The sequence below is a fragment of the Phyllobates terribilis genome, unplaced genomic scaffold (assembly GCF_046119375.1).
Source record: "Phyllobates terribilis strain yellow unplaced genomic scaffold, ASM4611937v1 Scaffold_998__1_contigs__length_483029, whole genome shotgun sequence".
Lineage (NCBI taxonomy): Eukaryota > Metazoa > Chordata > Amphibia > Anura > Dendrobatidae > Phyllobates > Phyllobates terribilis.
The window spans coordinates 1-72,089 of NW_027363758.1; the positions used below are offsets into that span (position 1 = coordinate 1).

At 47.8% G+C, this 72,089-nt stretch overlaps 2 protein-coding genes across 2 annotated transcripts; one reads left to right on the forward strand and one right to left on the reverse strand.

Moving 5' to 3' along the window:
- Nucleotides 1–12,544: 12,544 nt before the first annotated feature.
- Nucleotides 12,545–13,783, reverse strand: LOC141241387 (E3 ubiquitin-protein ligase TRIM47-like). The gene has a single exon (XM_073668758.1). The coding sequence runs from the start codon at nt 13,604–13,606 to the stop codon at nt 12,545–12,547; it is 1,062 nt and encodes a 353-aa protein (XP_073524859.1). The 5' UTR covers nt 13,607–13,783.
- An 8,082-nt stretch (nt 13,784–21,865) lies between these two features.
- LOC141241383 (manganese-dependent ADP-ribose/CDP-alcohol diphosphatase-like) lies at nt 21,866–37,535 on the forward strand. Its single transcript, XM_073668753.1, has 5 exons — nt 21,866–22,070; nt 22,297–22,406; nt 35,159–35,760; nt 36,165–36,272; nt 36,380–37,535. The coding sequence occupies exons 3-5, from the start codon at nt 35,160–35,162 to the stop codon at nt 36,727–36,729; spliced, it is 1,059 nt and encodes a 352-aa protein (XP_073524854.1). The 5' UTR covers nt 21,866–22,070; nt 22,297–22,406; nt 35,159; the 3' UTR covers nt 36,730–37,535.
- Nucleotides 37,536–72,089: the final 34,554 nt, after the last annotated feature.

The window sequence follows — 72,089 nt, forward strand, 5'->3', positions numbered from 1 at the left end:
GCTCAGCAGTCAGTATCACACAGGATAGGATTAGATACATAGCTGAGCAGACGGTATCACACAGGAGAGGATTAGATACACGGCTCAGCAGACAGTATCACACATGATAGGATTAGATACACGGCTCAGCAGACAGTATCACACAGGAGAGGATTAGATACACGGCTCAGCAGACAGTATCACACAGGACAGGATTAGATACACGGCTCAGCAGTCAGTATCACACAGGAGAGGATTAGATACACGGCTCAGCAGACAGTATCACACAGGAGAGGATTAGATACACGGCTCAGCAGACAGTATCACACAGGAGAGGATTAGATACACGGCTCAGCAGTCAGTATCACACAGGATAGGATTAGATACACGGCTCAGCAGACAGTATCACACAGGATAGGATTAGATACACGGCTCAGCAGACAGTATCACACAGGAGAGGATTAGATACACAGCTCAGCCGTCAGTATCACACAGGATAGGATTAGATACACGGCTCAGCAGACAGTATCACACAGGAGAGGATTAGATACACGGCTCAGCAGACAGTATCACACAGGAGAGGATTAGATACACGGCTCAGCAGACAGTATCACACAGGAGAGGATTAGATACACAGCTGAGCAGACAGTATCACACAGGAGAGGATTAGATACACAGCTCAGCAGACAGTATCACACAGGATAGGATTAGATACACGGCTCAGCAGACAGTATCACATAGGAGAGGATTAGATACACGGCTCAGCAGACAGTATCACACAGGAGAGGATTAGGTACACGGCTCAGCAGACAGTATCACACAGGATAGGATTAGATACACCGCTCAACAGTCAGTATCACACAGGAGAGGATTAGATACAGGGCTCAGCAGACAGTATCACACAGGATAGGATTAGATACACGGCTCAGCAGACAGTATCACACAGGAGAGGATTAGATACACGGCTCAGCAGACAGTATCACACAGGAGAGGATTAGATACACGGCTCAGCAGTCAGTATCACACAGGATAGGATTAGATACACGGCTCAGCAGACAGTATCACACAGGAGAGGATTAGATACACGGCTCAGCAGACAGTATCACACAGGATAGAATTAGATACACGGCTCAGCAGACAGTATCACACAGGATAGGATTAGATACACGGCTCAGCAGACAGTATCACACAGGAGAGGATTAGATACACGGCTCAGCAGACAGTATCACACAGGAGAGGATTAGATACACAGCTCAGCAGACAGTATCACACAGGAGAGGATTAGATACACGGCTCAGCAGACAGTATCACATAGGAGAGGATTAGATACACAGCTCAGCAGACAGTATCACACAGGAGAGGATTAGATACACGGCTCAGCAGACAGTATCACATAGGAGAGGATTAGATACACAGCTCAGCTGACAGTATCACACAGGAGAGGATTAGATACACGGCTCAGCAGTCAGTATCACACAGGAAAGGATTAGATACACGGCTCAGCAGACAGTATCACACAGGAGAGGATTAGATACACGGCTCAGCAGACAGTATCACATAGGAGAGGATTAGATACACAGCTCAGCTGACAGTATCACACAGGAGAGGATTAGATACACGGCTCAGCAGTCAGTATCACACAGGAAAGGATTAGATACACGGCTCAGCAGACAGTATCACACAGGAGAGGATTAGATACACGGCTCAGCAGACAGTATCACACAGGAGAGGATTAGATACACGGCTCAGCAGACAGTATCACACAGGAGAGGATTAGATACTGTCAGGCAAAATGTATTTCTGCCCAAGTTTTTAAAATGAGAGATGTCTCAAAGAAACCCCCCCATCCCCTATCTGTTTGTCAAAGAGTACATAGAACTGCAGTGCTTGCCCCCACCCTAAGAATTTTTATTATCGTCGTAAACCCTCAGTGTAGAGCAGCTTCTAGCTCAAGTTAGATTTTCCCTCCAATTCTATTGTTTAGCTGGACCAACGTTTAATGTAAATTTTAATAACGCACAGGACTGTCACAAACACCGGGACCACATTTTTGGAATGCTCACCTTTTTCCCATTACAATAGTATATCTTGCATAACTGAGAAACGACCGGGAACTGGGGTAATGGATTCTGAGCTTCTGAGCGTCATAGAGATTTCATATTTGATATCAATCCTCATGAATATTGGTGACGGCCAACATGATGTCTCCATCTTGGATGTGGGACCCCCCCACACCAAGATATGAAATCTGAAGGTTTCTATGTTCTATGCAGCTGGGTGGTTTCACAAAACCGAGCCCCCGTGTGAGGTAAGCAATATGGGTGTTTCCTAATCATTTGGCCCCTTTACTAAAAAGCAGAACGGCCATTTTTCAAGTCATTCTTCTCAGGGACGTCAGACGCATGCACACCACGCTGCGTAGAAGAATCACCTCTAATTTCCGGGGAGCCGTCCCACCACAGAATCTGAGACCATCACCTCGTGTCGCAGGTTTTGCTATTACTTATCCCTTTTATTTTGATAACTGTTTATGCATATAGGTAAATTGTCTCTTTTATAATATCTTGTATATCTTTTGTAAACACTGCCCTCCTTTTGGGAGTAAATCATTATTAATTATCAGCTTCGTTCTTCTTGTCCTATTTCGAGCAAACACGTTCCTCACCCGCTAATTCACGTTACCTAACGGGTACCCGATCCACCTGTTAAGCGATCGGTGGTGGCAGTATACCAGTATTTATGTGATATTGTGGTTTGAGGGTGGCTGGTCGGAGGTATATATACGTTCCTGGAAGGAACTGGTGGTATATACAGTACAGACCAAAAGTTTGGACACACCTTCTCATTTAAAGATTTTTCTGTATTTTCATGACTTTGAAATTTGTACATTCACACTGAAGGCATCAAAACTATGAATTACCACATGTGGAATTATAGACTTAACAAAAAAGTGTGAAACAACTGAAAATATGTCTTATATTCTAGGTTCTTCACAGTAGCCACCTTTTGCTTTGATGACGGCTTTGCACACTCTTGGCATTCTCTTGATGAGCTTCAAGAGGTAGTCACCGGAAATGGTCTTCCAACAATCTTGAAGGAGTTCCCAGAGATGCTTAGCACTTGTTGGCCTTTTTGCCTTCACTCTGCGGTCCAGCTCACCCCAAACCATCTCGATTGGGTTCAGGTCTGGTGATTGTGGAGGCGAGGTCATCTGGCGTAGCACCCCATCACTCTCCTCCTTGATCAAATAGCCCTTACACAGCCTGGAGGTGTTTGGGGTCATTGTCCTGTTCAAAAATAAATGATGGTCCAACTAAACACAAACCGGATGGAATAGCATGCCGCTGCAAGATGCTGTGGTAGCCATGCTGGTTCAGTATGCCTTCAATTTTGAATAAATCCTGAACAGTGTCACCAGCAAAGCCCCCCCCACACCATCACACCTCCTCCTCCATGCTTCACGGTGGGAACCAGGCATGTAGAGTCCATCCGTTCACCTTTTCTGCGTCGCACAAAGACATGGTGGTTGGAACTAAAGATCTCAAATTTGGACTCATCAGACCAAAGCACAGATTTCCACTGGTCTAATGTCCATTCCTTGTGTTTTTTAGCCCAAACAAGTCTCTTCTGCTTGTTGCCTGTCCTTAGCAGTGGTTTCCTAGCAGCTATTTTACCATGAAGGCCTGCTGCACAAAGTCTCCTCCTAACAGTTGTTGAAGAGATGTGTCCGCTGCTAGAACTCTGTGTGGCATTGACCTGGTCTCTAATCTGAGCTGCTGTTAACCTGCGATTTCTGAGGCTGGTGACTCGGATAAACTTATCCTCAGAAGCAGAGGTGACTCTTGGTCTTCCTTTCCTGGGGAGTCCTCATGTGAGACAGTTTCTTTGTCTCGCTTGATGGTTTTTGCAACTGCACTTGGGGACACTTTCAAAGTTTTCCCAATTTTTCGCACTGACTGAACTTCATTTCTTAAAGTAATGATGGCCACTCGTTTTTCTTTACTTAGCTGCTTTTTTCTTGCCATAATACAAATTCTAACAGTCTATTCAGTAGGACTATCAGCTGTGTATCCACCAGACTTCTGCACAACACAACTGATGGTCCCAACCCCATTTATAAGGCAAGAAATCCCACTTATTAAACCTGACAGGGCACACCTGTGAAGTGAAAACCATTTCCGGTGACTACCTCTTGAAGCTCATCAAGAGAATGCCAAGAGTGTGCAAAGCAGTCATCAAAGCAAAAGGTGGCTACTGTGAAGAACCTAGAATATAAGACATATTTTCAGTTGTTTCACACTTTTTTGTTAAGTATATAATTCCACATGTGGTAATTCATAGTTTTGATGCCTTCAGTGTGAATGTACAATTTTCATAGTCATGAAAATACAGAAAAATCTTTAAATGAGAAGGTGTGTCCAAACTTTTGGTCTGTACTGTATACGTCCTGTCACATCACGTGCTACAATAGTCGACATAAACTAGAGCAGCTGCACCCGTGCTTATCCTCGGTCAATACCGTGTTTGACCAGCAGGATAAGGGGGCGCCAGAGGGCTGCAAAGTCTGACCCAAAAGTGGGTGTTGTTTCATGACAAATTGGTGGCAAGCGGTGGGGTCATAGGACATTAGTGATCTGGTTTGAGCAATCATTCCTCTCACTAAGAACTTGCACAAAAGTTTGGGAAGATCGAACTTAGTGTTTATTAGATCTGAGACAATACTGTATGTGTAGCAGTTACCCCTACCTTTCTCTTGTTTTTCTATCCTATCTTTTATTTGGCAATAATGGCTACACGTGGAGAGTCCTGGTATCACCTGCAGACGAAGGACACTATCACTACTCTCTGTGAGCTGGGACGGATTGACCCCACGGGCAAAAACAAGGCCCAAATGATTGCTGAACTGTTACAAGGTGCTGCAGAGCCCTGATGATGGGGCGGCCAGCCAAGGCCCGGATGGCGCTGCTGCAGGGGTCCCACCTGTGATTGCCAGCCATACCCGCAACCAGGGTAGTGTGGACCCCCACCTGCAGATGGCCTTGGAGCAGCTCACCGCAGACGATCGTGATGGACGACTGCAGCTGATCCTGAGATTCCAGGAGTGAGCAGAGCAACAGGCCCAAGCGGAGCGACAAGGCCAAGCTGACCGAGAGGCTGCGGAGCGACAAGCTGACCGACAACACCAGCTGGAGCTAGCCCGGATTCAGAAGGAGTCGCCCTCTACGCAGACCCGTGAGTCCAAGAGTGCCAGCTGCTTTAAACCTCGTCCTGAGCACTTCCCTGTGATGGAAAAGGATGGGGACTTGGACACATTTCTGCGAGGCTTTGAAAAGGCCTGCAGGCAGTATCAGCTGCCCATCGACCAATGGGCAAGATATTTGACTCCAGGGCTCCGAGGAAAAGCTTTGGAGGTGTTTGCTTCCCTCCCTCGAGAACAAGATGGAGACTATAAGGCCGTCAAGCAGGCCCTGATAAAAAAGTACCAGCTGACTCCGGAGGTTTACCGCACAAAGTTCAGAGCCCTCCAACGTGGACCACAGGACACCTACAGCGATGTGGTGGACGGGCTCCGAACCAACTTTGAGCAGTGGATCCAAGGACTGTCAGCGACCACCTTTGAGCAGCTAAAGGACCTGATGGTGAAAGACCAGTTCCTGCATCTGTGTCCGACTGAGGTACGGCAGTTCGTGATGGATCGGGAGCCCCCAGATGCCAATAAAGCAGCGCAGATCGCAGACACCTACGAGGCCAACTGGAGACCGGAGGTGCGGAAGCCAGTTGTCGCCAGCTGGAAAGGGGGTAAGCCATCAACCACCATCCCTGCCCCTGCCAGCCGACCTTCCGGAGGCCTTTTCCCCGTTACCAATGCCCGGCCTGCATCTGATGCCCGCAGGTGTTATTCCTGCAACCAGACTGGTCATCTCAGCGCCACTTGCCCAGAGAAGCAGAGGAAGAACCCCCCATCCAAGGCCCCAGGGCCTAGTGCATCAGTTCTTTTGGTGGGTGGGCCGGTTGGGAGGGCCTGTGAAAACTTGCAGTCTGTCAGGATGGGGAACACTGTCACTGTAGGCCTCAAGGACACTGGGGCCGAACGAACCCTCATCCGACCCGAACTGGTGTCCCCTGAAGCGCTTATTCCAGGAAAGACCCTGACTGTCACCGGGATTGGGGGCGTCCGATGCCCCTTGCCCATGGCCCGGGTTTTTATTGATTGGGGTGCGGGGAGTGGGGTGAAGGAAGTCGGAGTATCTGACAACCTACCTGAAAATGTTGTGTTGGGAACTGATTTGGGGAGGATGTTTGCTTATTATGTCCCTGACACCCCTCCCCGATCTGATACGGTTGGTAAGGTTAATGCTAATAATGGGAATGTCCATGCTTTACATGATGATGATGATGATGATGATGTTGTATCGGAAGGTGCAGGAGAACTCAGCCATGTCACTCTGCGGGGTGATGTTGCTGAGGATCCCCTAGCAGGAGCAAAGGTCAGTGCCAAGGGTAATGGGGAGAGGCACGAGGACCATGAAGCAGGTGGTGCTGTGCCAGTGACCTGTGCCACAACAGATGGTGACCTGGCTGATGGTAGCTGCCGCATACGTAGCACTGTGCCTGAGGTAATGGAGGATGATGGAGAAGTAGTTCTCATGGCCTCGCAGGCTAATGAGACTGTGTTATTCCCCGGGGACACGGCCTATATAGCCGCTGTTACCCGCAGTCAGAGTGCCCAGAACGCAAGTAACGCCCTGCCTTCTGGACCCTCCTCGGACAGAGGAATAACAGGATCAGGTATGGACCCAGAGCCGGTCCCAGAGGGTCCTAGTGAGGACGTGGCCTTAACCTCACTTCTGGCTTCCTCCAGCCAGGAGTTTCAGGCAGCTCTGCACTCAGATGCTAGCCTGGAGACGTTAAGGAGCCTCGCTGAGAAACCCACCTCCGAGTCGGATAAGGAGAGGGTATTCTGGGACCAAGGGAGGTTGTACCGGGAGACAGTTCCCTTTACACCCCAACAGGAGTGGCTGAGGGAAAGACAGCTGGTCGTCCCCTACCAATTCAGGGACGAGTTGTTGCGGATCGCCCATGAAATTCCACTCGCTGGACACTTGGGGGTCAGCAAAACCAAGGCCCGGCTGTCTCATCACTTTTATTGGCCCAAAATGAGGACAGATGTGGTGAACTACTGTCGCTCCTGTACCACGTGTCAAAGAGTGGGAAAGTCAGGGCCGGCCCCCAAAGCCCCCCTGATCTCTTTGCCAGTGATAGAGGAGCCTTTCCAGAGGATTGCTGTGGACATTGTGGGACCACTGGCCATACCCAGCAGCTCTGGAAAACGCTTCATCCTTACCGTGGTAGACTATGCTACCCGGTATCCGGAGGCAGTAGCCCTGTCCTCAATTAGGGCGGATAAGGTGGCGGACGCCCTCTTGGCCATATTTTGGCGAGTAGGATTTCCCAGGGAGATGCTTACCGACCAGGAGACCCAGTTCATGTCACGCTTAATGGAGGCCCTATGTAAGAAAATGCAGGTGCAGCATTTGGTATCGAGCGCGTATCACCCACAGACCAATGGTTTGTGTGAGCGATTCAACGGTACCCTCAAACAGATGTTAAAAATGCTGGTTGAGACCCAGGGTCGCGACTGGGAGCGTTACCTCCCACACCTGCTTTTTGCTTACAGAGAGGTTCCACAGGCCTCGACGGGGTTCTCCCCCTTTGAGCTCCTGTATGGCAGGCGTGTCCGAGGACCCCTTGGGTTGATAAGGGAATTCTGGGAAGAAGAGCCGAGCTCCCCAGGAGTGTCCATCGTGGAGTATGTCATGCGCTTCCGTGACAAGATGCAGACCTTGACGCAGTTGGTGCATGACAATGACGCGCCCCTGGGCCTGTGTCGCGCTGCGTTGCGCACGCGGGAGCTTACCCGGAGCCGGATCTCTTGAGGGTTGTAGTCTCGTGGCGGCGACCCGGTCCGTGCCCAGGGAGTCAAACTGAGCGGCGATGTACTAGCAGTAGATGGTTGGTGACTACGCCACCCGTTGAATGCAGCTATGGAGCTGCCGCTGCAGGGCAGACCGCTGAGGCCGGTGGAAGGATGGTGCAGCGTGGATGGTATAACCCCCAACGGGAGGGGTATGGCCTCAGGGCAGCCGACGTGGATGATGGGGGTAGCAGGAACCACTCAGAGACGGTGCGGTATAGTTCAGGGTCTTTACTGGTGACAAAGATAGACCCTCCCGGAGTACTTGCTAGTGATAGGGGCCTGGTCAGTCCTTGAGCAGATGGGATCTCCCCTGGCCAGGCGGAGTTGTAGGCCTTCCCAACTAACTGTACTCTTCTGGCTACCTTGCTAGAGGCGGGAATAAGTAGCCCACGTCCCTGAGTGTACCGTGTGGTGCTCACCCGTATGGCCGGTGACTCGGGGCCTTCTAATGGCTTCCGCTCCACGATGGCGGTGCTGGTCCCACGCGTGTGACCGTGCCTTCGGGCCTCTGGGCCAGAGGACCTGAAATCCTCTGCCGGACGGTTTCTGCTGCTGGGTAGGAGTTAGTCCCCACAGCCTCGGACTCCGGGTCCGGTAAGAAATCTTCTCAGTCAGGGCGAGCTCTGCAGCTGCCAGCCCCTGACTCGTTGTAACACTGCTCCCCACAGAGCTCCTGATGTTTCTTGCTATGCTGCTTCTCTTCTCTACTCTTGTTCTGTCTTCTTTCTCACTAACCCTGCCTCAGCCCCGGGTTTATATAGGGGAAGTCCTTCCCCTCCCAAGACTGGGCAGGAGGTGTGGCATGCACAGGATCCCTGACCAAAGGACCTCCCACCTGCTCTCAGACGTAATATCTCTATCACTGTGGCAACCAGACCCCTGGGGTGTCACAACAACATGGCGCAAGCCCAGGCTGACCAGAAGCATTGGTACGACCAGAACGCCCGAGAACGGACCTACCAGGTGGGTCAGAAGGTGTGGGTGCTGGTCCCCGTACCAAAGGACAAGCTTCAGGCGGCCTGGGAAGGCCCGTACGTCATTCACCAACAGCTCAACCCAGTCACCTACGTGATCACTCTTGACCACGCGCGGGGAAGGCGGAAGGCTTTTCACGTTAATATGATGAAGGCTCATCAAGAACGTGGAACCTGCGTCCTACCGGTCTGCAACCTGCCCGAGGATGGGGAGGATGGCCCCCTCTTTGACATGCTCGCCCAAGCGAAGGCCAGCGGGTCCCTAGAGGATGTAGAGATAAGCGACTTGCTATCCGCAGACCAGAGGTCTCAGATGCGAGCAGTGCTGAAACCCTTCCAAGCAGTGTTCACCAACCTGCCTGGCAGGACTGAAGTGGCGGTCCATGAAGTGGACACCGGGAATCATGCCCCACTCCGGCGGACAGCCTATCGAATCTCCGACGAGGTGCAGCATGCCATGCGCCAGGAGGTCGAGGAGATGCTGAAGCTGGGGGTGATAAAGCGGTCCAAGAGCGCGTGGACCTCACCTGTAGTCCTGGTGCCAAAGAAGGACTGGACCACCCGGTTCTGTGTGGACTACAGGGGGCTCAACGCTATCACAGCCTCTGATGCACAACCAATGCCACGCATTGAGGAGCTGCTGGTGCGGTTAGCCAGCGCGAGCTATCTCTCCATTATGGATTTGAGTCGGGGATATTGGCAGATTCCCTTGAGCCCCGGGGCCCAGGAGAAGTCCGCCTTTATCACCCCCTTCGGATTGTATGAATCCACGGTCATGCCTTTCGGCATGAAAAATGCCCCTGCCACTTTCCAGCGAATGGTCAACCACCTGCTCCAGGGCCTGGAGAGATACGCAGTGGCGTACCTGGATGACATTGCCATCTTCAGTCCCACCTGGGAGGATCACCTCGAGCATCTGCAGCAGGTGCTCGGGCGCATTCACCAGGCAGGCTTGACCATCAAGCCGGGAAAGTGCCAGATGGGCTTGAACGAGGTCCACTACCTGGGGCACCGGGTAGGTGGGGGTACTCTGAAGCCAGAGCCTGGAAAGGTGGACGCTATCGTGTCCTGGCCCACCCCCAGGACCAAGAAGCAGTTGCAGTCCTTCTTGGGCACCCCAGGGTACTATTGACGCTTTGTACAAAACTATAGTAGCCTTGCGAAGCCCTTGACAGATCTCACCAGGAGGAGCCTACCCCATTCAGTCAAGTGGACAGATGAATGCGAGGTGGCCTTTCGGGCTCTGAAGACTGCTCTGAGCAGCTCTCCTGTGCTAAAGGCGGTCGACGGCACACGACCACTCTTAGTACAGACCGACGCCAGTGAATTTGGCCTCGGTGCTGTACTCAGCCAGGTCGACTCGGGAAACCAAGAACACCCCGTGTTGTACCTAAGCCGGAAACTGCTGCCACCATAGAGAAGGAGTGCCTGGCCATTGTATGGGCCCTCAACTGCTTACAGCCTTACTTGTACGGGCGCCCCTTCACTGTCGTGACTGACCACCACCCCCTGAGTTGGCTGCACACCATGTCCAGTGCCAACGGAAGGTTGTTACGCTGGAGCCTCACGCTCCAGCAGTACGACTTTACCGTTCAACACCGCAAGGGCAGCGAGCATGGCAATGCCGATGGGTTGTCCTGGCGGGGGGAACCTACAGATATATGCCTGGAGGAGTACCAGAAGGTCCTACCTCCATAGCGCAGTCTAAAAGGGGGAGGTGTCAGGCGAAATGTATTTCTGCCCGAGTTTTTAAAATGAGAGATGTCTCAAAGAATTCTATTGTTGAGCTGGACCAACGTTTAATGTCAATTTTAATAACGCACAGGACTGTCACAAACACCGGGACCACATTTTTGGAATGCTCACCTTTTTCCCTTTACAATAGTATATCTTGCATAACTGAGAAACGATCGGGAACTGGGGTAATGGATTCTGAGCTTCTGAGCGTCATAGAGATTTCATATTTGATATCAATCCTCATGAATATTGGTGACGGCCAACATGATGTCTCCATCTTGGATGTGGGACCCCCCCCACACCAAGATATGAAATCTGAAGGTTTCTATGTTCTATGCAGCTGGGTGGTTTCACAAAACCGAGCCCCCGTGTGAGGTAAACAATATGGGTGTTTCCTAATCATTTGGCCCCTTTACTAAAAAGCAGAGCGGCCATTTTTCAAGTCATTCTTCTCAGGGACATCAGACGCACGCACACCACGCTGCGTAGAAGAATCACCTCTAATTTCCGGGGAGCCGTCCCCCCACAGAATCTGAGACCATCACCTCGTGGCGCAGGTTTTGCTATCACTTATCCCTTTTATTTTAATAACTGTTTATGCATATAGGTAAATTGTCTCTTTTATAATATCTTGTATATATTTTGTAAACACTGCCCCCTTTTGGGAGTAAATCATTATTATTTACCAGCTTCGTTCTTCTTGTCCTATGTCGAGCAAACACGTTCCTCACCCGCTAATTCACGTTACCTAACGGGTACCCGATCCACCTGTTCAGCGATCGGTGGTGGCAGTATACCAGTATTTATGTGATATTGTGGTTTGAGGGTGGCTGGTCGGAGGTATATATACGTTCCTGGAAGGAACTGGTGGTATATATACGTCCTGTCACATCACGTGCCGCAATAGTCGACATAAATTAGAGCAGCTGCACCCGTGCTTATCCTCGGTCAATACCGTGTTTGACCAGCAGGATAAAGGGGCGCCAGAGGGCTGCAAAGTCTGACCCAAAAGTGGGTGTTGTTTCATGACAGATACAGCAGACAGTATCACACAGGAGAGGATTAGATACACGGCTCAGCAGACAGTATCACACAGGATAGGATTAGATACACGGCTCAGCAGTCAGTATCACACAGGAGAGGATTAGATACACGGCTCAGCAGACAGTATCACACAGGAGAGGATTAGATACACGGCTCGGCAGACAGTATCACACAGGAGAGGATAAGATACATGGCTCAGCAGACAGTATCACACAGGATAGGATTAGATACACGGCTCAGCAGTCAGTATCACACAGGATAGGATTAGATACACGGCTCAGCAGACAGTATCACACAGGATAGGATTAGATACACGGCTCAGCAGTTAGTATCACACAGGATAGGATTAGATACACGGCTCAGCAGACAGTATCACACAGGATAGGATTAGATACACGGCTCAGCAGTCAGTATCACACAGGATAGGATTAGATACATGGCTTAGCAGACAGTATCACACAGGATAGGATTAGATACACGGCTCAGCAGTCAGTATCACACAGGATAGGATTAGATACACGGCTCAGCAGACAGTATCACACAGGATAGGATTAGATACACGGCTCAGCAGACAGTATCACACAGGATAGGATTAGATACACGGCTCAGCAGTCAGTATCACACAGGAGAGGATTAGATACACGGCTCAGCAGACAGTATCACACAGGATAGGATTAGATACACGGCTCAGAAGACAGTATCACACAGGATAGGATTAGATACACGGCTCAGAAGACAGTATCACATAATATAGGATTAGATACACGGCTCAGCGGACAGTATCACACAGGAGAGGATTAGCAGGGTGATGTGACTATTAGGGGGGTCTTCTTCACCCCACAGCTCCGTCGTCGTGTAACCGTCTCTTCACGGCCCTCATGATGTCGGCTAAGTCTCTGTGTATTTGCAGTGAGATCAGGGTCTGGTCCAGCTCCTCCACAGGGTGGGGACTCTCCTCGGCCTTCTCTTCGTTACCCCCTACATCAGTAAAGCTGTCCTCTCCAGACTCCTTTTCTTGTAGGACATTTATAGGGTCTTTCATATGACAAAGCTCCTGGATGTGGCCCATTCTCCTGGAGAACTCATCCCTGTTAGTTTCCAATCGCTGGATCAGACCGGAGACCGGGAGTAATGCCTTCTCCTCCCAGGTGGAGACCACGCTCAGGACCTTCTTCTCTAGGTCATCCAGGTGGTCCCTGATGTCTCGGAACAGGACAGTGACCCTCTCTGTTTCTGCAGCCGCTCTCTTGGTCACTTTTTCCTTTTCTCTTAATAGACCTTGGAGTCTTTTCTCCGTCTCGTCGTGTTTCTTGGCCAGCTTCTTCTGAATTTGTTTGCATTTTTTCTTCTTCTTCTTCGCGGCTTCCATCACAGCCATGACTTGATGTTCTCTGTGTTTTCGATTGATCCTACAGATGTTGCAAATGCAGCAATCATCCTCCTTGCAGTAATATTCCAGAATCTTCTTATGGACGGGACATTTTTTGTTCACGAGGTACGGGCTGGGCTCGATGATGATGTGTTCTGGTGACCTGCTGTGGGTGATCAGATGATTGTCACAGAGAGAAGCTTCACAGTGTAGACAGGACTTGATGGCGGGGACGTAGATGTGGAGGCAGAAGCTGCATCGGGTCCCAGTGTCTTCAGATTCCTTGTGAGTCAGGAGGAAAGCGTCAGCGATATTTTGTAGCTTACGATTCTTCTTGAGGGAAACTCTTCTCTTGTACCTCTTCACACATTCTGGACACGTGTACTCTTCCTCATCCTGGTGCTCCCAGGTCTTGGTGATGCACTTTTTGCAGAAATTGTGTCCACAAGGCAAGTAAACTGGATCAGAATAAATCCCCATGCAGATGGAGCAGGTCAGTTCAGCCTTCACACCAGCGGATGCCATCACGAACACTGGAAAAACAAGTGATGTAGATGTCGTGTCAACCGAGTCCACCGCTACCGACACACAAGTCCAAGAAGGTCCAACAAAAGAATGAGACTTAAGTGTGTCAACAGAAAACTGTAATGCTGTGTGCTCTGACAATAGAAGGCGAAGACGGAAACTACACCGAAACGCCAAGGTCAAAAAGGGAGGAACAGAGTCTACCCCCCACCAAGAGTAAGAAGGATGACGAATACCCAAGCCTGTCACCAAGACAAGAATCAAGAATGTGAAGTCACAGAGCAATGGCTACAAAATCAATCATAAACCCCATGTAAGGTGGCCACTGGACAGGTCCTGGACGGGAGGTATCAATGGCTACAAAATCAATCATAAACCCTATGTAAGGTGGCCACTGGACAGGTCCTGGACGGGAGGTATCAATGGCTACAAAATCAATCATAAACCCTATGTAAGGTGGCCACTGGACAGGTCCTGGACGGGAGGTATCAATGGCTACAAAATCAATCATAAACCCTATGTAAGGTGGCCACTGGACAGGAGGTATCAATGGCTACAAAATCAATCATAAACCCCATGTAAGGTGGCCACTGGACAGGTCCTGGACAGGAGGTATCAATGGCTACAAAATCAATCATAAACCCTATGTAAGGTGGCCACTGGACAGGTCCTGGACAGGAGGTATCAATGGCTACAAAATCAATCATAAACCCCATGTAAGGTGGCCACTGGACAGGTCCTGGACGGGAGGTATCAATGGCTACAAAATCAATCATAAACCCCATGCAAGGTGGCCGCTGGACAGGTCCTGGACGGGAGGTATCAATGGCTACAAAATCAATCATAAACCCTATGTAAGGTGGCCACTGGACAGGTCCTGGACGGGAGGTATCAATGGCTACAAAATCAATCATAAACCCTATGTAAGGTGGCCACTGGACAGGTCCTGGACGGGAGGTATCAATGGCTACAAAATCAATCATAAACCCTATGTAAGGTGGCCACTGGACAGGAGGTATCAATGGCTACAAAATCAATCATAAACCCCATGTAAGGTGGCCACTGGACAGGTCCTGGACAGGAGGTATCAATGGCTACAAAATCAATCATAAACCCCATGTAAGGTGGCCACTGGACAGGTCCTGGACAGGAGGTATCAATGGCTACAAAATCAATCATAAACCCTATGTAAGGTGGCCACTGGACAGGTCCTGGACGGGAGGTATCAATGGCTACAAAATCAATCATAAACCCCATGTAAGGTGGCCACTGGACAGGTCCTGGACGGGAGGTATCAATGGCTACAAAATCAATCATAAACCCCATGTAAGGTGGCCGCTGGACAGGTCCTGGACGGGAGGTATCAATGGCTACAAAATCAATCATAAACCCTATGTAAGGTGGCCACTGGACAGGTCCTAGATGGGAGGTATATGTCCCCAAGATGCTAAACCTCATTGATGTAGGACCTGGAGAAGCAGGCTTCAGGCCAGCACGTGTAGTGCTGAGAGGTGTTTTTAATGGGCCCAGATTTTGGAACTGTATTTTAGGAGCGGCCATTAGAGCTGGGTGGGACTGGCCGTTCCCTTACCTCCAGTTCCAGGACTTGGAACGGACTATAGAAGGCAGTCCAGCTGCCTCCATCAGTGTCTGGGAGTAGAGATGGAAACCCCTCTGTTGGTGTTAGATCCTGACCAGCTGTGTGTGTGTGTCTGAACGAGTGAGCCCGTACCTCTAAAATGAACTATTTACTTTTGTGTTATCCCTTTGTGCTGGAAAAGGCTGTTTTATTTTGTTAACCTAGACATTTATTTTGAACTAACGAACTGGTTTCTTGTGTGTGCACCAGGGTCTACCAGAGAGCTGATCCCCTACATTCCCAAAATACCAGCCAGTGACCCAAAATTCTGATATATAGAGGCAGTATTATAGTAGTGTTACACGCACGCCGCTACGTTCCGATATTGGCAAGACAGGTTACATGAATTCTTTGGAATCTTAGGGGAACCATTACTCAGGGCGACCATAGACCATATGCTGCAGCTTCTCTCAGGCACACAGGGGTATTGACCCTCAGGCACAGACACGTAGGTTGTTTCACTTGCTGACCAGACACACATGACAAGAGTCCTCATAAACGGTAGAACAGTAGTATTTAATAAGAAGCCGCACAGCCAGTGCAAGTTAAGTCTTATGAGCAACAGGCTCCAGTGACAAACAGTACAGTTTCCTTAGCAGTGCAGCAGTTCACAGTCTTCCCAGTAGTACAGGACAGCACAGTTCTAATGCAAAGGCACATTAATGAACCCAGCATTCTTTACAGCACAGTGAGATGGAGGAGGGGGAGAGGGTTTGCTGAGAGAGATGATCCCTGTGACACCATTTCTTACAGTCCTTATCTTTATGCCTGACAATACTCTGCCCAGCTAGTTCGGGAACTCTACGTGACCTGTGCTTAGCTTCACTCCTGACTTGAATCCTTTTCACTTGCAGGGGCACTTCTGTGAGATGCAGAACACACACACCACCTTTCTCTTCAGCTCCAGCCAGACAATTTTCCCACAATCCCCCTGGGGCTCTGCTAAAACATTCCCCTTCTCCTGTGACTGTGTTAACCCCTCTAGTTGCTGGATGCTTTTAAAGCACTAGCACTACTTCTGCATGTCACACTCTGCAAAAGCACTACTTCTGCATGTCACAGTAGTTATATTCTTGTACATAGGGGGCAGTATTATAGTAGTTATATTCTTGTACATAGGAGCAGTATTATAGTAGTTATATTCTTGTACATAGGGGGCAGTATTATAGTAGTTATATTCTTGTACATAGGGGGCAGTATTATAGTAGTTATATTATTGTACATAGGGGGCAGTATTATAGTAGTTATATTCTTGTACATAGGAGCAGTATTATAGTAGTTATATTCTTGTATATACGGGCAGTATTATAGTAGTTATATTCTTGTACATAGGGGCAGTATTATAGTATTTATATTCTTGCACATAGGAGCAGTATTATAGTAGTTATATTCTTGTACATAGGGGCAGTATTATAGTAGTTATATTCTTGTACATAGGGGGCAGTATTATAGTAGTTATATTCTTGTATATAGGGGGCAGTATTATAGTAGTTAGATTCTTGTACAAAGGGGCAGTATTATAGTAGTTATATTCTTGTACATAGGAGCAGTATTATAGTAGCTATATTCTTGTACATAAGGGGCAGTATTATAGTACTTATATTCTTGTACATAGGGGCAGTATTATAGTAGTTATATTCTTGTACATAGGAGCAGTATTATAGTAGCTATATTCTTGTACATAAGGGGCAGTATTATAGTACTTATATTCTTGTACAAAGGGGCAGTATTATAGTAGTTATATTCTTGTACATAGGAGCAGTATTATAGTAGCTATATTCTTGTACATAAGGGGCAGTATTATAGTAGTTATATTCTTGTATATAGGGGGCAGTATTATAGTAGTTATATTCTTGTACAAAGGGGCAGTATTATAGTAGTTAAATTCTTGTATATAGGGGGCAGTATTATAGTAGTTATATTCTTGTACAAAGGGGCAGTATTATAGTAGTTATATTCTTGTACATAGGAGCAGTATTATAGTAGCTATATTCTTGTACATAAGGGGCAGTATTATAGTACTTATATTCTTGTACAAAGGGGCAGTATTATAGTAGTTATATTCTTGTACATAGGAGCAGTATTATAGTAGCTATATTCTTGTACATAAGGGGCAGTATTATAGTAGTTATATTCTTGTATATAGGGGGCAGTATTATAGTAGTTATATTATTGTACATAGGGGGCAGTATTATAGTAGTTATATTCTTGTATATAGGGGGCAGTATTATAGTAGTTATATTCTTGTACAAAGGGGCAGTATTATAGTATTATAGTAGTTATATTCTTGTACATAGGAGCAGTATTATAGTACTTACATTCTTGTACAAAGGGGCAGTATTATAGTAGTTATATTCTTGTACATAGGAGCAGTATTATAGTAGTTATATTCTTGTACATAGGGGCAGTATTATAGTAGTTATATTCTTGTACATAGGGGGCAGTATTATAGTAGTTATATTCTTGTACATAGGGAGCAGTATTATAGTAGTTATATTCTTGTACATAGGAGCAGTATTATATTAGTTATATTCTCGTACATAGGGGCAGTATTATAGTAGTTATATTCTTGTACATAGGGGGCAGTATTATAGTAGTTATATTCTTGTACATAAGGGGCAGTATTATAGTAGTTATATTCTTGTATATAGGGGGCAGTATTATAGTAGTTATATTCTTGTACAAAGGGGCAGTATTATAGTAGTTATATTCTTGTACATAGGAGCAGTATTATAGTAGTTATATTCTTGTACATAGGGGGCAGTATTATAGTAGTTATATTCTTGTACATAAGGGGCAGTATTATAGTACTTATATTCTTGTACATAGGGGCAGTATTATAGTAGTTATATTCTTGTACATAGGGGCAGTATTATAGTAGTTATATTCTTGTACATAGGGGGCAGTATTATAGTAGTTATATTCTTGTACATAGGGGCAGTATTATAGTAGTTATATTCTTGCACATAGGAGCAGTATTATAGTAGTTATATTCTTGTTCAAAGGGGCAGTATTATAGTAGTTATATTCTTGTACATAGGGAGCAGTATTATAGTAGTTATATTCTTGTACATAGGGGGCAGTATTATAGTAGTTATATTCTTGTACATAGGAGCAGTATTATAGTAGTTATATTCTTGTACATAGGGGCAGTATTATAGTAGTTATATTCTTGTACATAGGAGCAGTATTATAGTAGTTATATTCTTGTACATAGGGGTAGTATTATAGTAGTTATATTCTTGTATATAGGGAGCAGTATTATAGTAGTTATATTCTTGTACATAGGGGGCAGTATTATAGTAGTTATATTCTTGTACATAGGGGTAGTATTATAGTAGTTATATTCTTGTACATAGGAGCAGTATTATAGTAGTTATATTCTTGTACATAGGGGCAGTATTATAGTAGTTATATTCTTGTACATAGGGGCAGTATTATAGTAGTTATATTCTTGTACATAGGGGGCAGTATTATAGTAGTTATATTCTTGTACATAGGAGCAGTATTATAGTAGTTATATTCTTGTACATAGGAGCAGTATTATAGTAGTTATATTCTTGTACATAGGGGGCAGTATTATAGTAGTTATATTCTTGTACATAGGAGCAGTATTATAGTAGTTATATTCTTGTACATAGGGGCAGTATTATAGTAGTTATATTCTTGTACATAGGGGGCAGTATTATAGTAGTTATATTCTTGTACATAGGAGTAGTATTATAGTAGTTATATTCTTGTACATAGGGGCAGTGTTATAGTAGTTATATTCTTGTATATAGGACCAGTATTATAGTAGTTATATTCTTGTACATAGGGGGCAGTATTATAGTAGTTATATTCCTGTACATAGGGAGCAGTATTATAGTAGTTATATTCTTGTACAAAGGGGCAGTATTATAGTAGTTATATTCTTGTACATAGGAGCAGTATTATAGTAGCTATATTCTTGTACATAAGGGGCAGTATTATAGTACTTATATTCTTGTACAAAGGGGCAGTATTATAGTAGTTATATTCTTGTACATAGGAGCAGTATTATAGTAGCTATATTCTTGTACATAAGGGGCAGTATTATAGTAGTTATATTCTTGTATATAGGGGGCAGTATTATAGTAGTTATATTATTGTACATAGGGGGCAGTATTATAGTAGTTATATTCTTGTATATAGGGGGCAGTATTATAGTAGTTATATTCTTGTACAAAGGGGCAGTATTATAGTATTATAGTAGTTATATTCTTGTACATAGGAGCAGTATTATAGTACTTACATTCTTGTACAAAGGGGCAGTATTATAGTAGTTATATTCTTGTACATAGGAGCAGTATTATAGTAGTTATATTCTTGTACATAGGGGCAGTATTATAGTAGTTATATTCTTGTACATAGGGGGCAGTATTATAGTAGTTATATTCTTGTACATAGGGAGCAGTATTATAGTAGTTATATTCTTGTACATAGGAGCAGTATTATATTAGTTATATTCTCGTACATAGGGGCAGTATTATAGTAGTTATATTCTTGTACATAGGGGGCAGTATTATAGTAGTTATATTCTTGTACATAAGGGGCAGTATTATAGTAGTTATATTCTTGTATATAGGGGGCAGTATTATAGTAGTTATATTCTTGTACAAAGGGGCAGTATTATAGTAGTTATATTCTTGTACATAGGAGCAGTATTATAGTAGTTATATTCTTGTACATAGGGGGCAGTATTATAGTAGTTATATTCTTGTACATAAGGGGCAGTATTATAGTACTTATATTCTTGTACATAGGGGCAGTATTATAGTAGTTATATTCTTGTACATAGGGGCAGTATTATAGTAGTTATATTCTTGTACATAGGGGGCAGTATTATAGTAGTTATATTCTTGTACATAGGGGCAGTATTATAGTAGTTATATTCTTGCACATAGGAGCAGTATTATAGTAGTTATATTCTTGTTCAAAGGGGCAGTATTATAGTAGTTATATTCTTGTACATAGGGAGCAGTATTATAGTAGTTATATTCTTGTACATAGGGGGCAGTATTATAGTAGTTATATTCTTGTACATAGGAGCAGTATTATAGTAGTTATATTCTTGTACATAGGGGCAGTATTATAGTAGTTATATTCTTGTACATAGGAGCAGTATTATAGTAGTTATATTCTTGTACATAGGGGTAGTATTATAGTAGTTATATTCTTGTATATAGGGAGCAGTATTATAGTAGTTATATTCTTGTACATAGGGGGCAGTATTATAGTAGTTATATTCTTGTACATAGGGGTAGTATTATAGTAGTTATATTCTTGTACATAGGAGCAGTATTATAGTAGTTATATTCTTGTACATAGGGGCAGTATTATAGTAGTTATATTCTTGTACATAGGGGCAGTATTATAGTAGTTATATTCTTGTACATAGGGGGCAGTATTATAGTAGTTATATTCTTGTACATAGGAGCAGTATTATAGTAGTTATATTCTTGTACATAGGAGCAGTATTATAGTAGTTATATTCTTGTACATAGGGGGCAGTATTATAGTAGTTATATTCTTGTACATAGGAGCAGTATTATAGTAGTTATATTCTTGTACATAGGAGTAGTATTATAGTAGTTATATTCTTGTACATAGGGGCAGTGTTATAGTAGTTATATTCTTGTATATAGGACCAGTATTATAGTAGTTATATTCTTGTACATAGGGGGCAGTATTATAGTAGTTATATTCCTGTACATAGGGAGCAGTATTATAGTAGTTATATTCTTGTACATAGGGGCAGTGTTATAGTAGTTATATTCTTGTATATAGGACCAGTATTATAGTAGTTATATTCCTGTACATAGGGGCAGTATTATAGTAGTTATATTCTTGTACATAGGGGCAGTATTATAGTAGTTATATTCCTGTACATAGGGGCAGTATTATAGTAGTTATATTCCTGTACATAAGGAGCAGTATTATAGTAGTTATATTCTTGTACATAGGAGCAGTATTATAGTAGTTATATTCTTGTACATAGGGGGCAGTATTATAGTAGTTATATTCTTGTACATAGGAGCAGTATTATAGTAGTTATATTCCTGTACATAGGGAGCAGTATTATAGTAGTTATATTCTTGTACATAGGGGCAGTGTTATAGTAGTTATATTCCTGTACATAGGGGCAGTATTATAGTAGTTATATTCTTGTACATAGGGGCAGTGTTATAGTAGTTATATTCCTGTACATAGGGAGCAGTATTATAGTAGTTATATTCCTGTACATAGGGGCAGTATTATAGTAGTTATATTCTTGTACATAGGGGCAGTATTATAGTAGTTATATTCCTGTACATAGGGAGCAGTATTATAGTAGTTATATTCTTGTACATAGGGGCAGTGTTATAGTAGTTATATTCTTGTACATAGGAGCAGTATTATAGTAGTTATATTCTTGTACATAGGGGGCAGTATTATAGTAGTTATATTCTTATTTATATATAGTCTTTATTATTATTATTACTTCTGTAAGTTCGGTTCTTTGTGTTCCTGCTGTCACCACACTCGGGTTTATGTATACTTATTGTATCCCTGCAGAGCTGTGTTGTCATATACAGATCATATCTGGTGGTTACGAGTAGTTGTCATGTGAGCGGCCGGAGCTCAGACGTTAATGCTTCGCCTGCTGTGAGTCACTAAGTATGAGGAAGTATGCTGGGAAACCCGGGGAATAATTCCTGACAGCTCCAGTGACGTTTGTGTTCCTTGTCGGATCCAGTCTTAGTTTTGCTCCTTTTTTCACATTTTCCTCCCCATCGATGATGTCTGATCACTTTATTACATGAGGTATGTGGCGGTGCTGGGATCAGGTGGGTGACGCTCCGTCCTATGCGCTTGGTCATACAGAATCATCTCCGAGGATCAGATTTACCTTTCAGGAGTCCGGGAAAGTTTTGTGATGAGAATTGAGGATAACTTGTGTGAGGGTTTTTGGAGTAAATGACGTTGTGATCATTGCAGATTTATGTATAAATCCCGGCGGTGATGTCATCTTTCTGCTCCCTCTTTCCAGCTGGTGGTGATGTCATCGTCTTCCGCTTTCCTTACGGCCGGCGGTGACTCTGCAGGACGCGTCTTGTGTACAGGACGGGAATCACGGAGGAGCAGACATTGATCTCCGGGGTGAGTGACTCTGCTCCGCTATAAGCTGGGAATATTAATATGGTGGGAGGGGGAGACGTGCGGGTAAAGCCCAAATCCAGAAGTTACAGAGGGAAGTTGTGGGAGGTGGTAAGGAACCCAAGCTCCTCTTTAGTTTCCTTATAGAACACATAGAGAACGTATCACTACTCCCATTATCTCTGGTCCCAGGAGCTCACGATCTACTCACAGAATATATCACTCCTATCTTCCGTACAGCCATGTACTATTGACTTGTAAGGTTTTGGTTGACTTTCCCCCTTTTTTGCGTTCGAGGTAATTTTTGGACACAATTTTTTAGCCATTTTTCTTTATTTTATTTGTGACAATTCAACGTCCTTTTGATTAATCTGTTTTATTATATTCATTTTTCGCTTTTTAAGTTTATAGTTTGAGAATAAAAAGTAAAGAAGTGTTAAATTTTAGTCATTTTCTCTAGGGATTGCTTAGTGTTACTCATCATCTACCGTTTATTTTTGGGGTAATTGGGGCAGAAGTATGAAAATGATAAATCTGGGTTTTCCTTTTTTTTTTTTTTCTGCAGGAGGTTGGGAATATTTTACGTGTAATTTTTCTTTGTGATTATTTTTGGTTGATTGTTATTTTCTGTCTCAGGATCATTGGTGACTTTCTTACTTTGTATAGTTTTCCAAGGGCGAGCTAGTTACTCCCCTTTGTGGCCGCCATGTCACCAATTCCACTTATTGAGGTCACAGAATGGTGACCACCCTTCTTTCTTCTCCCCAGGGTCCTGCTGAGCTCCAAACATTATAAACCCTAAACCCATACCTTCCAACATTCCCAAATTTGTTGAAACTGTCCCAAAGTTTTGCAATCCATCCCTTGAAATCTGGACCAACATGAGCTGGCGTTTACGTCAAACCCATCCAAGAGCGGCCATTCTCACTTGGTTTTGGACAACTTGACGAGGGGTTGACATGTTTGCGAACCAGCGAGGTTTACACAACAGTTATAGCTGATGCAGAGACGGCCACAGACCAGTGTTGGATGAAGAAGATTTTACCTTTGTCTTCTTCTAAAAGCACTTATTGGTATCCATTCATACTTTTGGGTAGAGATGGCTGATGGTTCCAATGTCCGATAGGTGGCACTTTTACATTCGATGCCTTGGTACATGGTGGCAATAAAAACTTGGACACTCTAGATCTCAGTTTCAGCAGTTAAGGGTTAACTGAGGACAAGTCAATATTAATGTCACTCACACAGGCCTCTGGACACTGTGGTCGTCACACAGGCCTCTGGTGTCACGGGCGTGTCAGGTGTGACAGACAGTCGCTCTGGATCCGGCTGTAGAAGGTCACTGCGCTTGGCATTGCTGACGCCTTCTTGATCCTCTCATCTCTGTAGTATAGTGGTATCCTTCTTCCTTTAGGACCCAGCAGCGACCTCCACCTTCTGCTGCTGATTGACACACCCTTGCTTGGTAGTTAAAAACTCTCAGTTTCTCCAGAGAGTCGCCGTTGATAGTTCTATGTACCTCTGTGCAGAACTGGCAGTCGGCTAGTCTCGTCTTTGGTGCCCTTGGAGGACAGCTGGCGTTATCTCTCTGGTGTCTGCTCAAGCTAAGTGTATCCCCTTTGTTTGTTTATCTTGTTGTATTTAATTTGTAGTGGGGCCTGACTAGTGCTCATCCCGTTCCTTCCCTATCTAGGGCCTAGCTCTAGGTACATTCAGGGTATAGGTTCCTGCTCGGCGATAGGTGTAGAACTTATATAGAGATGATAGGGTAGGCAGGGTGATATTAGATATCCCTAAGGGTCTCCACTCCCCCTTTCCCTAGTTGTTGGGCTCCCTTCCCCTCTTCCCCTTCTCGTCATTGTACACTTATTCCTTCCCTCACCTTGCGTGACATCTGGACACTGTTGTCATCACACAGGCCTCTGGACACTGTGGACGTCACACAGGTCTCTGGACACTGGATGTCAGACAGGCCTCTCGACACTGTGGACTTCACACAGGCCTCTGGACACTGTGGACTTCACACAGGCCTCTGGACACTGTGGACATCACACAGGCCTCTGGACACTGTGGACCTCACACAGGCCTCTGGACACTGTGGACCTCACACAGGCCTCTGGACACTGTGGACCTCACACAGGCCTCTGGACACTGTGGACCTCACACAGGCCTCTGGACACTGTGGACCTCACACAGGCCTCTGGACACTGTGGACCTCACACAGGCCACTGGACACTGTGGATGTCACACAGGCCTCTGGACACTGTGGACCTCACACAGGCCTCTGGACACTGTGGATGTCACGCAGGCCGCTGGACACTGTGGATGTCACACAGGCCGCTGGACACTGTGAACCTCACGCAGGCCTCCTGACACTGTGGACGTCACGCAGGCCTCTGGACACTGTGAACGTCACACAGGCCTCTGGACACTGTGGACGTCACACAGCCCTGTGGACGTCACGCAGGCCTCTGGACACTGTGGACGTCACGCAGGCCTCTGGACACTGTGGACGTCACGCAGGCCTCTGGACACTGTGGACGTCACGCAGGCCTCTGGACACTGTGGACGTCACGCAGGCCTCTGGACACTGTGGACGTCACGCAGGCCTCTGGACACTGTGGACGTCACGCAGGCCTCTCGACACTGTGGACTTCACACAGGCCTCTGGACACTGTGGACTTCACACAGGCCTCTGGACACTGTGGACATCACACAGGCCTCTGGACACTGTGGACTTCACACAGGCCTCTGGACACTGTGGACCTCACACAGGCCTCTGGACACTGTGGACCTCACACAGGCCTCTGGACACTGTGGACCTCACACAGGCCTCTGGACACTGTGGACCTCACACAGGCCTCTGGACACTGTGGACCTCACACAGGCCTCTGGACACTGTGGACCTCACACAGGCCACTGGACACTGTGGACGTCACACAGGCCTCTGGACACCGTGGACCTCACACAGGCCTCTGGACACTGTGGATGTCACGCAGGCCGCTGGACACTGTGGATGTCACACAGGCCGCTGGACACTGTGAACCTCACGCAGGCCTCCTGACACTGTGGACGTCACGCAGGCCTCTGGACACTGTGAACGTCACACAGGCCTCTGGACACTGTGGACGTCACACAGCCCTGTGGACGTCACGCAGGCCTCTGGACACTGTCGATGTCACGCAGGCCTCTGGACACTGTGGACGTCACGCAGGCCTCTGGACACTGTGGACGTCACGCAGGCCTCTGGACACTGTGGACGTCACGCAGGCCTCTGGACACTGTGGACGTCACGCAGGCCTCTGGACACTGTGGACTTCACGCAGGCCTCTGGACACTGTGGACGTCACGCAGGCCTCTGGACACTGTGGACGTCACGCAGGCCTCTGGACACTGTGGACGTCACGCAGGCCTATGGACACTGTGGACGTCACGCAGGCCTCTGGACACTGTGGACGTCACGCTGGCCTCTGGACACTGTGGACGTCACGCTGGCCTCTGGACACTGTGGACGTCACGCTGGCCTCTGGACACTGTGGATGTTACGCAGGCCTTTGGACACTGTGGACGTTACGCAAGCCTCTGGACACTGTGGACGTCACGCTGGCCTCTGGACACTATGGACGTCACGCTGGCCTCTGGACACTGTGGACGTCACGCAGGCCTCTGGACACTGTGGACGTCACGCAGGCCTCTGGACACTGTGGACGTCACGCAGGCCTCTGGACACTGTGGACGTCACGCTGGCCTCTGGACACTGTGGACGTCACGCAGGCCTCTGGACACTGTGGACGTCACGCAGGCCTCTGGACACTGTGGACGTCACGCTGGCCTCTGGACACTGTGGACGTCACGCTGGCCTCTGGACACTGTGGACGTCACGCTGGCCTCTGGACACTGTGGATGTTACGCAGGCCTTTGGACACTGTGGACGTTACGCAAGCCTCTGGACACTGTGAACGTCACGCAGGCCTCTGGACACTGTGGACGTCACGCAGGCCTCTGGACACTGTGGACGTCACGCAGGCCTCTGGACACTGTGGACCTCACACAGGCCTCTGGACACTGTGGACCTCACACAGGCCTCTGGACACTGTGGACCTCACACAGGCCTCTGGACACTGTGGACCTCACACAGGCCTCTGGACACTGTGGACCTCACACAGGCCACTGGACACTGTGGATGTCACACAGGCCTCTGGACACTGTGGACCTCACACAGGCCTCTGGACACTGTGGATGTCACGCAGGCCTCTGGACACTGTGGATGTCACGCAGGCCGCTGGACACTGTGGATGTCACGCAGGCCGCTGGACACTGTGGATGTCACACAGGCCGCTGGACACTGTGAACCTCACGCAGGCCTCCTGACACTGTGGACGTCACGCAGGCCTCTGGACACTGTGAACGTCACACAGGCCTCTGGACACTGTGGACGTCACACAGCCCTGTGGACGTCACGCAGGCCTCTGGACACTGTGGATGTCACGCAGGCCTCTGGACACTGTGGACGCCACGCAGGCCTCTGGACACTGTGGACGTCACGCAGGCCTCTGGACACTGTGGACTTCACGCAGGCCTCTGGACACTGTGGACGTCACGCAGGCCTCTGGACACTGTGGACGTCACGCAGGCCTCTGGACACTGTGGACGTCACGCAGGCCTCTCGACACTGTGGACTTCACACAGGCCTCTGGACACTGTGGACTTCACACAGGCCTCTGGATACTGTGGACATCACAAAGGCCTCTGGACACTGTGGACTTCACACAGGCCTCTGGACACTGTGGACCTCACACAGGCCTCTGGACACTGTGGATGTCACGCAGGCCGCTGGACACTGTGGATGTCACACAGGCCGCTGGACACTGTGAACCTCACGCAGGCCTCCTGACACTGTGGACGTCACGCAGGCCTCTGGACACTGTGAACGTCACACAGGCCTCTGGACACTGTGGACGTCACACAGCCCTGTGGACGTCACGCAGGCCTCTGGACACTGTCGATGTCACGCAGGCCTCTGGACACTGTGGACGTCACGCAGGCCTCTGGACACTGTGGACGTCACGCAGGCCTCTGGACACTGTGGACGTCACGCAGGCCTCTGGACACTGTGGACGTCACGCAGGCCTCTGGACACTGTGGACTTCACGCAGGCCTCTGGACACTGTGGACGTCACGCAGGCCTCTGGACACTGTGGACGTCACGCAGGCCTCTGGACACTGTGGACGTCACGCAGGCCTCTGGACACTGTGGACGTCACGCAGGCCTCTGGACACTGTGGACGTCACGCAGGCCTCTGGACACTGTGGACGTCACGCTGGCCTCTGGACACTGTGGACGTCACGCTGGCCTCTGGACACTGTGGACGTCACGCTGGCCTCTGGACACTGTGGATGTTACGCAGGCCTTTGGACACTGTGGACGTTACGCAAGCCTCTGGACACTGTGGACGTCACGCTGGCCTCTGGACACTATGGACGTCACGCTGGCCTCTGGACACTGTGGACGTCACGCAGGCCTCTGGACACTGTGGACGTCACGCAGGCCTCTGGACACTGTGGACGTCACGCAGGCCTCTGGACACTGTGGACGTCACGCTGGCCTCTGGACACTGTGGACGTCACGCAGGCCTCTGGACACTGTGGACGTCACGCAGGCCTCTGGACACTGTGGACGTCACGCTGGCCTCTGGACACTGTGGACGTCACGCTGGCCTCTGGACACTGTGGATGTTACGCAGGCCTTTGGACACTGTGGACGTTACGCAAGCCTCTGGACACTGTGAACGTCACGCAGGCCTCTGGACACTGTGGACGTCACGCAGGCCTCTGGACACTGTGGACGTCACGCAGGCCTCTGGACACTGTGGACCTCACACAGGCCTCTGGACACTGTGGACCTCACACAGGCCTCTGGACACTGTGGACCTCACACAGGCCTCTGGACACTGTGGACCTCACACAGGCCACTGGACACTGTGGATGTCACACAGGCCTCTGGACACTGTGGACCTCACACAGGCCTCTGGACACTGTGGATGTCACGCAGGCCTCTGGACACTGTGGATGTCACGCAGGCCGCTGGACACTGTGGATGTCACGCAGGCCGCTGGACACTGTGGATGTCACACAGGCCGCTGGACACTGTGAACCTCACGCAGGCCTCCTGACACTGTGGACGTCACGCAGGCCTCTGGACACTGTGAACGTCACACAGGCCTCTGGACACTGTGGACGTCACACAGCCCTGTGGACGTCACGCAGGCCTCTGGACACTGTGGATGTCACGCAGGCCTCTGGACACTGTGGACGCCACGCAGGCCTCTGGACACTGTGGACGTCACGCAGGCCTCTGGACACTGTGGACTTCACGCAGGCCTCTGGACACTGTGGACGTCACGCAGGCCTCTGGACACTGTGGACGTCACGCAGGCCTCTGGACACTGTGGACGTCACGCAGGCCTCTCGACACTGTGGACTTCACACAGGCCTCTGGACACTGTGGACTTCACACAGGCCTCTGGATACTGTGGACATCACACAGGCCTCTGGACACTGTGGACTTCACACAGGCCTCTGGACACTGTGGACCTCACACAGGCCTCTGGACACTGTGGACCTCACACAGGCCTCTGGACACTGTGGACCTCACACAGGCCTCTGGACACTGTGGACCTCACACAGGCCTCTGGACACTGTGGACCTCACACAGGCCTCTGGACACTGTGGACCTCACACAGGCCACTGGACACTGTGGATGTCACACAGGCCTCTGGACACTGTGGACCTCACACAGGCCTCTGAACACTGTGGATGTCACGCAGGCCGCTGGACACTGTGGATGTCACACAGGCCGCTGGACACTGTGAACCTCACGCAGGCCTCCTGACACTGTGGACGTCACGCAGGCCTCTGGACACTGTGAACGTCACACAGGCCTCTGGACACTGTGGACGTCACACAGCCCTGTGGACGTCACGCAGGCCTCTGGACACTGTGGATGTCACGCAGGCCTCTGGACACTGTGGACGCCACGCAGGCCTCTGGACACTGTGGACATCACGCAGGCCTCTGGACACTGTGGATGTCACGCAGGCCTCTGGACACTGTGGACGTCACGCAGGCCTCTGGACACTGTGGACCTCACACAGGCCTCTGGACACTGTGGACCTCACACAGGCCTCTGGACACTGTGGACCTCACACAGGCCTCTGAACACTGTGGACCTCACACAGGCCTCTGGACACTGTGGACCTCACACAGGCCTCTGGACACTGTGGACCTCACACAGGCCACTGGACACTGTGGATGTCACACAGGCCTCTGGACGCTGTGGACCTCACACAGGCCTCTGGACACTGTGGATGTCACGCAGGCCGCTGGACACTGTGGATGTCACACAGGCCGCTGGACACTGTGAACCTCACGCAGGCCTCCTGACACTGTGGACGTCACGCAGGCCTCTGGACACTGTGAACGTCACACAGGCCTCTGGACACTGTGGACGTCACACAGCCCTGTGGACGTCACGCAGGCCTCTGGACACTGTGGATGTCACGCAGGCCTCTGGACACTGTGGACGTCACGCAGGCCTCTGGACACTGTGGACGTCACGCAGGCCTCTGGACACTGTGGACGTCACGCAGGCCTCTGGACACTGTGGACGTCACGCAGGCCTCTGGACACTGTGGACGTCACGCAGGCCTCTGGACACTGGATGTCACACAGGCCTCTCGACACTGTGGACTTCACACAGGCCTCTGGACACTGTGGACTTCACACAGGCCTCTGGACACTGTGGACATCACACAGGCCTCTGGACACTGTGGACTTCACACAGGTCTCTGGACACTGGATGTCACACAGGCCTCTCGACACTGTGGACTTCACACAGGCCTCTGGACACTGTGGACTTCACACAGGCCTCTGGACACTGTGGACATCACACAGGCCTCTGGACACTGTGGACTTCACACAGGCCTCTGGACACTGTGGACCTCACACAGGCCTCTGGACACTGTGGACCTCACACAGGCCTCTGGACACTGTGGACCTCACACAGGCCTCTGGACACTGTGGACGTCACGCAGGCCTCTGGACACTGTGAACGTCACACAGGCCTCTGGACACTGTGGATGTTACACAGCCCTGTGGACGTCACGCAGGCCTCTGGACACTGTGGACGTCACGCTGGCCTCTGGACACTGTGGACGTCACGCAGGCCTCTGGACACTGTGGACGTCACGCAGGCCTCTGGACACTGTGGACCTCACGCAGGCCTCTGGACACTGTGGACCTCACACAGGCCTCTGGACACTGTGGACCTCACACAGGCCTCTGGACACTGTGGACCTCACACAGGCCACTGGACACTGTGGATGTCACACAGGCCTCTGGACACTGTGGACCTCACACAGGCCTCTGGACACTGTGGATGTCACGCAGGCCGCTGGACACTGTGGATGTCACACAGGCCGCTGGACACTGTGAACCTCACGCAGGCCTCCTGACACTGTGGACGTCACGCAGGCCTCTGGACACTGTGAACGTCACACAGGCCTCTGGACACTGTGGACGTCACACAGCCCTGTGGACGTCACGCAGACCTCTGGACACTGTGGATGTCACGCAGGCCTCTGGACACTGTGGACGTCACGCAGGCCTCTGGACACTGTGGACGTCACGCAGGCCTCTGGACACTGTGGACGTCACGCAGGCCTCTGGACACTGTGGACGTCACGCAGGCCTCTGGACACTGTGGACCTCACACAGGCCTCTGGACACTGTGGACCTCACACAGGCCTCTGGACACTGTGGACCTCACACAGGCCTCTGGACACTGTGGACCTCACACAGGCCTCTGGACACTGTGGACCTCACACAGGCCTCTGGACACTGTGGACCTCACACAGGCCACTGGACACTGTGGATGTCACACAGGCCTCTGGACACTGTGGACCTCACACAGGCCTCTGGACACTGTGGATGTCACGCAGGCCGCTGGACACTGTGGATGTCACACAGGCCGCTGGACACTGTGAACCTCACGCAGGCCTCCTGACACTGTGGACGTCACGCAGGCCTCTGGACACTGTGAACGTCACGCAGGCCTCTGGACAATGTGAACGTCACGCAGGCCTCTGGACACTGTGAACGTCACACAGGCCTCTGGACACTGTGGACGTCACACAGCCTTGTGGACGTCACGCAGGCCTCTGGACACTGTGGATGTCACGCAGGCCTCTGGACACTGTGGACGTCACGCAGGCCTCTGGACACTGTGGACGTCACGCAGGCCTCTGGACACTGTGGACGTCACGCAGGCCTCTGGACACTGTGGACGTCACGCAGGCCTCTGGACACTGGATGTCACACAGGCCTCTCGACACTGTGGACTTCACACAGGCCTCTGGACACTGTGGACTTCACACAGGCCTCTGGACACTGTGGACATCACACAGGCCTCTGGACACTGTGGACTTCACACAGGTCTCTGGACACTGGATGTCACAGCCTCTCGACACTGTGGACTTCACACAGGCCTCTGGACACTGTGGACTTCACACAGGCCTCTGGACACTGTGGACATCACACAGGCCTCTGGACACTGTGGACTTCACACAGGCCTCTGGACACTGTGGACCTCACACAGGCCTCTGGACACTGTGGACCTCACACAGGCCTCTGGACACTGTGGACCTCACACAGGCCTCTGGACACTGTGGACCTCACACAGGCCTCTGGACACTGTGGACCTCACACAGGCCACTGGACACTGTGGATGTCACACAGGCCTCTGGACACTGTGGACCTCACACAGGCCTCTGGACACTATGGATGTCACGCAGGCCGCTGGACACTGTGGATGTCACACAGGCCGCTGGACACTGTGAACCTCACGCAGGCCTCCTGACACTGTGGACGTCACGCAGGCCTCTGGACACTGTGTACGTCACACAGGCCTCTGGACACTGTGGACGTCACACAGCCCTGTGGACGTCACGCAGGCCTCTGGACACTGTGGATGTCACGCAGGCCTCTGGACACTGTGAACGTCACGCAGGCCTCTCGACACTGTGGACTTCACGCAGGCCTCTGGACACTGTGGACGTCACGCAGGCCTCTGGACACTGTGGACGTCACGCAGGCCTCTGGACACTGTGAACGTCACACAGGCCTCCGGACACTGTGGACGTCACACAGCCCTGTGGACGTCACGCAGGCCTCTGGACACTGTGGACGTCACGCTGGCCTCTGGACACTGTGGACGTCACGCAGGCCTCTGGACACTGTGGACGTCACGCAGGCCTCTGGACACTGTGGACCTCACGCAGGCCTCTGGACACTGTGGACCTCACACAGGCCTCTGGACACTGTGGACCTCACACAGGCCACTGGACACTGTGGATGTCACACAGGCCTCTGGACACTGTGGACCTCACACAGGCCTCTGGACACTGTGGATGTCACGCAGGCCGCTGGACACTGTGGATGTCACACAGGCCGCTGGACACTGTGAACCTCACGCAGGCCTCCTGACACTGTGGACGTCACGCAGGCCTCTGGACACTGTGAACGTCACACAGGCCTCTGGACACTGTGGACGTCACACAGCCCTGTGGACGTCACGCAGGCCTCTGGACACTGTGGATGTCACGCAGGCCTCTGGACACTGTGGACGTCACGCAGGCCTCTGGACACTGTGGACGTCACGCAGGCCTCTGGACACTGTGGACGTCACGCAGGCCTCTGGACACTGTGGACGTCACGCAGGCCTCTGGACACTGTGGACCTCACACAGGCCTCTGGACACTGTGGACCTCACACAGGCCTCTGGACACTGTGGACCTCACACAGGCCTCTGGACACTGTGGACCTCACACAGGCCTCTGGACACTGTGGACCTCACACAGGCCTCTGGACACTGTGGACCTCACACAGGCCACTGGACACTGTGGATGTCACACAGGCCTCTGGACACTGTGGACCTCACACAGGCCTCTGGACACTGTGGATGTCACACAGGCCGCTGGACACTGTGAACCTCACGCAGGCCTCCTGACACTGTGGACGTCACGCAGGCCTCTGGACACTGTGAACGTCACGCAGGCCTCTGGACACTGTGAACGTCACACAGGCCTCTGGACACTGTGGACGTCACACAGCCCTGTGGACGTCACGCAGGCCTCTGGACACTGTGGATGTCACGCAGGCCTCTGGACACTGTGGACGTCACGCAGGCCTCTGGACACTGTGGACGTCACGCAGGCCTCTGCACACTGTGGACGTCACGCAGGCCTCTGGACACTGTGGACGTCACGCAGGCCTCTGGACACTGTGGACGTCACGCAGGCCTCTGGACACTGTGGACTTCACGCAGGCCTCTGGACACTGTGGACGTCACGCAGGCCTCTGGACACTGTGGACGTCACGCAGGCCTCTGGACACTGTGGACGTCACGCAGGCCTCTGGACACTGTGGACGTCACGCAGGCCTCTGGACACTGTGGACGTCACGCTGGCCTCTGGACACTGTGGACGTCACGCTGGCCTCTGGACACTGTGGACGTCACGCTGGCCTCTGGACACTGTGGACGTCACGCTGGCCTCTGGACACTGTGGACGTCACGCAGGCCTCTGGACACTGTGGATATTACGCAGGCCTTTGGACACTGTGGACGTTACGCAAGCCTCTGGACACTGTGGACGTCACGCTGGCCTCTGGACACTGTGGGCGTCGCGCTGGCCTCTGGACACTGTGGACGTCACGCTGGCCTCTGGACACTGTGGACGTCACGCTGGCCTCTGGACACTGTGGACGTCACGCAGGCCTCTGGACACTGTGGACGTCACGCAGGCTTCTGGACACTGTGGACGTCACGCAGGCCTCCTGACACTGTGGACGTCACGCAGGCCTCTGGACACTGTGGACGTCACGCAGGCCTCTGGACACTGTGGACGTCACGCAGGCCTCTGGACACTGTGGACGTCACGCAGGCCTCTGGACACTGTGGACGTCACGCAGGCCTCTGGACACTGTGGACGTCACGCTGGCCTCTGGACACTGTGGACGTCACGCTGGCCTCTGGACACTGTGGACGTCACGCTGGCCTCTGGACACTGTGGACGTCACGCAGGCCTCTGGACACTGTGGACGTCACGCAGGCCTCTGGACACTGTGGACGTCACGCAGGCCTCTGGACACTGTGGACGTCACACAGGCCTCTGGACACTGTGGACGTCACACAGGCCTCTGGACACTGTGGACACTTCACACAATAACGTGTTTGCATTAGAACAAGACCAGGGTCACTTTTACACCAGCGCTCTAAGAGCCTTTCCGTAACTGATCCCTCCTTTCACTCTCTTATTCAATTGGACCTCACTGCCGAGACCTCCTTACAGGCCTCAGAGCAGCCAATCTCCCGCTACTTACTGGTCACCAGTCCTTCCCGCATATATGCATGTTGGGTCCACCAGACCCTCCAGAGCGGAGTTCTCCCGAGGCTGACAGCAGTGGCACAATGCACAAACACACATCACCATGTGGCTTTTCTTGGGGCCAAGCAGCCATTGTCACCTCCTCCTTTAGTTTACAGCCATGACACCATTGTTCCCTGTGACAGCTTCTATATCAGGTCATGGTGGTGCCACCTCATATCACAACCTACCATACGATTAAACCAGGGACTGCAGGATGCACAGTATATCACCAAATCCTTTAAGACTATCTGTTATTTGTATTCTCTACAGGATGGAAGAACCAAAGAAATACTTGAGAGGTTCCTGCAGGCATGGTCACTTTTATTTTACATTTGGGGTCATAGCAGATATTCAGTATGCCAATAAACCAGATGGACGTAGCGGCTGGAAAACCATGAGATACTACAGTCAAAGCTGCCTCCACCTCCAGGATGCCATAAAGCATTGGAACGCGGAGGACATCAAGCCCAAGTTTGTGTTGCAACTTGGGGACATCATCGACCACTACAACAAAACAGCTGGAAGGTCGGAAAAATCACTTGAAATGGTTCTTTCCATGACCAAGTTGGCACTGATGCCTTTCCATCATGTCTGGGGTAACCATGAATTTTATAACTTCAGTCGAAAATATTTAATGGACTCAAAACTTAACACAAGTTGGCTGGAGGACAAACAACAAGAGGAGCTCGACCAAAGTTGTGGAGGAACCTCAGCTAACAAGGACTACTACGCGTATCATTTCAGTCCTCATACTAAGTTCAGGTTCGTTGTGGTGGACACATATGATCTAAATGTCCTTTGTGGAGAAATGTCCAGCGAGAAATACCGAAAGTCTTTACATCTCATGGAAAGTAGTCAAGATAAATTAAATGGTACGTTCTTTAAAAGTGGAAGAATTTGCTGATGACTGGTCTAAGGGTGGAAGGGTCCTTGCATGTGAGGTCACTCTCATGAAAAACAAATTAGTTTTATCAAAACATTTATGATCACTTGGGTGTTTGCATATCCTCAACATGGTGGGTGGTTTTTGGTTACCTCTACGTTGAGAGCTTAGTCTTCTTGCCAGATCCTTACTAGGTTCTCATACTTTAGACCAAACTTCTTACTAATGCCAAAAACCTCACCTCATGATGCTACATTATATTCGTGGCACCTTAATTTCCTGGCTTAGGACCACAGTTACAGCCTTGGGAATTATATCTTGATATCTTGATATTTGTCTTCAGCAGATCCATGAGATGTGAGATTTATGTTATCCTCCTTTTGTACATAATAGGCTTTCACCTGAGGGAGTTTAATGGTGGCATGGGCCAAGAGCAGTTGGCGTGGTTAAATGATGTCCTCACATATTCCGACAAGAATGGTGAGAGGGTGATCATTGCTGGTAAGTGATTCATCATTGGGGCTCCAAATATATTTTGGAAAATATTGTGCAGTTCTTTTTGAAAGTCAACGTAATTGTGACCCGGACTCGATGTTCCTTCTGCACAGGTCACATCCCCATCCACCCAAAAGCGATTCGTAGCTCCTGCTTGGCTTGGAATTATGACGAGATCCTCAGAACCATCTACTCTCACCACTGCGTTGTGTGTTACTTTGCCGGGCATGACCACAGTGGTGGATACCACCGGGACTCCCATGGAATACATCATGTCACTATGGAGGGCGTCATTGAGTCACCACCGGGCACCAACGCCTTTGGGACAGTCTTTGTGTATGAAGATGGGCTGCTTCTACAGGGCAGAGGGAGGGTGAGGGACCGCTTCTTGTCATATGTTATGGAGGATACATTGGCCCCCAGTTGTTTCACATGTTCAGGTGTTTCCTCCAAGGAAGGATGAGCTTCGTGAAGCCGGAGTTGCAACGTCTTAATTACAGACAAACCATAGAAAAACAAGTGGGGAGATAAATAGCGGAAAATGCGGCGCCCAACGTCAACTGGTCACCAACGTAAATCATCGTATAGTGCCTCAAGGTACCATAGAGTTTCCAAATAGTACCACCATATAATGCTTCAATAAAATATGCCATGCAGTGCCTCATTGGGAAGAAAAGTCCCCCATTAATGTCACCATTAGACTCATACAGTGCCCCCTACAGACATCATCTCTTTTCAGCCACGCAGTGCCCAACATACTCTGTCCTGCGTTTCCTATCTATTGCTAGGGATGTTCAGGGTAGGAGACTTCACCTAGAGAATGAACCGTAATGATAATCTCTGACCTCCCGGAGGCTCCCAGGGAGCGATCACATAATACAACCCTGAAAAAGGTTCAAAAAGCAGAGGAAGCAGCAATCCTAATGATGACTGATAGGACTTTCATCATGGCTGATTGAATTACGGATTTTATTGCACAAATCTGAACAGTAAAAGCTGACTAAGAAACTAAACTCCCGGAATTATTCTCTCTTCATAAGATGTAAAACTAACAAACCTCAATAAGAAGAAGAATATAACTACTATAATACTGCCCCCTATGTACAAGAATATAACTACTATAATACTGCCCCTATGTACAGGAATATAACTACTATAATACTGCTCCCTATGTACAGGAATATAACTACTATAATACTGCCCCCTATGTACAAGAATATAACTACTATAATACTGCTCCTATGTACAAGAATATAACTACTATAATACTGCCCCTATGTACAAGAATATAACTACTACAATACTGCTCCCTATGTACAAGAATATAACTGCTATAATACTGCTCCCTATGTACAAGAATATAACTACTATAATACTGCCCCTATATACAAGAATATAACTACTATAATACTGCCCACTATATACAAGAATATAACTACTATAATACTGCTCCCTATATACAAGAATATAACTACTATAATACTGTCCCTATATACAAGAATATAACTACTATAATACTGCTCCTATGTACAAGAATATAACTACTATAATACTGCCCCCTATGTACAAGAATATAACTACTATAATACTGCTCCTATGTACAAGAATATAACTACTATAATACTGCCCCCTATGTACAAGAATATAACTACTATAATACTGCCCCCTATGTACAAGAATATAACTACTATAATACTGCTTCTATGTACAAGAATATAACTACTATAATACTGTCCCTATGTACAAGAATATAACTACTATAATACTGCTCCTATGTACAAGAATATAACTACTATAATACTGCTCCCTATGTACAAGAATATAACTACTATAATACTGCCCCTATATACAAGAATATAACTACTATAATACTGCCCACTATATACAAGAATATAACTACTATAATACTGCTCCCTATATACAAGAATATAACTACTATAATACTGCTCCCTATGTACAAGAATATAACTACTATAATACTGCTCCTATGTACAAGAATATAACTACTATAATACTGCCCCCTATGTACAAGAGTATAACTACTATAATACTGCTCCCTATGTACAAGAATATAACTACTATAATACTGCTCCCTATGTACAAGAAAATAACTACTATAATACTGCTATGTACAAGAATATAACTACTATAATACTGCTCCTATGTACAAGAATATAACTACTATAATACTGCTCCTATGTACAAGAATATAACTACTATAATACTGCCCCCTATGTACAAGAATATAACTACTATAATACTGCCCCCTATGTACAAGAATATAACTACTATAATACTGCTATGTACAAGAATATAACTACTATAATACTGCTCCTATGTACAAGAATATAACTACTATAATACTGCTCCTATGTACAAGAATATAACTACTATAATACTGCTCCTATGTACAAGAATATAACTACTATAATACTGCCTCTATTTACAAGAATATAACTACTATAATACTGCCCCCTATGTACAAGAATATAACTACTATAATACTGCCCCTATGTACAGGAATATAACTACTATAATACTGCTCCCTATGTACAGGAATATAACTACTATAATACTGCCCCCTATGTACAAGAATATAACTACTATAATACTGCTCCTATGTACAAGAATATAACTACTATAATACTGCCCCTATGTACAAGAATATAACTACTATAATACTGCTCCCTATGTACAAGAATATAACTACTATAATACTGCTCCTATGTACAAGAATATAACTACTATAATACTGCCCCCTATGTACAAGAATATAACTACTATAATACTGCTTCTATGTACAAGAATATAACTACTATAATACTGTCCCTATGTACAAGAATATAACTACTATAATACTGCTCCTATGTACAAGAATATAACTACTATAATACTGCTCCCTATGTACAAGAATATAACTACTATAATACTGCCCCTATATACAAGAATATAACTACTATAATACTGCCCACTATATACAAGAATATAACTACTATAATACTGCTCCCTATATACAAGAATATAACTACTATAATACTGCTCCCTATGTACAAGAATATAACTACTATAATACTGCTCCTATGTACAAGAATATAACTACTATAATACTGCCCCCTATGTACAAGAGTATAACTACTATAATACTGCTCCCTATGTACAAGAATATAACTACTATAATACTGCTCCCTATGTACAAGAATATAACTACTATAATACTGCTATGTACAAGAATATAACTACTATAATACTGCTCCTATGTACAAGAATATAACTACTATAATACTGCTCCTATGTACAAGAATATAACTACTATAATACTGCCTCTATTTACAAGAATATAACTACTATAATACTGCCCCCTATGTACAAGAATATAACTACTATAATACTGCCCCTATGTACAGGAATATAACTACTATAATACTGCTCCCTATGTACAGGAATATAACTACTATAATACTGCCCCCTATGTACAAGAATATAACTACTATAATACTGCTCCTATGTACAAGAATATAACTACTATAATACTGCCCCTATGTACAAGAATATAACTACTATAATACTGCTCCCTATGTACAAGAATATAACTACTATAATACTGCTCCTATGTACAAGAATATAACTACTATAATACTGCCCCCTATGTACAAGAATATAACTACTATAATACTGCTTCTATGTACAAGAATATAACTACTATAATACTGTCCCTATGTACAAGAATATAACTACTATAATACTGCTCCTATGTACAAGAATATAACTACTATAATACTGCTCCCTATGTACAAGAATATAACTACTATAATACTGCCCCTATATACAAGAATATAACTACTATAATACTGCCCACTATATACAAGAATATAACTACTATAATACTGCTCCCTATATACAAGAATATAACTACTATAATACTGCTCCCTATGTACAAGAATATAACTACTATAATACTGCTCCTATGTACAAGAATATAACTACTATAATACTGCCCCCTATGTACAAGAGTATAACTACTATAATACTGCTCCCTATGTACAAGAATATAACTACTATAATACTGCTCCCTATGTACAAGAATATAACTACTATAATACTGCTATGTACAAGAATATAACTACTATAATACTGCTCCTATGTACAAGAATATAACTACTATAATACTGCTCCTATGTACAAGAATATAACTACTATAATACTGCCCCCTATGTACAAGAATATAACTACTATAATACTGCCCCCTATGTACAAGAATATAACTACTATAATACTGCTATGTACAAGAATATAACTACTATAATACTGCTCCTATGTACAAGAATATAACTACTATAATACTGCTCCTATGTACAAGAATATAACTACTATAATACTGCTCCTATGTACAAGAATATAACTACTATAATACTGCCTCTATTTACAAGAATATAACTACTATAATACTGCCCCCTATGTACAAGAATATAACTACTATAATACTGCTCCCTATGTACAAGAATATAACTACTATAATACTGCAACTATGTACAAGAATATAACTACTATAATACTGCCCCCTATGTACAAGAATATAACTACTATAATACTGCCCCCTATGTACAAGAATATAACTACTATAATACTGCTATGTACAAGAATATAACTACTATAATACTGCTCCTATGTACAAGAATATAACTACTATAATACTGCCCACTATATACAAGAATATAACTACTATAATACTGCTCCCTATATACAAGAATATAACTACTATAATACTGCTCCCTATGTACAAGAATATAACTACTATAATACTGCTCCTATGTACAAGAATATAACTACTATAATACTGCCCCCTATATACAAGAGTATAACTACTATAATACTGCTCCCTATGTACAAGAATATAACTACTATAATACTGCTCCCTATGTACAAGAATATAACTACTATAATACTGCAACTATGTACAAGAATATAACTACTATAATACTGCCCACTATATACAAGAATATAACTACTATAATACTGCTCCCTATATACAAGAATATAACTACTATAATACTGCTCCCTATGTACAAGAATATAACTACTATAATACTGCTCCTATGTACAAGAATATAACTACTATAATACTGCCCCCTATATACAAGAGTATAACTACTATAATACTGCTCCCTATATACAAGAATATAACTACTATAATACTGCTCCCTATGTACAAGAATATAACTACTATAATACTGCTCCTATGTACAAGAATATAACTACTATAATACTGCCCCCTATATACAAGAGTATAACTACTATAATACTGCTCCCTATGTACAAGAATATAACTACTATAATACTGCTCCCTATGTACAAGAATATAACTACTATAATACTGCAACTATGTACAAGAATATAACTACTATAATACTGCCCCCTATGTACAAGAATATAACTACTATAATACTGCCCCCTATGTACAAGAATATAACTACTATAATACTGCTATGTACAAGAATATAACTACTATAATACTGCTCCTATGTACAAGAATATAACTACTATAATACTGCTCCTATATACAGGAATATAACTACTATAATACTGCCCCTATGTACAAGAATATAACTACTATAATACTGCTCCTATGTACAAGAATATAACTACTATAATACTGCTCCTATGTACAAGAATATAACTACTATAATACTGCCTCTATTTACAAGAATATAACTACTATAATACTGCTCCTATGTACAAGAATATAACTACTATAATACTGCTCCTATGTACAAGAATATAACTACTATAATACTGCCCCTATATACAAGAATATAACTACTATAATACTGCCCCTATATACAAGAATATAACTACTATAATACTGCTCCTATGTACAAGAATATAACTACTATAATACTGCTCCCTATATACAAGAATATAACTACTATAATACTGACCCCTATGTACAAGAATATAACTACTATAATACTGCCCCCTATGTACAAGAATATAACTATTATAATACTGCCCCTATGTACAAGAATATAACTACTATAATACTGCTCCCTATGTACAAGAATATAACTACTATAATACTGCCCCCTATGTACAAGAATATAACTACTATAATACTGCTCCTATATACAAGAATATAACTACTATAATACTGACCCCTATGTACAAGAATATAACTACTATAATACTGACCCCTATGTACAAGAATATAACTATTATAATACTGCCCCTATGTACAAGAATATAACTACTATAATACTGCTCCCTATGTACAAGAATATAACTACTATAATACTGCCCCCTATGTACAAGAATATAACTACTATAATACTGCTCCTATGTACAAGAATATAACTACAATAATACTGCTCCTATATACAAGAATATAACTACTATAATACTGCTCCTATGTACAAGAATATAACTACTATAATATTGCCCCCTATGTACAAGAATATCACTACTATAATACTGCCCCTATATACAAGAATATAACTACTATAATACTGCTCCTATGTACAAGAATATAACTACTATAATACTGCCCCTATATACAAGAATATAACTACTATAATACTGCTCCTATGTACAAGAAAATAACTACTATAATACTGCCCCTATGTACAAGAATATAACTACTATAATACTGCCCCTATATACAAGAATATAACTACTATAATACTGCCCCTATGTACAAGAATATAACTACTATAATACTGCCCCTATATACAAGAATATAACTACTATAATACTGCCCCTATGTACAAGAATATAACTACTATAATACTGCCCCTATATACAAGAATATAACTACTATAATACTGCTCCTATGTACAAGAATATAACTACTATAATACTGCCCCTATATACAAGAATATAACTACTATAATACTGCTCCTATGTACAAGAATATAACTACTATAATACTGCTCCCTATATACAAGAATATAACTACTATAATACTGACCCCTATGTACAAGAATATAACTACTATAATACTGCCCCTATGTACAAGAATATAACTACTATAATACTGCTCCCTATGTACAAGAATATAACTACTATAATACTGCCCCCTATGTACAAGAATATAACTACTATAATACTGCTCCTATGTACAAGAATATAACTACTATAATACTGCTCCTATGTACAAGAATATAACTACTATAATACTGCTCCTATGTACAAGAATATAACTACTATAATATTGCCCCCTATGTACAAGAATATAGCTACTATAATACTGCCCCTATGTACAAGAATATAACTACTATAATACTGCCCCTATGTACAAGAATATAACTACTATAATACTGCTCCTATGTACAAGAATATAACTACAATAATACTGTTCCTATGTACAAGAATATAACTACTATAATACTGCCTCCTATGTGCAAGAATATAACTACTATAATACTGCTCCTATGTACAAGAATATAACTACTATAATACTGCCCCTATGTACAAGAATATAACTACTATAATACTGCCCCTGTGTACAAGAATATAACTACTATAATACTGCCTCTATGTACAAGAATATAACTACTATAATACTGCCCCTATGTACAAGAATATAACTACTATAATACTGCCTCTATGTACAAGAATATAACTACTATAATACTGCTCCTATATACAAGAATATAACTACTATAATACTGCCCCTATGTACAAGAGTATAACTACTATAATACTGCTCCTATGTACAAGAATATAACTACTATAATACTGCTCCTATGTACAAGAATATAACTACTATAATACTGCTCCTATGTACAAGAATATAACTACTATAATACTGCTCCTATGTACAAGAATATAACTACTATAATACTGCTCCTATGTACAAGAATATAACTACTATAATACTGCCCCTATCTACAAGAATATAACTACTATAATACTGCTCCCTATGTACAAGAATATAACTACTATAATACTGTCCCTATGTACAAGAATATAACTACTATAATACTGCCCACTATGTACAAGAATATAACTACTATAATACTGCCTCTATGTACAAGAATATAACTACTATAATACTGCTCCCTATGTACAAGAATATAACTACTATAATACTGCTCCTATGTACAAGAATATAACTACTATAATACTGTCCCTATGTACAAGAATATAACTACTATAATACTGCCCCCTATGTACAAGAATATAACTACTATAATACTGCCTCTATGTACAAGAATATAACTACTATAATACTGCCCCTATGTACAAGAATATAACTACTATAATACTGCTCCCTATATACAAGAATATAACTACTATAATACTGACCCCTATGTACAAGAATATAACTACTATAATACTGCCCCTATGTACAAGAATATAACTACTATAATACTGCTCCTATGTACAAGAATATAACTACTATAATACTGCTCCTATGTACAAGAATATAACTACTATAATACTGCTCCTATGTACAAGAATATAACTACTATAATACTGCTCCTATGTACAAGAATATAACTACTATAATGTTGCCCCCTATGTACAAGAATATAACTACTATAATACTGCTCCCTATATACAAGAATATAACTACTATAATACTGACCCCTATGTACAAGAATATAACTACTATAATACTGCCCCTATGTACAAGAATATAACTACTATAATACTGCTCCTATGTACAAGAATATAACTACTATAATACTGCTCCTATGTACAAGAATATAACTACTATAATACTGCTCCTATGTACAAGAATATAACTACTATAATACTGCCCCTATGTACAAGAATATAACTACTATAATACTGCCCCTATGTACAAGAATATAACTTCTATAATACTGCTCCTATGTACAAGAATATAACTACAATAATACTGCTCCTATGTACAAGAATATAACTACTATAATACTGCTGCTATGTACAAGAATATAACTACTATAATACTGCCCCCTATGTACAAGAATATAACTACTATAATACTGCCCCCTATGTACAAAAATATAGCTACTATAATACTGCCCCTATGTACAAGAATATAACTACTATAATACTGTCCCTATGTATAAGAATATAACTACTATAATACTGCCTCTATGTACAAGAATATAACTACTATAATACTGCCCCTATGTACAAGAATATAACTACTATAATACTGCTCCCTATATACAAGAATATAACTACTATAATACTGACCCCTATGTACAAGAATATAACTACTATAATACTGCCCCTATGTACAAGAATATAACTACTATAATACTGCTCCCTATGTACAAGAATATAACTACTATAATACTGCCCCTATGTACAAGAATATAACTACTATAATACTGCTCCTATGTACAAGAATATATCTACTATAATACTGCTCCTATGTACAAGAATATAACTACTATAATACTGCTCCTATGTACAAGAATATAACTACTATAATATTGCCCCCTATGTACAAGAATATAGCTACTATAATACTGCTCCCTATGTACAAGAATATAACTACTATAATACTGCTCCTATGTACAAGAATATAACTACAATAATACTGCTCCTATGTACAAGAATATAACTACTATAATATTGCCCCCTATGTACAAGAATATAACTACTATAATACTGCCCCTATGTACAAGAATATAACTACTATAATACTGCTCCTATGTACAAGAATATAACTACAATAATACTGCTCCTATGTACAAGAATATAACTACTATAATACTGCTGCTATGTACAAGAATATAACTACTATAATACTGCCCCCTATGTACAAGAATATAACTACTATAATACTGCCCCTATGTACAAAAATATAGCTACTATAATACTGCCCCTATGTACAAGAATATAACTACTATAATACTGCCCCTATGTACAAGAATATAGCTACTATAATACTGCCCCTATGTACAAGAATATAACTACTATAATACTGCCCCTATGTACAAGAATATAGCTACTATAATACTGCCCCTAAGTACAAGAATATAACTACTATAATACTGCTCCTATGTACAAGAATATAACTACTATAATACTGCCCCTAAGTACAAGAATATAACTACTATAATACTGCCCCTATGTACAAGAATATAACTACTATAATACTGCCCCTATGTACAAGAATATAACTACTATAATACTGCCCCTATGTACAAGAATATAGCTACTATAATACTGCCCCTAAGTACAAGAATTTAACTACTATAATACTGCCCCTATGTACAAGAATATAGCTACTATAATACTGCCCCTAAGTACAAGAATATAACTACTATAATACTGCCCCTAAGTACAAGAATATAACTGCTATAATACTGCTCCTATGTACAAGAATATAACTACTATAATACTGCCCCTATGTACAAGAATATAACTACTATAATACTGCCCCTATGTACAAGAATATAACTACTATAATACTGCCCCTATGTACAAGAATATAACTACTATAATACTGCCCCTAAGTACAAGAATATAACTACTATAATACTGCCCCTATGTACAAGAATATAGCTACTATAATACTGCTCCCTATGTACAAGAATATAACTACTAAAATACTGCTCCTATGTACAAGAATATAACTACTATAATACTGCCCCTAAGTACAAGAATATAACTACTATAATACTGCTCCTATGTACAAGAATAAAACTACTATAATACTGCCCCTATGTACAAGAATATAACTACTATAATACTGCTCCTATGTACAAGAATATAACTACTATAATACTGCCCCCTATGTACAAGAATATAACTACTATAATACTGCTCCTATGTACAAGAAAATAACTACTATAATACTGCCCCTATGTACAAGAATATAACTACTATAATACTGCTCCTATGTACAAGAATATAACTACTATAATACTGCTCCTATGTACAAGAATATAACTACTATAATACTGCTCCTATGTACAAGAATATAACTACTATAATACTGCCCCCTATTTACAAGAATATAGCTACTATAATACTGCCCCCTATGTACAAGAATATAACTGCTATAATACTGCCCCTATGTACAAGAATATAACTACTATAATACTGCTCCTATGTACAAGAATATAACTACTATAATACAGCCCCCTATGTACAAGAATATAACTACTATAATACTGCTCCTATGTACAAGAATATAACTACTATAATACTGCCCCTAAGTACAAGAATATAACTGCTATAATACTGCTCCTATGTAGTGTTGAGCCACCCCCCGTAGTGTTCGAGTTCGGTTCGGTTCGTCGAACACCCGTGTGTTCGCCGAACTGTTCGTCGAACTGTTCGTCGAACACCTTCGAACACCGTTAAAACCAATGGCAGGCAAACAAAAACACATAGAAACACATAGAAAACACCTTCAAAGGTGTCCAAAAGCTGACAAACTGCTCAGAAGACACAACTAACACATGGAAAAGTGACAAGTACATATAGTCATGCGAAAAGAAAAGAGGTGGAGGAGTAAAAGGAGGGGGAGACACAGATATAGGCATGTCATGCCCTTCTAAAATCCAAAAAGTGAGAAGCCGAGACGGCCAGTCCGCTCCTGCCCGTGCTACCTCCGTGTCGCCGGGTTTGTGCCAGAGCCGCGGTGAACCCTGACGGCCAGCCCCCCTCTCCCAATACTGGTGCCTGTCCGCTGGTGGGTCGAGAGAGCCCCCCTGTGGTGGAGGCAGCTCTAAGCTTTTTAATTTAAATTGTCCCTCTAATTTGAATGAATACACTTTAAATCCATTTACAAGGATCTATTGGAGGGCAAGTCTCATGCCAGCAGCCGCGGTAATTCCAGCTCCAGTAGCGTCCACTAAAGCTGCTGCAGTTAAAAAGCTTTTATAAGGATCGAGCTCGGCTGTCCACCGCAAGGCATCCTAGTGCCAGTCCCAGCCCCTATGCCTTGGGATGCCTCCTGATGCTCTTCACTAAGTATCCCATGGTCCCGAAGCATTTCCTTTGAAAAAATTAAGTGTCCAAACTACAGGTGGTGTAGCTTGCTTAACAGCCGGGATAATCCGCTGACTAGCAGACACTGCTACTAGGCACAAAGTATTTCCTGGGCTAGATGCAGTTAAAAATTTGTAAGTAGATACTCTCGTTGGATGCTGAGAAAGCATTCCATAGAGTCTCCTGGCACGCCATATATGATTCTCTTAAAAAGCTTGGGGTAGGGGTCTAGGGGACCCTTTTATAGCCAAAATCACGGCCCTGTATCACAATACGTCACCTAGGCTGAAGATAAATGGAACTGTAGCACCGAGGGCTCGGTTGCTACAGACGTATTGCACCTCACCCAGAGGTGTGATATCTCACTCTCAGATAAGGATGGAGTGTGGATCAGGACCCGACACCTGCATGCATTACACCACATTGCCGTGGGGCAGGGCGACCAATATGCCCCTGAGATGGGCACGACAGTCCCTGTCCCTGGCTGGAGTGGGGGGAGGGAACACTGAGGAAGGGGAACCCTGCAGTGCAGGAGCAGGGAGGAAGCAGTTCCTGGGTGCATTGAGAAGGGAGTATAAAAGGTGGGCACCATCTTAGTTCAGTGCAGAGAAGTCTGAGCAGAAGTGGCAGGGAGCAGGGGCTCTGCATGAGCTCTGCTCCGGAGGCGGGCCTAGTAACAGAGGCCCAGGCCTGGAAGAGGGAGAAGGAAGGAAGAGGAGCGGAGAAGGCTCCAGGAACGAGGAATGAAGGGATCCCAGGGGTGCGGACGGGCGAGTCGCCACCGCACGCCCGAATCCACCTGCGTGGAGGGGTCAGGCCAAAGGGGGAGACCGGTCCCCGAACTAGTGGAGGCAGGAAACGACCCTCAGCTAGAAACCGGAGGCTCTGACATTTTATGTGGCGCAGCCCCTCGCTACACCCGCTAGGAAGGCACCACATAGGGTCAGGGAAACTGGCGCCAAGTTTACCAAGAGGAGGCCCGAGGCAGCCGGACAGAAGTGTTGGTAAGAAAGGCCAGACAAAGGACACACAAAGGGGGTCCTGTGAAGCGCTCCAAAGTTATCTGGGAGTTGTCTGAGCCCCTCACCTGGTGAGCACAGTACGACGTGGGCAGCCGTTACCTGCAGACGTGGTCTGGATAATAAGAACTGTGAGTAAAGGCCCTGAACTGCATCACTGACTCCGTGTCGTTACTGCTGCTGCCCTGCACCATCACCCCCATCCTCCGCATACACTGCCCTGAGGCTATACTCCTCCCGTGGGGAGTTATGCTACGCTCTGCTGCACCCACAACACCAGCCTTAGCGGTCTGCCCTGTAGCGGCGGTTCACTCTGACCGCAATCCACGGGTGGCGTAGTCGGACATTTAAACATCAAAACCACATAAATAGTTCCGCCACTGGTTTGACCGCCCTGAGCCACGGAACCGGATCGCCGCCACGAAGACTACAACCACCAGCATCCACCAAAAAGGGTCCGGCTCCGGGTGTCCCAAGGCCCAGGGGGCGCGTCAGAACATTTTCATCACCTTTCACAATCACCAATGGGACAAGGCAGGGATGTCCTCTGTCCCCTCTCTTATACATCCTAGTGACGGAGCACCTGCTCTCATCAATTCGCCATAACCCCAATATTAGGTGGATTGAGGTGGGAGGCACCGAGTACAAGTGCTCTCTATTTGCTGATGATGTACTAGTATATATCACTCAATCACATATATCCATCCCTGCTGTTATGGCTGAAATAGATCACTTTGTTACATGGTCAAATTTTAAAATCAATGCAGCGAAGTCTGAGGCCCTCGATGTCTCCCTCCCCAAATCCATATAGGATTCCATCCAGTCCAACTTTCCCTTTGCCTGGCCCTCACAGGGTATCAAATACTTAGGAATTCCTATTCATAGAAACCTCTCCCATCTATGTTATCTTAATTTTGGGCCCTTTATTGAACAATTCCATACAGACCACGGTTGGCAAGTTAGAACTGTAAGATTCACTACGTGAACCACTGGTGTTTTGTGGAAAAGCACATGTACACCGCGTTCCAAATTATTATGCAAAAAGTGTTTAGGAGTGATAAGGGAAGAATTTGTTTGTTTGTCAGTTAAACTCATTGATGGTGATGTGTGTCAGGGCTCTTTATATCACTGTAAGCAATTGCAGACACCTGTGCTAATTAGTTTGGCAGGTGTGTCCAATGAAAGGCAAGACTACTTAAGAAGGCTGTCTCACATTATTAAGCAGCCTACATTTTCTGCCAAAATGGGAAAGAAAAAGGATGTGTCGGCTGCTGAGAAGCAACAAATTGTGGAGTGTTTAGGTCAAGGCATGACTACAATCAACATTGTGCGATGATCAGGATGAAGTGTCTTGGCAATCAAGAAGTATGTAGCTGATTCACAGTACACACGTGTGCGTGCTGATAAGGGCAAATTGAGGACTCTTTCCTACAGGCAATTACGTCAGGTTGAAAGAGCAGCGGCAAAAAAGCCTTGTCATAGCAGCAGACAAGTTTTTGAAGCTGCTTGTGCCTCCAACGTCCCCCGAACAACAAGATGCAGGGTCCTTCAGAGGTTTGCAGCTGTGCATACGCCATCCTGTCGACCTCCTCTATCCACTTCACACAAGCAGAAACGGCTCCAGTGGGCCAAACATTACATGAAGACTGATTTCAAAACTGTTTTGTTCACGGATGAGTGCCGTGCAGCGCTCGATGGTCCAGATGGATGGAGTGGAGGATGGCTGGTTGATGGACACCCCACGCAAACACGGCTACAGCGCCAACAAGGAGGAGGTGGAGTAATGTTTTGGGCTGGAATCATGGGGAGAGAGATTGTCGGCCCCTTTAGGATCCCTGAAGGCGCTAAAGATGAACTCCATAATGTATGTGGATTTTCTCAAACAGCACTTCCTGCCATGGTTCAAGAAGAAGAACCGTGTATTTCACAGCAAGATCATTTTTCTGCATGATAATGCACCATCTCATGCTGCACATAAAACATCTGCATCTCTGGCTGATATGGGCATAAAAGGGGACAAACTTATGGTGTGACCCCCATGCTCCCCTGACCTCTACCCCATTCAGAACCTTTGGAGCATCATTAAAAGGAGTGTCTATGATGGCGGGAGGCAGTTCACATCTAAGCAACAGCTCTGGGAGGGTATTCTGTCCTCATGCAAAACAATTGAAGCAGAAACCATCCAAAACCTGACAAATTCAATGGACGAGAGAGTTCAGAAGCTCCTTTCGAACAAGGGGTCCTATGTGAAAATGTAACATCACCTAGAATAAAGTTTTGAGTTGAAAACTGTTTGATTTCAGTTTCTAACAACCTGCTAATGCTTATAATTTCAAAAATGACCATTTTTTTGGTCTTTATTAAAATGAAAAGGTTGATCGAAAAGTTTGGGGGATCTAAGAGTGTGGCAACCCAGTAGTCATGATTACTTCGAATTCTGACAATATGAGGGTCATGCTGCAGGTAGTGCAGCAAGAAGGCACTTATGTGCCTTGTGCATCTCGGAGCCCCAAAATTATTTTCCGGACTAGATGCAGCTAAAAATTATTATTAATTTTAAATCTGGTGAAGCTTTAGTATAGATGGCCTAATAGGATCAGTGCTGCACACTGCTACAAAGCCCAAATTATTTTCCAGTCAAGATACAGATAAACATGATTAGTAATTTGAAAGCTTAAAACGGTTGGTAGGGTGATTTTAACCAATCATCAAGCTTTTACTCTCCCCAGGATGACACAGGGGTAGAAAAGTCGTTTCGGATCCATGATTTGTTCATCTTTATGAACGTGAGTCTGTCTACATTATCAGTGGAGAGCCGCGTGCGCTTATCTGTCAGCACACCACCAGCAGCGCTGAACACACGTTCAGACAGAACGCTGGCTGCGGGGCATGACAAGATCTCCAAGGCGTAAGTGGCTAGCTCCGGCCATTTATCCAGATTGGAAGCCCAAAAAGAGCAAGGGTCCAGTGACACAGTCGTGGCTTCAATGTTTACTTGGAGATACTCCTGTACCATCGTCTCTAGGCGTTGACTATGTGTCAGACTTCTTGTCTCCTGTGGCCTTGCAAAGGATGGGCTAAAAAAGTGGTGAAATGATTCCGCAAAATTGATGTTACCAGCAGATACTGTGGTTCTGTTACGGTTTGAGTGCTGAACACTTGATGGTCCCACGGTTGGCAAGTTGGAACTGTGAGATTCACTACGTGCACCACTGGTATTTTGTGGAAAAGCACATGTAAGATTCTGCAACAGTCTCTGCTGATACTCCTGCATGCGTGCATCCCTTTCTATGGCAGGAATAATTTCTGCAAATTTACTTTTGTACCGGGGATCTAACAGTGTGGCAACCCAGTAGTCAGGATTATTTCTAATTCTCACAATTCGAGGGTCATGTTGCAGGTAGTGCAGCAAGAAGGCACTCATGTGTGTTGCGCATCCAGGAGCACCAAGTCCCTGTTGTGTTGGTGGCGAGGTAGCAATCATGCTTCCTTCCTCTGTCCTCTCCCCCCAACCTCGCACAACAGAAATGTGATCAAGGTCTCCCTCATCTGATGAGTCTTCCATCAGTTCGTCCTCCACTTCTTCCTGGGCTCCTGCACCTTCCTCACTAGTTTGGCTGCTACCATGCGCCCTGGTAAAATCATCTCCCCCACCCTCACATGCCTGCCGCCTTGGTGCTGCCGACCGTCTGGACCTTGCAGATGTTAGCCCTTCCGCATACAACTCCTCCTCCTCTACTTCCTCCACCTCCTCTTGTGCCACCACCTGACTCCGAATTCTGTTTAACATGTGCTCCAGCATGTAAATCACCGGAATAGTCATGCTGATAATGGCATCGTCAGCACTAAACATCTTCGTCGCCATTTCAAAACTGTGCAGAAGGGTGTGTGGCACCCCAGGGGTCTGGTTTTCCACAGTAATGTAATGTTATGTCTGAGAGCAGGTGGGAGGTCCTTTGGTCAGGGATCCTGTGCATGCCACACCTCCTGCCCAGTCTTGGGAGGGGAAGAACTTCCCCTGTATAAACCCGGGGCTGAGGCAGGGTGAGTCAGACAAGGAGAGTGGAGACAAGAAGCAGCATAGGAAACAGCAGAGTTACAAGGAGTCAGGGGCTGGCAGCTGCAGAGCTCGCCCTGACTAAGAAGATTCTTTACCGGACCCGGAGTCCGAGGCTGTGGGGACTAACTCCTACCCAGCAGCAGAATCCGACAGGCAGGGGATTTCAGGTCCTCTGGCCCAGAAGCCCGAAGGCACGGCCACACGCGTGGGACCAGCACCGCCATCGTGGAGCGGAAGCCATTAGAAGGCCCCGAGTCACCGGCCATACGGGTGAGCACCACACGGTACACTCAGGGACGTGGGCTACTTACATCAGCTTCTAGCAAGGTAGCCAGAAGAGTACAGTCAGTTTGGGAGGCCTACAACTACGCCTGGCCAGGGGAGATCCCATCTGCTCAAAGACTGACCAGGCCCCGTTTGCTAGCAAGTACTCCGGGAGGGTCTATCGTTGTTACCAGTAAAGACCCTGAGCTACACCGTACCGTCTCTGAGTGGTTCCTGCTACCCCCATCATCCACGTCGGCTGCCCTGAGGCCATACCCCTCCCGTTGGGGGTTATACTATCACGCTGCACAATCCTACCACCGGCCTCAGCGGTCTGCCCTGCAGCAGCAGCTCCCTGGCTGCACTCAACGGGTGGCGTAGTCATCAACTATTTACTACTAATAGACAGCCGTCTAGTTTGACTCCCTGGGCACGGACCGGGTCACCGCCACGAGACTACAACCCTCCACTGATCCGGCTCCGGGTAGGCTCCCGCGTGCGCAACGCAGCGCGACACAGGCGCGTCAACTTTGGCGTAGTCGGCAGGATTTCGTGCCCGCAACCACCGGGTACTGCGTGCCTGAAAAGCAAAGACTGTTCAAACTTACCAATCCGCGAAGTTTTCCCGCCATCCGGCGCCATCTTCGACCTTCTTCCCGCCATCCGTGGAGTTTTCCCGCCATTGGACGCCATCTTGAGGACGCCGCGCGGGAAGAAGAGGGGCGTGGACTCCGAAAGCGCGCGAGAACTGAAGCCCCGCCTCACGTCCGGACGTTGCGTAAGGTCCTGGAAGGAGCCCAGCAGACGCTGACGTCACAGGAGCGCGACGGAAGGTCCTCAACCCTGACGATCCACTGCGGAGCCGCGTCCTACGGAAGAGGATCATCGCAAGGTAGGCCACGGTCCACTAGGGGGGAGGAGGATGTCGGATACGGAGGAGAGCTTCACTGCCCCAACCCCCGCCAGCGCTACCGCTGCTGCAGTTATGCCCTTCACCATGCCCTATATCCCGGGAGCAGCTTGGCTACCCCAGTACTCAGGGGAGTCACATACCCTGCATGACTTTAGAGAAAAGCTGGATAGCCTCTTCCAGGTGTACCCCCTCACAGAAGAGCAAAAAGTGAGCATCCTGGTGGCCCAACTAACCGGGGCAGCCAAAAGGGAAGTAAAATCCTGGCCACCTGGGAGGAAGACTGTCACAGGGATACTAACCCGGCTGAAGGACACCTTTGATACCCGCACCTCAGCCGAGATTAAGCTTAGATTCTACGGGTGCAAGCAGCGAGCACACGAGAGTATAAGGGACTATGCACTAAACCTACAAGAGGCCCTGAGGGCCATAAAGCAGACCGACCCTGATGGGGTGGGAAACGAGGACAGGCTGTTGACTGAACAATTTATAGAGGGTTTATATTGCAATGCCCACCGAACCCAGTTGCGGGCAATGGCCTTACAGGATCCCCATCTGGACTTTGCACAGTTCAAGGACAGAGCCATCCGGGTGCTCCGAGAACCGGCACCAGGTGGCGTTGTGACCCACAGACGCCCCACTACCACTTACTACCAGGAGGCGGCGCCCTTGTCAGCAGGGCCTGTGGGAGCTGATGCGCAGGCTTTGGACAATGACCCGGCTCCAGACCTACACCATCAGGTCCAAGAGCTAGCTAAGAGCGTTGCTGCGCTAACCCGAACTGTGCAGTCTTTACAGGTTTCCACCCCAGGGAAGATCCAGCTGGCATCCGGACCGGAGGACATCCCGTGGCGTCGACCAAGGAGGACCCCACCGGCCAGAGGAAGACCCAGTGACCGATACAGCGAGGACGGACGACCCATCTGCCGCCGCTGCAATCAACCCGGACATATGGAAAGGTACTGTTCTTTAAACGGGCACAACCTGGGGTAGAGGGCCAACCCCCAGGAAAAAGATCACCAGGCCCATCGAACTGGCGCGACAGATATGTGGGAGGACGTCCAGTCTTGCCTGTGGTACTGGATGGCATTCCCATGAGTGCCCTACTGGATACCGGGTCACAGGTCACCACCATCCCGTACGTGCTCTTCAAGCAGTACTGGAATGACTCGGATATTACCCACTACCCTGACGACGACTTGAGTATCATCGCCAGCAATGGCCAGCCCGTGCCACAGATCGGATTTAAAGAGGTGGCCCTCAAAATCGGTAGAGTCGAACTGGCAGCACAGGGACTGATCATTGTAGACATTGACAAACACGAGAGTCACCCAAAGATAACTCTAGGAACTAATGTAATTGAAAATTGTCTTGCAGAGGTGATTTTCCTTTTACAGCAGGTTGCCAAGAACGCCAGCTCCGGCGAGCAGCGGGTGCTCCAGAAAGAGATCCGGGCACTGATGCAACGGCAACAAGTGGAACTCTCCGGCGGTGAGATTGGTAGCGTAAGAATGTGTGACCCTTTTCCTATTGCCATGCCCCCAAAAAGTGAAATGATGATTTGGTGCCGGGCAGCTATTGGTCTGAGAGGTAGAGATTACCAGGCAATGGTAGAACCAGTTTACTCAGACAGTAGGCCCACCATTTTGACAGCACGGGGGGTGGTCAATGTACGCCATGGGAGGGTGCCCATTCGCATAATAAATATCGGGGAGAGGGAAGTGTACCTGCCCCGGTATGCCACGCTAGCCAAATTATATGTCACTAATCAAAATTCTATACAATCTGTGGAACCCTTGCCTCCATCTCACCCGGAGGAAGGTAACGGCTCTAAGAAAGACATGGAGGACTGGTGTCAGCAACTACATCTGGGTACTGACTCCACTCCCTCACATCAGAAACAAGGAGTCTATCGGGTGGTTCAAGAGTATGAGAGAGTGTTTAGTAAACACCCGTTAGACTTCGGGCGAGTCAAGGGGGTAGAACATCGCATCCCCACGGGAGATCATCCTCCCATAAAAGAGAGGTATCGACCCGTACCCCCTGCACATTACCAACACGCCAAGGGGATGCTTAGAGACATGAAGGAGGCTGGGGTAATCCGGGATAGTTGTAGCCCCTGGGCAGCCCCATTAGTTTTAGTCAAAAAGAAAGACAACACCATGAGGATGTGTGTAGATTACCGGAAAATCAACCGTATCACACACAAGGATGCGTACCCCTTACCAAGGATAGAGGAGTCATTGGCTGCTTTAAGATCTGCTAACTTCTTCTCTACCTTGGATCTCACTAGCGGGTACTGGCAGGTTCCTGTAGCAGAGGCGGACCGGGAGAAGACCGCATTCACCACCCCGATGGGACTTAGCGAGTTCACCTGCATGCCGTTCGGACTCTGCAACGCACCAGGAACCTTCCAACGCCTAATGGAGTGTTGTCTGGGCCACAGAAACTTCGAGACGGTCCTGTTGTACCTGGACGATGTCATCGTATATTCCAAGACGTATGAGGACCACCTGAAACACCTGGCGGAAGTGTTCGAGGCTCTGGCGAGTTACGGCCTAAAGGTGAAACCCTCCAAGTGTCACCTCCTGAAACCAAAGGTGCAGTACCTGGGACACGTAGTGAGCGCTGACGGAGTGGCTCCCGACCCTGATAAAATCACCGCAATTAAGGAATGGCCAAGCCCCTCCAGCGTAAAAGAAGTGCGGCAGTTCCTCGGGTTGGTAGGCTACTACCGAAGGTTTATTCCCGGTTTCACCAAAAAGGCAGCACCTATGCAGGACCTCCTGATAGGCCAGTCCCGGAAGGCCAAGAACCAGAAGCCGCCCTTCAAATGGGAAGAGCTGGAAGAAGAGTCCTTCCGCCAGCTGAAGATGGCCCTCACGGGGGACGAAATCCTGGCGTACCCGGATTATAGCCAGCCCTTTATCCTCTACACCGACGCCAGTAACATCGGGCTAGGAGCCGTACTGTCCCAGATCCAGCAGGGGAAGGAACGAGTAATCGCCTACGCCAGCCGAAAACTGCGACCCACCGAAAGGAACCCCGAGAATTACAGCTCATTTAAGTTAGAGTTCCTGGCCGTAGTATGGGCAATCACTGAGCGCTTTAAGCATTACCTCGCTTCTTCCCGGTTCACCGTGTACACGGATAACAACCCGCTGACACACCTGGACACGGCAAGACTCGGTGCCCTGGAGCAGAGGTGGATGGCCCGTCTGTCCAACTACGAGTTCACAATTAAATACCGGGCAGGACGCTCCAATACCAACGCGGATGCCCTGTCCAGGATGCCCAACCTGCCGGACGGAGGAGAAGATCCGGAGGGACTGGAAGAAGTTGAACTCCCTGCGTTCCACCGTCATGGGACTATTCAGTATTCCCACCGGGTAAGGAGTAAGCAGGCTGCTACGTTGAACCCCTTACCCCATTACAACTGGGCGGAAACGCAAGACAGCGACCCTGCCGTCCGACTGGTGAAGGAGATGCTGACTCGGCCGGAGGCTCGCCTTGAACCAGACGCTCCGGAGGAAGCCAAACAACTATGGGCAGAGAAGAGTCGACTGTTCCTTTACAAAGGGAAGTTGTGCCGCAGAATGGTTAATTCCCGGACGCATGAATTACTCTGGCAAGTAGTGGTGCCACGAAGAGACGCAGCCATGGTGATGGAGGCATACCACGACGGAGCTGGACACTTTGGGTGGAAAAAGCTGGAGTTCCTGCTGCGCGAGCGGTTCCACTGGGTAGGCATGAGGGGAACCATCGAGAAGTGGTGCAGAGATTGTGGCCCGTGCAACCTGAGAAGGAAGGACCGAGCCAGCCAGAAGACTCCCCTGCAGTCCATCGTCACCCGGCAACCGTTGGAATTGGTAGCCTTGGATCATGTAAAACTGACCCCAAGCAGAAGTGGCTACGTCTACGCGTTAACCATCGTGGATCATTACTCCCGGTTCTTGGTTGTCGTCCCCGTCAAGGATTTAACGGCTCAAACAGCAGCTAGAGCCTTCCAGCAGCACTTCTGCCGTCCACACGGGTACCCGGACCAAGTGCTGACGGACCAGGGACCTGCCTTTGAAGCGGAGGTCTTTCAGGAATTCTGCAATCTGTATGGCTGCCGGAAGATAAGGACGACACCCTACCATCCGCAAACTAATGGACTTTGTGAAAAAAATGAACCAGGTGGTAATGGATCTTCTAAAAACGTTGCCCCTGGAAGAACGCAGTCTGTGGCCTGAAAAGTTGCCCGATCTGGTGGACCTATACAACCACATCCCGGTAGGTTCCACCAACTGTACCCCGGCTTACCTAATGAGGGCAAGACCTGGTAAGTTACCTGTTGACCTGGAAATGGGAGTCCTGACCCCCGAGGACACTTCACCAGAAACAGACTGGGACACAGAGAGGCAGCAGCAGTACCGGAGAGTACAGGAGAGCGTGGAGCGAAGTCTCTGTCAGGCTAGGGAAAGACAAGAGAAAACTTACAACCAGTATGCTCCCGCTGTTCCCCTGGTACCCGGAGAGCAGGTCTTGAAGAGGAAGAGACGGCTCCACAAGTTGGACGACCAGTGGGAGAAGGACCCGTACACCGTACTGCCCTCAAGCCACGAGAACCCGAAGGTCTGTACCATCAGTAAAGATGGAGGGGAAACCACAGCCATTGTATCCCGGGACCATCTGAAGAAGTGTCCCGAACAACTGAGGAACCCTGAAGAGGAACAAGAAGACCATCGACCCGTGGGAGAAAGGGAAGATATGGTTAGTACCGTGCTCGGGGACTTCCCTCGGTCTTGGACTCAAGTCAATGGTGCAGTTGTGGTACCCGTACTCACCTTCCTCCAACCATCATCCCAAGAACCTACGGAGCAACGGGTAGAGCTGGAAGAACAGCCGGTCCAGGAGGCAGAAGACTCCACACGAGTAGAACAGGAGAATCAACCCTCTGCTTATAGTGAGCCTGCCGTACCCCTAGTGAGACAAAGAGCCGGTAGACAGCTGCCCAGTTTACCCTTGACAGCTCCTCCACCCTGTAGTTCAGGGCCAGACAGTCAGCTCCGTAGGTCCACTAGGGCCACTAGAGGCCAATTACCCGCACGCTGGAGAATTTGAAGTGTAAAAATAGTTTTATTTATGTTTATCTGTGTATTGTTGCTTGTGTATAATTTTGTGTTTCCAGTTGTTTTTAGGAAACCTTGGTGGATTTACCAGGAATCCTTGTATATAGTTGGAGCGTAACCCAGGATGGACTAGAGACTGTTAAGGACTCGGGGTAGGACAGACCCCTACCTGGTTACGTCTCCCTGTGTTGGTGAAATGGACACCTTTGCTTTTCTTCAAAGACTGCATCCGGTTGCGGACACGCCGTAACCATCTTATGTGTTTTTCTTATAGTATTGTTATTGTTATACTTTGTTATGTTTTTCTAAATGTGTTTAGTCCCGGAGTACTAAATTTCACTAGGGGGGAATGTGGCACCCCAGGGGTCTGGTTTTCCACAGTAATGTAATGTTATGTCTGAGAGCAGGTGGGAGGTCCTTTGGTCAGGGATCCTGTGCATGCCACACCTCCTGCCCAGTCTTGGGAGGGGAAGAACTTCCCCTGTATAAACCCGGGGCTGAGGCAGGGTGAGTCAGACAAGGAGAGTGGAGACAAGAAGCAGCATAGGAAACAGCAGAGTTACAAGGAGTCAGGGGCTGGCAGCTGTAGAGTTCGCCCTGACTAAGAAGATTCTTTACCGGACCCGGAGTCCGAGGCTGTGGGGACTAACTCCTACCCAGCAGCAGAATCCGACAGGCAGGGGATTTCAGGTCCTCTGGCCCAGAAGCCCGAAGGCACGGTCACACGCGTGGGACCAGCACCGCCATCGTGGAGCGGAAGCCATTAGAAGGCCCCGAGTCACCGGCCATACGGGTGAGCACCACACGGTACACTCAGGGACGTGGGCTACTTACATCAGCTTCTAGCAAGGTAGCCAGAAGAGTACAGTCAGTTTGGGAGGCCTACAACTACGCCTGGCCAGGGGAGATCCCATCTGCTCAAAGACTGACCAGGCCCCGTTTGCTAGCAAGTACTCCGGGAGGGTCTATCGTTGTTACCAGTAAAGACCCTGAACTACACCGTACCGTCTCTGAGTGGTTCCTGCTACCCCCATCATCCACGTCGGCTGCCCTGAGGCCATACCCCTCCCGTTGGGGGTTATACTATCACGCTGCACAATCCTACCACCGGCCTCAGCGGTCTGCCCTGCAGCAGCAGCTCCCTGGCTGCACTCAACGGGTGGCGTAGTCATCAACTATTTACTACTAATAGACAGCCGTCTAGTTTGACTCCCTGGGCACGGACCGGGTCACCGCCACGAGACTACAACCCTCCACTGATCCGGCTCCGGGTAGGCTCCCGCGTGCGCAACGCAGCGCGACACAGGCCCAGGGGCGCGTCAGGTGCATAGGTCCCTGATCTGAGACCACTCCTCCAGCGTGATTTGCCCCACCTCTGAATCTCGTTGGCCCAGGCTATACGTCAGAACGTATTGCACCAGGGCTTGTCGGTGCTGCCACAGTCGCTGCAACATGTGCAGAGTTGAATTCCACCGGGTAGGCACATCGCATTTTAGCCGGTGAAGTGGCAGGCCCAACGACTTCTGTAGAGATGTAAGTCGCTGAGCTGCGGGATGCGAACGGCGGAAGTGAGCACACAGCGACCGTGCCCTCTGCAGAAGGCCATCTAGTCTGGGATAGTGGGCTAAAAATTGCTGGACAACCAGGTTCAACACGTGAGCCATACAAGGCACGTGTGTGACATTGCCCCGGCGAAGGGCCGCACCCAGGTTTGCAGCATTGTCGCACACGGCCTTCCCTGGTTTCAGGTCCAGTGGAGACAACCATTCATGAAATTGGTTCTCCAGAGCTGACCACAACTCCTCAGCTGTGTGACTCACATTTCCCAGACATTTCAATGTAAAAACCGCCTGATGACGTTGAGCCCTACTGCCAGCATAGTAAGGAGGTGTGCAGGATCCCTTCTGCGCAGTTAGAAAGCTTGTGGCATGACCAGACAGGCTTTGGGTGCAGGTGGAAGACCGAGAGGAGGTTGAGGAGGCAGAAGCAGTGGAGGAAAAATGACATAAAGAGGATTGACGCACAACTCGTGGGGACGGCAAGACTTGGACAGCAGCCCCTTGTCCTGTTGTCACCATAGTTACCCAGTGCCCAGTCAGCGACATGTAACGCCCCTGTCCATGCCTACTCGTCCAAGTGTCTGTGGTGAAATGCACCCTGTCACACACAGAGTTTCTCAAAGAAGCGGTGATGTTGTGTGCGACATGCTGGTGGAGCGCAGGCACACCTTTCTTTGAGAAGTAGTGCCGACTGGGCATCTGGTACTGGGGCACTGCGACGGACATAAGGTCTCGAAAATCCTCTGTGTCCACCAGGCGGAAAGGCAGCATTTCTGTAGCCAAGAACTTGCAGATGGTGAAATTCAACCTCTTAGCTTTCTCATGGCTAGGAGGAAATGGTCTTTTACTTGTCCACATCTGAGGGACCGAGGGCTGGCTATTGTGCTTAGACGGGGTTGATAAGGGTGTCCCCGGCAAACTGCCGGTCTGTGAGGAAGATGCAGGCGGACATGTTAGGTTGCCTTGATCCAAAGGTGGTGCTATCGATGTCGGACAGCGCTCAAGACCAGCTGGTGTTACCACCTCCAAAGAAAATGATGACCTGCCAATCACGCTGGCTGTTGCGGGTAAAGAGGTGGCAGGTCTGCGCCCCAAAACAGGTGTGACTGCTGTCCCCCCAGTCACAGAGGATGAAGAGGCCGCGGATGCACAAGATATGGCAGACGGTGGTTGGCCCGGCCGGCTAGACTGCATTGTAGCACACTGAGCTTCCCACTGCAACTTATGCTTCATGTCCATGTGCCGGTTCATGCATGAAGTACTCAAACTATGTATTTTTTGGCCTCTACTTAGCTTTTGCTGACAAATGTTACAGATAACACGAGTTGGGTCATCTTTATCGATCTGAAAAAATGCCCAGGCTATGCAAGGCTTAGCACCCATGCGACCTGAAGAGCCACCACGACTTGTGGTGAGAGGCAGAGTTGTGTTTGAGGATGCAGTTGTTGACGTGCTTCCAGTACTACGTCTCTGTCCAGGAAGGCGCAACCTGACCTCGTCGTCACTAGCATCTTCCTCCACCTCCTCTGCTGACCTCATCTCTTGGCTGACTGTGGGTTGACAGTAAGTGGGATCTCCGACCTCATCATCATCACCCTGTGCGTTATCACACCCGTCGTCCTCAGAGCCAACCTGTTCCTGCCCTGACAAAAAACTAAAGTTGTCGCTCCAATCAGGTATTTGAGTCTTATCATCGTCTTCCTCATTGTCTCCACCAACAGGAGTTACAGTTTGGGAATGAGGGTCTACATTATGGTCAGAACCTTCTGCGTCTGGTCCTGGATCCGACTCATAAAGATTCTGGGCATCAGTGCAGATCATTTCCTCGTCTGGATTCACAGAAGCGCTGGAGTCGACCTCTGATTCCCAGGCTATAGTATGAGTAAACAGCTCTGCAGACTCAACCATCTGTTCTACCTCATACTCAGACGGGCAGCTGGAGATTTGGGAGCTGTGAGGAAGCAAGTGCGATTGGGTGACACCTTTGAGGACTGGAGTATTTGTGATGTTGAAGTTGATGTGGAGGAGAGCCCACTTAAAGGAGCACTTGATATCCGTTGAAGCACCTGCTGTTTTTGTGCCTCATCTGGAATTTGTAGCGATTGGCGTGGCCGTAAGAAAGGGATCTTATCACATTGTCCGCTAAAAGAAGTAGACATTTTAGTTTGGCTGGAAGATGGTCTTTCTTCTGCACCTACCCCACGGACACAACCTTTTTTCCCCTTCCCAACACGCCTATTCCCCTTTCCACCAGCAGCAGGCCTTTTTCCACTCATTTTGGTGGTTAACTAATTCACAACTCTGGAGTTGTTTGCACAAAAAAACAATGGATGGTAACCGAGCAGAGCTGAGTGGCCAAACTGTGGTATTAGGCCAAAACTATTGGCTGGGTTAGATGCAGAAAAAAATTATTTTTAATTTGCAACCTGATGGAGGTCAGTATAGATGGACTAATAGACCAAGTCCCACACACCGCTAGAAGCCCAAATATTTTTTCAGAGCTAGATGCAGAAAAAAATTATATTCAATTTGCAACCTGCTGGAGGTCAGTATAGATGGACTAATAGAACAAGTCCCACACACCGCTAGAAGCCCAAATATTTTTTCAGAGCTAGATGCAGAAAAAAATTATATTCAGTTTGCAACCTGATGGAGGTCAGTATAGATGGACTAATAGAATGATGCTATGCCCAAAAGATTTTACTTCACTAGGTGCAGTAAAAAAATTGGTATTCTATACACAGGTGGTATATCTTGCAGCACAGATAGGCTACTCCACTGACTAACACACTCTGCAATAGGCCAAAAAGGATTAGCTTTGCTAGATTCAGCCAAATGCTGTGAAAAAAAACTTGCACAGCACTGGCACAGACCTGCCTGGCAAAAACTGATAGGAACTGATGTAACCTAGTCCTGAAAAGGACTGCAATTACAATTAGTCTTTACTCCCACAACCTATCTATTTAAGAGCACAGACCTGCCTGATAAAAGTCATAGGAAATGCTGTAACCTAGTCCTTAAAAGGACTGCAATCACAACTATTCCCTACTCCCAAGCTATCTGTAGATTTGTGCGAAAATTGGCTTGAAATTAACAAGGTATAGCGCACACAGCAACAGCGGTGCCGTCTAACACGCAGCTGCAGCAGTGAGAAAATGGTGGCGACGGGGAAAATGGCTTGGTCTTATAGGGCAAGGACATGTGACATACACTGCCAATCACACATGCCCTTGCTTGTGTGAAAAAAAGCACTTCGCTCCGTGTGTGCGCTGCTGATAGGCTGACAGATTGCACCTCCCCACTGCAAATGCGGGAAAGAGAAAAAAAAATGGAGATCTTCATTGTTCCTGCAGAGATCCATCCCCTGCCCCTCCCCCCGCCCCGCTGTACACTCAAACTGCGTATTAACATTAATTTTCATCATTACTGAGAAAAAATCCAGTTATGATTTTGGTGCACGAACAGTTATCGAACATAACCTCGAACAGCCGAATTTTTCTCAAATTGTTCGTGTTCGCCGAACGGCTCGAACACCGCCCAAAACAGCTCGAATTTGAGATTGGCGAACAGTTCGAGTAGAACAACGCTCATCTCTAATAAAGACCCCAGACCAGACCCCCATGTATAAAAACCCCAGACCAGACCCTCCGTATACAGACCCCAGACCAGACCCCGTGTATAAAGACCCCAAACCAGACCCCCATGTATAAAGACCCCAGACCAGACCCTCCGTATACAGACCCCAGACCTGACCCCCTGTATAAAGGCTCCAGACCAGACCCTCCGTATACAGACCCCAGACCAGACCCCCCTGTATACAGACCCCAGACCAGACCCCCCTGTATAAATACCCCAGACCAGACCCCCCTGTATAAAGACCCCAGACCAGACCCCCCTGTATACAGACCCCAGACCAGACCCCCCTGTATACAGACCCCAGACCAGACCCCGTGTATAAAGACCCCAAACCAGACCCCCATGTATAAAGACCCCAGACCAGACCCTCCGTATACAGACCCCAGACCTGACCCCCTGTATAAAGGCTCCAGACCAGACCCTCCGTATACAGACCCCAGACCAGACCCCCCCTGTATACAGACCCCAGACCAGACCCCCTGTATAAATACCCCAGACCAGACCCCCCTGTATAAAGACCCCAGACCAGACCCCCCTGTATACAGACCCCAGGTCAGACCCCCTGTATAAAGACCCCAAACCAGACCCCCCTGTATACAGACCCCAGACCAGACCCCCTGTATAAAGACCCCAGACCAGACCCCCATGTATAAAAACCCCAGACCAGACCCTCCGTATACAGACCCCAGACCAGACCCCCTGTATAAAGACCCCAAACCAGACCCCCATGTATAAAGACCCCAGACCACACCCTCCGTATACAGACCCCAGACCTGACCCCCTGTATAAAGGCCCCAGACCAGACCCTCCGTATACAGACCCCAGACCAGACCCCCCTGTATACAGACCCCAGACCAGACCCCCTGTATAAAGACCCCAGACCAGACCCCCCTGTATAAAGACCCCAGACCAGACCCCCCTGTATACAGACCCCAGACCAGACCCCCCTGTATACAGACCCCAGACCAGACCCCCATGTATAAAGACCCCAGACCAGACCCTCCGTATACAGACCCCAGACCTGACCCCCTGTATAAAGGCTCCAGACCAGACCCTCCGTATACAGACCCCAGACCAGACCCCCCTGTATACAGACCCCAGACCAGACCCCCTGTATAAATACCCCAGACCAGACCCCCCTGTATAAAGACCCCAGACCAGACCCCCCTGTATACAGACCCCAGGTCAGACCCCCTGTATAAAGACCCCAAACCAGACCCCCCTGTATACAGACCCCAGACCAGACCCCCTGTATAAAGACCCCAGACCAGACCCCCATGTATAAAAACCCCAGACCAGACCCTCCGTATACAGACCCCAGACCAGACCCCCTGTATAAAGACCCCAACCAGACCCCCATGTATAAAGACCCCAGACCACACCCTCCGTATACAGACCCCAGACCTGACCCCCTGTATAAAGGCCCCAGACCAGACCCTCCGTATACAGACACCAGACCAGACCCCCCTGTATACAGACCCCAGACCAGACCCCCTGTATAAAGACCCCAGACCAGACCCCCCTGTATAAAAACCCCAAACCAGACCCCCATGTATAAAGACCCCAGACCAGACCCTCCGTATACAGACCCCAGACCTGACCCCCTGTATAAAGGCTCCAGACCAGACCCTCCGTATACAGACCCCAGACCAGACCCCCCTGTATACAGACCCCAGACCAGACCCCCTGTATAAATACCCCAGACCAGACCCCCCTGTATAAAGACCCCAGACCAGACCCCCCTGTATACAGACCCCAGGTCAGACCCCCTGTATAAAGACCCCAAACCAGACCCCCCTGTATACAGACCCCAGACCAGACCCCCTGTATAAAGACCCCAGACCAGACCCCCATGTATAAAAACCCCAGACCAGACCCTCCGTATACAGACCCCAGACCAGACCCCCTGTATAAAGACCCCAAACCAGACCCCCATGTATAAAGACCCCAGACCACACCCTCCGTATACAGACCCCAGACCTGACCCCCTGTATAAAGGCCCCAGACCAGACCCTCCGTATACAGACCCCAGACCAGACCCCCCTGTATACAGACCCCAGACCAGACCCCCTGTATAAAGACCCCAGACCAGACCCCCCTGTATAAAGACCCCAGACCAGACCCCCCTGTATACAGACCCCAGACCAGACCCCCCTGTATACAGACCCCAGACCAGACCCCCATGTATAAAGACCCCAGACCAGACCCTCCGTATACAGACCCCAGACCTGACCCCCTGTATAAAGGCTCCAGACCAGACCCTCCGTATACAGACCCCAGACCAGACCCCCCTGTATACAGACCCCAGACCAGACCCCCTGTATAAATACCCCAGACCAGACCCCCCTGTATAAAGACCCCAGACCAGACCCCCCTGTATACAGACCCCAGGTCAGACCCCCTGTATAAAGACCCCAAACCAGACCCCCCTGTATACAGACCCCAGACCAGACCCCCTGTATAAAGACCCCAGACCAGACCCCCATGTATAAAAACCCCAGACCAGACCCTCCGTATACAGACCCCAGACCAGACCCCCTGTATAAAGACCCCAACCAGACCCCCATGTATAAAGACCCCAGACCACACCCTCCGTATACAGACCCCAGACCTGACCCCCTGTATAAAGGCCCCAGACCAGACCCTCCGTATACAGACACCAGACCAGACCCCCCTGTATACAGACCCCAGACCAGACCCCCTGTATAAAGACCCCAGACCAGACCCCCCTGTATAAAGACCCCAAACCAGACCCCCATGTATAAAGACCCCAGACCAGACCCTCCGTATACAGACCCCAGACCTGACCCCCTGTATAAAGGCTCCAGACCAGACCCTCCGTATACAGACCCCAGACCAGACCCCCCTGTATACAGACCCCAGACCAGACCCCCTGTATAAATACCCCAGACCAGACCCCCCTGTATAAAGACCCCAGACCAGACCCCCCTGTATACAGACCCCAGGTCAGACCCCCTGTATAAAGACCCCAAACCAGACCCCCCTGTATACAGACCCCAGACCAGACCCCCTGTATAAAGACCCCAGACCAGACCCCCATGTATAAAAACCCCAGACCAGACCCTCCGTATACAGACCCCAGACCAGACCCCCTGTATAAAGACCCCAAACCAGACCCCCATGTATAAAGACCCCAGACCACACCCTCCGTATACAGACCCCAGACCTGACCCCCTGTATAAAGGCCCCAGACCAGACCCTCCGTATACAGACCCCAGACCAGACCCCCCTGTATACAGACCCCAGACCAGACCCCCTGTATAAAGACCCCAGACCAGACCCCCCTGTATAAAGACCCCAGACCAGACCCCCCTGTATACAGACCCCAGACCAGACCCCCCTGTATACAGACCCCAGACCAGACCCCCCTGTATACAGACCCCAGACCAGACCCCCTGTATAAAGACCCCAGACCAGACCCCTCTGTATAAAGACACCAGACCAGACCCCCCTGTATGCAGACCCCAGACCAGACCCTCCGTATACAGACCCTAGACCAGACCCTCCGTATACAGACCCCAGACCAGACCCCCCTGTATAAAGACTCCAGACCAGACCCCCCTGTATAAAGACCCCAGACCAGACCCCCCTGTATACAGACCCCAGACCAGACCCCCCTGTATAAACACCCCAGACCAGACTCCCCTGTATAAAGACCCCAGATCAGACCCCCATGTATAAAGACCCCAGACCAGACTCTCCGTATACAGACCCCAGACCAGACCCCCCTGTATAAACACCCCAGACCAGACTCCCCTGTATAAAGACCCCAGACCAGACCCCCATGTATAAAGACCCCAGACCAGACCCTCCGTATACAGACTCCAGACCAGACCGCCATGTATAAAGACCCCAGACCAGATCCTCCGTATACAGACCCCAGACCAGACCCCCTGTATAAAGACCCCAGCCCAAACCCCCCTGTATAGAGAACCCAGACCAGACCTCCCTGTATACAGACCCCAGACCAGACCCCCTGTATACAGACCCCAGACCCTCCGTATACAGACCGCAGACCAGACCCTCTGTATACAGACCCCAGACCAGACCCCCTGTTTAAAGACCCCAGACCAGACTCCCCTGTATACTGACCCCAGACCAGACCTCCTGTATACACACCCGACCAGACCCCCTGTATACAGACCTCAGACCAGACCTCCTGTATGCAGACCCCAGACCAGATCCCCTGTATGCAGACCCCAGACCAGACCCCCTGTATACAGACCCCATACCAGAACCCCTGTATACAGACCCCAGACCACACCTCCCTGTATACAGACCCAAGACCAGACCCCCTGTATACAGACCCCAGATCCCCCTGTATGCAGACCCCAAACCAAACCCCCCTGTATACAAACCTCAGACCAAACCCTCCTGTATACAGACCCCCCTTTATACAGACCCCAGACCCGACCTCCCTGTATAAAGACCCCAGACCAAACGTCCTGTATACCGACCCCAGACCAGACCCCTGTACAAAGACTCCTCTCTGTACAGACCACAAAATTCCCCAATATACAGACCCCAGACCAGACTTTCCAGTATACAGATCACACCCCACTGTATACAGACCCAAAACCAGATACCCTGTGTACAGACCTCAGTCCAGACTCCCTGTATACAACCCCAAAAAAACAAACAAAAAAACCCCGGAATACTTAGGGGAATAAAATAAGAGCAAAATCTTGTCACTTCTAACCTGACGAGAGGTCCCCTTTATAGAGCTTGTGCAGATCAATACTAGAGCTGTGTGTGTATCATACTGCATATAGGTGACTGAGGGGGACTTCATACCATGTATAGGGGGCTGCGGGGGCATTATAACATGTATAGTGGGATGTGGGGCATCATACTGTATGGGGAGTTGTGGGGGCATCATATTGTAGAGGGGGCTGTAGGGGCATCATACTATGTATAGGGTCATCATACTGTATGGGGAGTTGTGGGGGCATCATACTGTACAAGGGGCTGTAGGGACATCATACATGAATAGGGGGAGGTGGGGTCATCATACTGTATGAGGAGCTGTGATTGCATCATACTGTATGGGGAGCTGTTAAAGTATTATACTGTATGAAGAGTTGTGGGAGCATCATACTGTATAGGGGCTGTGAGGCATCATACTGTACCGGGGGCTATAGGGCCATCATACCGTGTATAGGGGGAGGTGGGATCATCATACTGTATGGGAGTTGTGGGGGCAGCATACTGTATAGGGACTGTGGGGGCATCATAACATGTATAGGGGGAGGTGGGGCCTTCATACTGCATGGGGAATTGTGGTATCATACTGTATAGGGGGCATCATACCATATATAGGGGAGGTGGGGTCATCATACTGTATGGGGAGTTGTGGGGGCATCATACTGCATACCATGTACAGGGGCATCATACTGTATGGGGAGTTGTGGGGCATCATACTGCACATAGGGCTGTGGGGGTATCATACCATGTATGGGGACATCATACTGTATGGGGAGTTGTCAGGCATTATACTGTATGGGGAGTTGTGGGGCATCATACTGTATGGGGAGTTGTCAGGCATTATACTGTATGGGGAGTTGTGGGGCATCATACTGTGTGGGGAGTTGTGGGACATCATACTGTGTGGGGAGTTGTGGGACATCATACTGTGTGGGGAGTTGTGGGACATCATACTGTGTGGGGAGTTGTGGGACATCATACTGTATGGGGAGTTGTCAGGCATTATACTGTATGGGGAGTTGTGGGGCATCATAATGTGTGAGGAGTTGTGGGACATAATACTGTGTGGGGAGTTGTCAGGCATTATACTGTATGGGGAGTTGTGGGGCATCATACTGTGTGGGGAGTTGTGGGACATCATACTGTGTGAGGAGTTGTGGGACATAATACTGTGTGGGGAGTTGTGGGACATCATACTGTCCTTCTTTTATATTTTTTCGCAGTTAGGTCTGAGAGTGTCCCTTTGTATCTCCTCTGCGCTGGTCAGGGGAACGTAGGACTTACATGCAGGCAGCACTGTTGGACCCCGTGAACCAGCTATCAGTGTAATTATGGGGATCTCTGTCTGTATGTAATAAAGGGGTACACACAAATTGTCCCTCTGCCTTTATGTTGTGGACATCTCTGTCTTCTCTGCAGGACGTCTCTGTCTTCTCTGCAGGACGTCTCTGTCTTCTCTGCAGGACGTCTCTGTCTTCTCTACAGGACATCTCTGTCTTCTCTGCAGGACGTCTCTGTCTTCTCTACAGGACGTCTCTGTCTTCTCTGCAGGACGTCTCTGTCTTCTCTACAGGACGTCTCTGTCTTCTCTGCAGGACGTCTCTGTCTTCTCTGCAGGACGTCTCTGTCTTCTCTACAGGACGTGTCTGTCTTCTCTGCTGGACGTCTCTGTCTTCTCTGCAGGACGTCTCTGTCTTCTCTGCAGGACGTCTCTGTCTTCTCGGCAGGACGTCTCTGTCTTCTCTGCAGGACGTCTCTGTCTTCTCTGCAGGACGTCTCTGTCTTCTCTGCAGGACGTCTCTGTCTTCTCTACAGGACGTCTCTGTCTTCTCTGCAGGACGTCTCTGTCTTCTCTGCAGGACGTCTCTGTCTTCTCTACAGGATGTGTCTGTCTTCTCTGCTGGACGTCTCTGTCTTCTCTGCAGGACGTCTCTGTCTTCACTGCAGGACGTCTCTGTCTTCTCGGCAGGACATCTCTGTCTTCTCCGCAGGACGTCTCTGTCTTCTCTGCAGGACGTCTCTGTCATTTCCAAAATAACAATCAATCATAAGATGAGTTCTTTTTTATTTGTTCTCCTCGTGTTTGTGTGCCTTCCTCCGGGAATGTAGATTGTGAGCCCCAATGGGGACAGTGATGATGTCTGTACAGCGATGTTCCCATTCAGGATACCTTTGCACGACCCCGGTCCGATTATTGGACGCCGGAGCTGCGAGTCTTTGTACTCGGCTCTGTGTTACTCTATATTATCTCTGTCGTTGGGTTACACTGGGATTTTGGCCATGTGAATAGGGTCACACTGTGACCCCCAGGGCGTCGCCACAAGCAAGGTGCAAAAGTTTTGGAACTTTTTTTTGGCACCTCACTTGTCACAATGGCATGTCCGCCCCTGGGCAGAATAGTGACCGCAGCTTTGGTTGTGACTGGAGACAGTGATGGCACATTATACACCACACGCGGCTGCACTTTATTACATTACTGTTTATTATGGTGGAGGCCGCGACACAAACACAGGAGGCGGAATAAGCACAGCGATAAAATGATGGATACACAGACAGCGGAGGCGTCCGGGTACACGGATGTGATGAGCCACCACAGTCT

What these genes read in the sequence shown, in the direction of transcription:
- LOC141241387 (XM_073668758.1), bottom strand. Translation starts at nt 13,606, where the DNA reads ATGGCATCCGCTGGTGTGAAGGCTGAACTGACCTGCTCCATCTGCATG.
- LOC141241383 (XM_073668753.1), top strand. Translation starts at nt 35,160, where the DNA reads ATGGAAGAACCAAAGAAATACTTGAGAGGTTCCTGCAGGCATGGTCAC. An exon ending in TAGTCAAGATAAATTAAATG is followed by an intron (nt 35,761 to 36,164) that starts GTACGTTCTTTA and finishes TGTACATAATAG; the next exon opens with GCTTTCACCTGAGGGAGTTT. An exon ending in TGAGAGGGTGATCATTGCTG is followed by an intron (nt 36,273 to 36,379) that starts GTAAGTGATTCA and finishes CCTTCTGCACAG; the next exon opens with GTCACATCCCCATCCACCCA.